The following is a 72,089-nucleotide window of genomic DNA, read 5'->3' as shown; positions in this document are numbered from 1 at the left end:
GTTAATACTCAATGTTTCAGAAAGAGTATATTTTTGAAATGGTGATTCTCTAATAAGTACTTTTTCATGGTCTCTTGAACAAGTCAGGGGCACCTTAGAGGAAGTAAAAGTGAATAAGAAGGATACAGGTACTGCAGTTTGAGGACTGACCATGAGTCTCACACTTTGATCTATCAAGGTTCAGAGTCTTAGGAATGGGGTGTTTTGGTAGTCAAACCCTTTTCCAAGCAACACAGACACGTTGATGTTAGCCACAGAAGCGTTCCTTAGTGTTTTGACCTCAAGGGGCTTTCCTGCAAGAGAATTCATTAATCAGATTGGGAATACAGGTGGCCGATTCTGAAAAGTTTGCTTTACGCCACTTCACTTTCACAAAAGATCCACATTAGTATTTGTTTTGTAAACCAAAAGAAATCTGAAGATGATTTTTGCTTTTACAAAAAAAAAAAAAAAGCAAAAATCCTTAAGTGGGGTTTCTGTTTTGTTGATTTTTTTTTGCAGCAAACCCTTGAAAAGGCAGCTGGAACATGGATTGAGTGGCGCCACCAAGTGTCTTCCTGAGGAACTACACTCAGCATCAAGCCGCCATAGCTTTGAACTGTGTGAGCATCTGTGCTTTATCTCGATGTGTTCTGTGCATCCCTTATCAAGATGAATCTCAAGGTATTTGCTTCTTCATTTTATGCCATTTTAGTTTATGAAAGACTTAGTAGGAACGGTCTACTTTTGGGTGGTAGGGGAAAACTGTATTCACACAGAGAGTATTAAACCAATTCCAGACTGATTGGGATAGACTGTCTAATGAAGGATTTCATAAAGAAAAGGGATTATTGGTGACCATGCCCTACAAGGAGAGATGAGACTACACTGGATCTTGACAAATACCCAGAATTTGGTTAAAAGACTGCCACAAGGAAGACTAAAAATGTATGTCAAAGGAAAGCTGCTTTGACTCAAATAAGTTAGAATGGGCCAGGTGAGGGGCATTTGAGCGTGGGTGTGCACGTGTGTGTAGGAATTTTAATGCATATTATCTGGGGAAATATTTCACCCTTCTAGGCTGCATTCAATTTTAAAAGTTTAAAATAGGATATCAAGACGGTTGAAATGATCATATTTTAAAGAACTTCATCCAGAGCAATTCCTTGTTTTAGCCTCTTCTGCTACGGGGTTCTATTTTTGTCAGTATCACTGAAAACTGTTCAGAGTATTAAACATATACCAGCAGATGTGTATTTATTTTCAAGTGAAGCACATTCTAGTAGCTAAGATTCACTTTTAACATCAGCACCTACCTTAAATGTAAAGCTGAAGGGGAAATTCTTATAGAGAATATGTTTTTTTTCTTCATATACAAACAGAAGGGCATATGGGCTGCTGTGTATACATAGCACTGAGAAATTAATGTCTGTTAGGAGCCTAGCACTAGAGAAGGAATAGTGGTTTTTCTGAATGTACTTTCTCCAAACTCCCAAGAGCTTCTGTTAAATGCACAGGGACTGCTAATTTAGCACGTGGGTCCCCAAGGCTTCTGAGTCTCCTCTGCATTCATCTCAGGGTCATCTACCTTTGATAACTTCTCTCTATATTCATGTTGGCATCAGTGATGATAATATTCAAATGGACTCATTTTTAATAAGGAATGAGCTCAGTTTCTTAAGGAAATGACAAAACGCTTGACATGAAAATGAGTTTTTGGATTATTTATCCCCTCATATTGATAAAAGTAACCTGGAATTATCTTTACATTGTTTACCTGTAACTGAGAGACTGTTCCGGATTAAAGAAGGCAGAAGACATAATGACTGAATGCCATGTGTGAGCCAGGATTTGTTTAGAACATGAGTGATGAAATCTGAAAAAATTCTTCAGATTAATTAATGATTCCATGTTAATGTTAATTTTATGATTTTGAAAAATGGGACTTTGGAAATAGATGGGAATGTTGCTTATTTTGAGAAAATACATGAATATATTTAAGAATAAAGGGATAGCATTTCTGCAGAATATCTCAAACAATTCAAAAAAGAAGGAGAGGAAAAAATAACAAATGTAACAGGATGGCATTAAGGAATTTTGGAGAAGACTGGAAGGATATTGTTAATTATTTGTATATTCTTGGAATTTTTTTTTACAAGTCTGAAATTGTCAAAATAAATAATTAAAAGTATACCTTTTGTTGACTTCTTTCTCATAAAAAATAAGATTTTTTTTTTATCCTACACACTTTTGTGAGACTCAAAGTTCCTTATGAGATGCTGGCTTTCCTCTATAATTGTGTCTTCTAGGGCCTTCTTGCCCATTCCAAAGTTCCGTAAAAAGGTCAAGGTGAATCTTATAATTTTCAAAATGTCACCATGAGAGAAGAAAATTCCTTGTAATAAGGAAAATATTCTTGAGTTATTTCCTCAAAGCTTTTAAAATATAATTTCCAAGGATAAATAAAAACTAAAAAGAATTAAATTCTCTCTATTGAAAGTAAGGGCAGAAGTTTCTCTTTCTTTTGGAGTATTTACTTTAGGCAACTTTGTAAGTACTTTCTCCTCTCTTTGAATTGTATATTCAGCATTTTGAAAACTACATAGGTCTTTTGGTCAGCTTTATGACCTAGGAATGTCTTCTCAGTGACCTGGGAGCCATTTCTTTGGAACATAAACATCAGTATCTCTGAAAGGAGAGGAAACTCACTTTGGTGACTGGCTAGACTCTAAGTTGCAAAACTACTTCCTGTGAAAAAGATATGAGAAATTTATTTTTCCTGTGTCTAAAGCCAGCTAATACAGATGGTCACCCCAATTACCCAGTGAATCTAAGATGAACTCTATGTGTTGCTAAAAGCAAGACAACAGGCCAAAAATGGAGTCGGTTATGCTAAGCCTCAAGTCACCAAATGGTGAGCTAATTATAGTTCAGTTGTCCTGTAAGTGGAACCATAAAACCAGTTAATCAGGAACTACCTGATCAGGCTAGTTAGGTTATCTGCCTGATAGACCCCTACCATCCCCTAAAGGAAAATAACTTTAAAATAACAGCCCTATTTTTTTGCCCAGTATAATTTCCTTGTTCCTTCTCCCTTCTGACTATAAAAGTCTTTCACTTTGTACAGCTTCTTGATGTTCCTTCCTTGCTGCTAGAACAGATGCTGGAAGATTCAAGTTGATTTTTGCTTCAATAAACTCAAAATGTTTAGTATGCTTCAGTTTATCTTTTAATAGTGACAAATGGTAATATGCCTCAGTTTATCTTTTAACAGTGATTGTCAAATCCTCTTACTTGAGGACTAATCCTTTTAACAGTGCTGTCAAATCCTCTTACTTGAGGACTAATTCTCTTTTATCTTAATAACATTTTTGTAATGGGTTGTATCTCCTTGGTTATATAAAATGGTGAGGTTTCTTTCTGTTTTTGCAATTTCTTAGCAGATTATGTGATGCACACCATGTTCTGGTTTAATGCAGTTCAGTAATAAATTTGTTTTCTTTCTCTATTACTTATATGGAGAGAAGGATTTCTGGATTTGGAGATTTTTTAAAAATTCTATTTCTCCAACAAATAATTCTATAAGCAATTATTGAGCATGTACACTATGCTTGCATCATGCTAGATGTGATTAAGAGATTGTTGCTACTGCTAAGTCACTTCAGTTGTGTCCGACTCTGTGCGACCCCATAGACGGCAGCCCACTAAGCTCCCCCGTCCCTGGGATTCTCCAGGCAAGAACACTGGAGTGGATTGCCATTTCCTTCTCCAATGCATGAAAGTGAAAAGTGAAAGTGAAGTCGCTCAGTCGTGTCCAATTCTTAGCGACCCCATGGACTGCAGCATACAAGGCTCCTCCATCCATGGGATTTTCCAGGCAAGAGTACTGGAGTGGGGTGCCATGGCCTTCTCTGTTAAGTCACCCTAGGTGTTAGCAATGGGGTAGAACCAACTTTGCTATTCTCAATACAAAGTCTAAAAGAAAAAGATAAATATTTGCAGAGTTACTTTGCTATCTCATGACAGGGTACGCCTTCCTTTGAAAGACCTTGGGTGAATGTTCAATTCTGTTCACATTCAGTTCTTACATTAATAAAATGTTAATCTGTCTATGGATATTGTACTACATAAAACTCAACAAATATGACTCTTTAAACTATCTCATCTGTATATTTAAGTGTTCACATTTTAGAATACAGTATGGCTATGAAGTTACTTTGGCCACCTCATGCGAAGAGTTGACTCATTGGAAAAGACTGATACTGGGAGGGATTGGGGGCAGGAGGAGAAGGGGACGACAGAGGATGAGATGGCTGGATGGCATCACTGACTTGATGGACGTCAGTCTGAGTGAACTCCGGGAGTTGGTGATGGACAGGGAGGCCTGGCGTGCTGCGATTCATGGAGTCGCAAAGAGTCAGACACGACTGAGCGACTGAACTGAACTGAACTGAACTGATGAGGTTACTGCTATTTGCTAAAAGATAGAGGGACTTCTGTGGTCCTTTAGTACTCTAATACTGGAAGTTAGCTGGATTTAATAAGACCTTTAGCAAAGAGCCACATGAGCAAGGTATAGCTTTATCAGGGTGAAAATATGAAGAACATTAATTTAACACCATGAGTAATTGAACTTCTTTTAAATACTAGTCCCAAAGTCCTAAATATATTTAAGATGAAGAAATAAACACTCTAAAATGGTTCAATGGTAACAAAAATATTAAAGTTTTCTTTTGCTTAGTCAAAATTGGTATAAGATTGCATAGACCCATTTCAATAGTTTTGGATTACTAAACTGGTGGAAAGTAGTCATTTTCCTCTTTGCATAATGTTTTCTATGACCAGTTAGGTCACTTAAAAAAAAAAACAAAAACTCTGCTTGATTCTGAGAATAAATGATTTGTTTGAGAAAAAATAAAAGAATACTAGCCCTTTTTTGACTTAAAACAACAGCAATATGTTTTCACAGTTGTAGAAGCCAGAAGGCCAAAACAAGGTGTTGGCAGGGCCAGGCTCCCTCTGTGATTTGTCAGGAACCCTATTTTAACTCTCCTGAGTGCTCGTGTGGCTTTACTAGCTTTAATATTGATAAAAATTAAAACAATTTTATATATAACCATGAAGTCAGCCAACACTATTTGAAGTATTGTAGAAAAGAGCAGAGATCCCAGAAGCAAGAGACAGGAAGCTGTTCCAAATTTCCAGAAGGAAAAAGAGAAGGTGAATCTTGGAATCTACAGACTAAGAATCTTGAATGCTTCCCAATGCTGATTTTATGAGACATTCATGAGAATTCCAAGAATAAGAAATGCCCCAAGGGCTTATAAGTGAGGGAAAATGTCATTAAATAAAATTAAACAGGCTTTGGTGTTTTTCTCAGAAGCTTTAATTTGCTAATAAATAGACAAACGCATGCGTCTGAAGAGGATTCAATCTCTAACATGTAAGATTTTTCAAATTCCCTGATGCTGCCATTTCACATAGAATATCTACTAACATCCCATGGAATTAGTGTTTTGAGGACAAGAATGTGGGAAATATTTTTAAAAAAGATCATTGCATTAAAATGGCTCAGTGGTATTTACTCGGAGCCAATACTAGTTTTTTAAAAATAGTGGTCAAAGTAACATCATTTCCATTTTTAAAGAGTTAGTAAGTTAGTGTTAATGAGTTAAAGTGTTAAGCAGCTCATCTAATAATTGAGTTATTTTTGTTTAGTTGATAAATCGTGTCTGACTCTTGTGACCCTATGGACTGTAGCCTGCCAGGCCTCTCTGTTGATGAGATTTTCCAGGCAAGAGTACTGGAGTGGGTTGTCATTTTCTTCTCCAAGGGAATTTCCTGACCCAAGGATCGAATCTGTGTCTCCTGCATTGGCGGGCAGATTCCTTACCACTGAGCCACCAGGGAAGCAAGAGGGTCATTAGATTAATGAAATTCCATAAAAGTAGAATATCTGGATTTTATCAAGGCATTTAAGAAAGATTCACATGAGTAAGATGCAACAACTTTATCCAGGTAAAAATATGTTTCAGTATATTTACAACACTAAGGTATTGTTTAATGGGTCTATGCAGTCATTAGATTGTGACCTCTTCAAGTGAGTGGTCTCTGTTCTCTATCATTGCATTTCCCTGGTATTGTATTTTTCAGCAAGTAGCTAGCTACTAATTAGCTCATCTACTAAAATTAGTTATTATATATAATAAGAAAACCATAAATCATAAATTTGCTCTGAAGTAAATCCTATTTGTGTAATGTGTATATGCTGATGAAGGAAAAATTACATCATGAAAGAAATTATGCAAGAGAATACAGGGCAGCTGATTTAATAGTTTTAACCACAAGGATATATTTTAAGTTTGGAGTTTATTACCTTTTGCTTCAAAAAGTCTTTCAAATATAGGCATAGGAAACCGTTCCCCAAATTGATCAGTGTGATTAACCAGAGCATCTTTCACTGTTTCATATCCAGAGTACCACCACCTTCCTTGGCCCCATTTGGATGCTGTAAATGGAGCCATATTTCTGGGAGAGCTTAGATGTTTAAGAAAAAGAAAATCAACTAAAGCATTGTGCTATAGTAACAAGTGAACTGGTTCTCAATATTCGGTAATTTAACTTCAACAAACTAACCAGTTTTATGACCTTACTAAATGAGACTACTGTACTAGTTTATAAAGATACTCCTGTGGTTACTTATACCTGCTTAAGCCTTATTTACAGTATTATCAATCTTCTATGGACCATCCTTATACTCCATTTTGTTTGAGCTTTCATAGTAATAGTGCCCTAATATTGTGAAATTGATGTATAGCTTCTCCCTAATATATATAAATTGGTAGTGTAAATTATTTTTTAAATTATATTATTTTTAAAATTTATTTGGCTGCACAAGGTCTTAGATGTGACACAGGAGATCTTTGATATTCATTTTGGCGTGAGGAATCTTTCCTTGTAGCATTCAAACTCTTCACTGGGGCATGTAGGATCTAGTTCCCTGACCTGAGATCTAACCTGGACCCCCTGCTTTAGGAGCATGAAGACTTAGGCACTGGACCACCAGGAAAGTCCTGCTCCCTAATATATTTTGTTGGATCTCAGAAAATGCACATCCAAGGTTCTAGAGAGGTAAGACATTTCCTGACTACCACGCTGACCTGACTACCTGACAACCATACTCATGCCCTGTCTTCTGTGGGATGCTATGACCACAGTTCAGTTCAGTTCAGTTCAGTTTCTCAGTCATGTCTGACTCTTGCGACCCCATGAATCGCAGCACGCCAGGCCTTCCTGTCCATCACCACCTCCCGGAGTTCACTCAGACTCACGTCCATCGAGTCCGTGATGCCATCCAGCCATCTCATCCTCTGTTGTCCCCTTCTCCTCCTGCCCCCAATCCCTCCCAGCATCAGAGTCTTTTCCAATGAGTCAACTCTTCTCATGAGGTGGCCAAAGTACTGGAGTTTCAGCTTCAGCATCATTCCTTCCAAAGAAATCCCAGGGCTGATCTCCTTCAGAATGGACTGGTTGGATCTCCTTGCAGTCCAAGGGACCCTCAAGAGTCTTCTCCAACACCACAGTTCAAACGCATCAATTCTTTGGCGCTCAGCCTTCCTCACAGTCCAACTCTCACATCCATACATGACCACAGGAAAAACCATAGTCTTGACTAGACGGACCTTAGTTGGCAAAGTAATGTCTCTGCTTTTGAATATACTATCTAGGTTGGTCATAACTCTTCTTCCGAGGAGTAAGCGTCTTTTAATTTCATGGCTGCAATCACCATCTGCAGTGATTTTGGAGCCCCCCAAAATAAAGTCTGCCACTGTTTCCACTGTTTCCCCATCTATTTCCCATGAAGTGATGGGACCAGATGCCATGATCTTCGACCACAGAAAACCAAATTAGTCCTTCGTTTTCCACATAACACTTCTTACTCAAAAAATTCCATTTTCTTTGATAATGAAAAATAGTAAGAACCAACATTTGTTCCCTCTTTAACTTTATTCCCAGCATCATTGTTTACTTCTATGCATATTACCAACCTGAGAAGTAGATCTTATCATCATCTTTGCTGTATAGGCAAGGTATTGTGGCCAAGAAGTCACACAGCTAGTAAGGGACAAAGCTCAGCAAACAATATATGTTTGTACTTGCTGGGACAGAACCTGTGGTCCTAACTGGACTAAAGTTCAAGTAGGAAATGAGATGGGGACTGCTAATGTTCTTTAAGATACTTGATTTTAGAAAACAACTTTAGGATTGCAACAGGAATTGCAGGAGGGCGCTACAATTTAGGAAGATAATGTAAATTAAGATCAATCTTATAAGGAAGTGAAAATTAAAATAAAGATGAAAATTTGAGACTGTGAGGACAGAGTCCTTCAGGTAAGGACCACTGTGTGTTAAGAGGATAAGAGGATATGGGGAGCCCAGCCTGGTGCTCTAATGACCTAGATGGGTGGAATGCAGGGAGAGGAGGGAGGCTCAAAAGGGAGGGACTATATACATAATGATGACTGATGAGCAGAGTTGTATGGCAGAAACCAACTCAGCATTGTAAAACAATTATCCAGCAGTTAAAAGAAAACGAAAAAAGAGGATATGGCATGTTTCCAGCAAAGAACAAAACTTAGATAAATTTTAAGGATGAAGAATGGTAGACAGCATAGGGAGATGTGGGGAGAAGACATTTCATAGGTGAAATGAGCACAAAGCAATAGTACAGCAGTGGGAGTGAGAAAAAAAATGGAAGACTAAGTAGTACAGAAATTAGGCTGGTTAATATGTAAGCAAAGACAGGGATATTGAGGAAGCAAGTAAATGTCATTGGGGTATATGTGATTAGATGAAGAACTTTATTGAAAGAAATTGTTCTGAGGAATTAACCTTTGTGTTATGTGACCTTTGAATGTAAGAGAAAAAGCCATAAAGTAGTTTTAGAAGATTAAAAAATTCAAGTCTTCATTCTTTAGTTAGTAAATAAACTCAATTATTTTGAGTTCAGGTCAGTTCAGTTCAGTCACTCAGTCGTGTCTGACTTTGCAACCCCATGGACTGCTGCACACCAGGCCTCCCTGTCCATCACCAACTCCTGGAGTTTACTCAGACTCATGTCCTTTGAATCGGTGATGCCATCCAAATACCCTATCCTCTGTCATCCCCTTCTCCTCTCACCTTCAATCTTTCTCAGCATCAGGATCTTTTCAAATGAGACAGTTCTTTGCATCAGATGGCTAAAGTATTGGAGTTTCAACTTCAGCGTCAATCCTTCCAATGAACATTCAGGACTGATTTCCTTTAGGATGGACTGGTTGGATCTCCTTGTAGTCCAAGGGACTCTCCAGAGTCTTCTCCAACACCACAGTGCAAAAGCATCAATTCTTCGGCACTCAGCTTTCTTCACAGTCCAACTCTCACATCCATACATAACTACTGGAAAAACCATAGCCTTGACTAGACAGACCTTTGTTGGCAAAGTAATGTCTCTGCTTTAGAATATGCTATCTAGGTTGGTCATAGCTTTCCTTCCAAGGAGTAAGCGTCTTTTAATTTCATGGCTGCAATCACCAATTGCAGTGATTTTGGAGCCCCAAAAAATAAAGTCTGACACTGTTTCCACTGTTTCCCCATCTATTTCCTATGGAGTGATGGGACCAGATGCCATGATCTTAGTTTTCTGGATGTTGAGTTTTAAGCCAACTTTTTCACTCTCCTCTTTCACTTTCATCAAGCTGTTTTGAGTTCAGTTCAGTTCAGTTGCTCAGTCATGTCCGACTCTTTGCGACCCCATGAATTGCAGCATTCCAGACCTCCCTGTCCATCACCAACTCCCGGAGTTCACTCAGACTCACATCCATCAAGTTGGTGATGCTATCTAGCCATCTCATCTTCTGTCGTCCCCTTCTCCTCCTGCCTCCAATCCCTCCCAGCATCAGAGTCTTTTCCAATGAGTCAACTCTTCGCATGAGGTGGCCAAAGTACTAGAGTTTCAGCTTCAGCATCATTCCCTCCAAAGAAATCCCAGGGCTGATCTCCTTAAGGATGGACTGGTTGGATCTCCTTGTAGTCCAAGGGACTCTCCAGAGTCTTCTCCAACACCATAGTTCAAAAGCATCAATTCTTTGGTGCTCTGCTTTCTTCACAGTCCAACTCTCACATCCATACATGACCACAGGAAAAACCATAGCCTTGACTAGACGGACCTTTGTTGGCAAAGTAATGTCTCTGCTTTTCAATATGCTATCTAGGTTGGTCATAAGTTTTCTTCCAAGGAGTAAGTGTCTTTTAATTTCATGGCTGCAGTAAATTGAGATAAAAATAACTCCTTATTTTCCTCCTAGAGTGGTTGTACAAAGAGAGTGGAATCCTTGCAGTCATTTGTAAAATAAAAACTACAACACAAACTGGTATTATTATTAAGTTGCCCACTGAGGTAAAGTACTGTTCTTCTCTTCAATATATATCATGTGAGGATTTTCAAGCTAGGAAGTCATAGAATATAGCAGAACTCAATTTTGATTATCTGCCATTTAGGACTTAAAAGTTGAAATTGACAGACAAATGCCAACTATAAATTTCCTCCCTCCTTCTTTCCTTCCTTCCATCTTACCCCACAGTCAAGAACTATAAAATCTGTGAAGTGAAAATTGGAGAAAATTGTCCAAGCATTTGATCTAATCCTGTAATTTTAAAGATGAGGAAACAGAGGCCAACTTCTTACATAAATTCGCACAGCTAATTAATGCAAGCTCAAAACTAAATCCCAAGTCTCAGTTTCTGGGGCCTTGCAAGCTCTTGGTTGTATCTTTTGTGCATACTGTTTTGAGTAGTTAACTGAAATTCTCTATGATCACAGATCAGTTCCTTCATAGTAGGGTGTATATGAAATACGTAGATTGAAATAGTTGAGATAAAAATCCTGTGTCATAAATATTTTAGGATAAAAATGTCACCTTAAGTAATAGAAATGTATTGACTAATATTTTTACATATACAAATTTAAAAGAAACTAAAAACTAAAGCAGCTCTGTTAATTTTGAATCTTATCTAATTACCTCATTATACATTATATGAAGCAGTTTTAAATACATACAAGCTAGTAAACCCACAAAGGTAAAATGATTGAGGAAATTATAAACATGAAATGAAAAATTATTTTTTTCTTTACCTCCAGCATGGTTTGATATGTCCTCTTCAGATTAAAGATGTGTAGATTTCCAATAATTGATAAAGGTCAGAAAGGGACTACAGAGGATGAGATGGCTGGATGGCATCACTGACTCGATGGACGTGAGTCTGAGTGAACTCCGGGAGTTGGTGATGGACAGGGAGGCCTGGCATGCTGTGATTTATGGGGTCACAAAGAGTTGGACACGACTGAGCAACTGAACTGAACTGAACTGAACTGAACTGGGTCCTGGAGGAGGATGTTGTTTGGAAGCTTCGGTCATGACGATTTTAATATTTAAGATAAAAATAAGAATCAGGCTGAGAATTTGGAAGCATGAAAGGATTCAAATCCACTCATCATCTTTAAGTAAAAGTATTATTTTTAAAAATGGAAATTTTTGTGATTGCAACTAGACAGAATCAGCAGTAGTTTTCAGTGCAAGTCACAAATATAAGGTTGCTGTAAAAAAAAAAAAAATTTTTTTTTAAGTGTTTCTGTGTCCCGGAAGAGGTCATTTTGAATCCATACTATGACTTTAACCCTTGTTTTTCTCGTTCATTATTATAATCATACATAGGAGAATCTTTGACTCAAACTAAAGTGTCTTTTTTTAAGCTCACAGGGAGACAATGGGACTCTGCCCACCTGTGAATGACAGTAAGGAAAAGAAACTAACACATCCTGCTGCCTGTGGCTTGCCAGATATTTGCAAGAATTAAATGGTTTTTTTTACTTTGTTTCCTCACCTCTCTTCATCCTGATCCATAAAAGAACCTGACATCCAGGTCCTGACAAAATGGTTATTTTGAGACTTTAGTCTGCCATCTTCTTGGTCAACTGGCTATCTGAATAAAATCATATTCCTTTCTCAACACCTTGTCTCTCAGATTCATTGGCTTATCATGCGCCAAGCAGAGTGAGCTTGACTCTGTAACAAATTTGGCTTAGCCAGCCAGGAGCCTTGCTGTTTGTGGGTAACAGGCTCCAGACCAAGGAGCTAAGCAGTTGGTGGGACCAGTTTTGTGCTATGGATCTTTCCTTCAAGATTCCCTGAAGTGACACTGGCTTTCCAGTACTTGGCAGTTGAGACAAGGAACCAAAAATCTATGAGTCAACAAACTCGATTTTGTTCATAGGGTAAGCCTACCCAATTCAATAGCTGGTTCAGATGGTTTGTGCCTTTGTGTGTCCTTTTGTGTTGTGAGTTGGCAGACTTGATTTTGTAGGGTAAATTGCTCTGGTGGCACACTGGGAACATATTTCCCCCACAATTTGGGCTTTTCCTTTATGGGACAAGCCAGTTTGTTAGACAAGCCTCCTTGTTGGAGGGGGAGGAGTTGCTGAACTCTACCTGAATGGGAACCAGTTCTCTGGGGAACTAGTTCTTGTGGGGTGAGGTACCTAGTTGGAATGAGTTCATTTGTTTTGTAGGGTGAATTTATTTACCTGAGTTGGGAGCCAGTTCATTGATGCATTGATGCAATGTGTTTGTGCCATTTTTATTGAAATTTGCCTATGTCTTTTGTGTTTTGGTGTTATCAAACTTATAAAAATGGGAAATATTTAATCTATCCTGAAGGAAAGCTTTTTGAGGCCCATATTAATTATGTTAAGATCAGAAGAGCAATGGCCCTTGAATGACTCACAGTTTTACAATCTTGCTTTTAGAAACCCTTTGCAAAGGAGAGGAACACTCTGATAAAGAATAGGCCTTGGGGGCTCCCTTGAACTTTAGACATCCAGTTATAATTTCCTCTATAGGAGCCCTGGATAACTGACCATGGAGAACTTTAGCTCCAGTTTGGGGATCTCTCCCAAGGAAGGAAAACTGCAACCTTTTGGAGAAACATCACAGGCTTAGGTGGGATTTAGAGTTCTGTTTGAGACATTTTTGCCATTTGGTTTTTGGATTTCTGGGCATCTCTTAGCCATTTACTTCTTTTTCTTGTGACTTCCTGCTAGCGTGGTTCTGTTTGGTTTGTTTACTTTTTGGTGACAGACAGACCTCTTGTACTTACTGCTCCATCTAAAATGAGAAGTACTTTCTGTAAGGTTTCTACTGGCTACTACCTTACTAGCAGGAGGCCTTCTCCCCTAGGCTAGAGAAGGAGGGGTGAAGCTTTCCAACAGGGGTGGATGGGTGTGTCAGTCCTTAGGTTTCATCGGGTTGGCCACCCAATTCTTTGGGGGAGAAAGGAGGAAAACAAAGTCATCCTAGAAAGAACTTGCTTATATATTTGAGATACAAAAGTCCTATCTGGTCTATCTCTGTTACCTTTTGGAATGCAAATTTTACAATGGGAAAAATAAAAATTGTCTTATCCAAAGCAAATAGACATCATTAATGCTTTTTCTACAAATATTTAGCTGTCTAGTCGAGAGAGCTTGATTTGTTCCATTTGTGAGAAACCCAATTTTTAATCCAACCTCTTTTGTAAACTGATGGGTTTTATATTGCTATACCTGATTCAGGACTGAAATCTTGAAAGAACTGAGGCCTCACTGTTTGTGTATCTGTACATGTCTTTGTCTTTTGATACCATTGCCGAAGTTGATCTGTAAAGGAGCTCTATTTAATTGGCTTAAACAAAATTTAGTGCTTATAAATTAAACAATTCTAAACACAAGAGAAATTAAGCTAAATAAATTTCAGGTTCATGTGAAATGGGAAATATTCAATATTAAATTAGTACCTGGTATTAATATTTAAGTTAACTGATCTGATAGGCATGTCTTGAGTTATCAACTTTAAATATAATATTAAGTGCAATACTTTCATTGTGCCTAGGTTTTGTTGTTGTTCAGTCACTCAGTCATGTCTGACTGTTTGTGACCCCATGGACTGCAGCACACCAGGCTTCCCTGTCCTTTACCATCTCCCGGAGCTTGCTCAAACTCATGTCCATTGTCTCAGTGATGCCATCCAACCGTCTCATTCTCTGTTGTCCTCTTCTCCTCCTGTCTTCAATCTTTCCCAGCATTAGGGTATTTTTCAATGAGTCAACTCTTAGAACATCAGGTGGCCAAAGTATTGGAGCTTCAGCTTCAGCATCAGTCCTTCCAATTAATATTAAGTGTTGATCTCCCTTAGGATTGACTGGTTTGATCTCCTTGCAGTCCAAGGGACTCTCAAGAGTTTTCTCCAGCACCACAGTTCAAAAACATCAATTCTTTGATGCTCAGCCTTCTTTATGGTCCAACTCTCATGTTCATGCCTTAGGTTTAATATGCCTAGGTTTAATATAAGCTAAATAAGCAAATTTGTCAGTAAGGAAAGTAACTCAATGTAAAGAAACATTTGAGAAAAGGAAGTACGAATGAGATTAGAGGAGTTATTGAGTAAACCTTTGTTTACTATGAAATATATGTTTTAGGACCTCTCCAGATATTCTACAATTTAAAAGTTAAAACAAATTAAGTAATGAAAGGTTTATGGAAAATGGACCCCCAAATGGGTTTGGTATATGATCAGTCAGGATTGACTAAGTTTAAAACAAGTTTAACTGAGTAAATGAAGCTTTAAGCTGGTACAAAACATAAATTTGGCTTTTTTCTCTGGTAAAACACAAGTTTTCCGAAGCTGCTAAACTGACTTTGATAACAGATCTTAAGTTTATTTACTTTTAAGTAATCTGTATTTACCTTTGAAATCTCTTGTCACTTTGGAGACGTTTCACAGGATTCTATGGTCCTGTTGTATTTTAAAATGTTTTTTGGTGTTCCTTTGACAAAGCTTCCCAAATCAAATTATAATAAAGTTCCTTTGACTTCTAACTAACTTTGGGGTGTTTTAGAAGTCTCCTGAGTCACCCCAAAGGGAGATACTAAACTAATTATGTTCACATGGTATATGAAACTGTAAGGGAGGTGTTGTCAAATGAGTAACCAATTTTAAGTTATATTATGTGATAAATGGTACAGATAATCTAAAGATTATATGGAGTCCTTAATAATCTGATATTAAGATTATTAATATTAGAGAATTCTACTCCTGGTAGAATATCATCCCTCATAATTCTAGTTACTTTCTGAACGTGTTGTATGTCACAGCAGTAACAGGATTGCTTTGTCAATTGAATTGTAATCATTGCCTATTTTAAGTCTTTTGCAGACAGTTACCGTTTCACTCTAATATTGCAAAAATGTCTCCTCCTCAAGATCTATAAAAAGGACTTTGGGATAAACGCAAGTTTCTGACTTTCAGACCACCTGCAGAACTGAGTAAGAAATTGAAGAATTCTAATGAGAAATCTGATGACTTCATAAAGCTGTTAACAAAAAAAATATGTAATTTTTATAGTTTCTGTTTAAAAGGATTGCTGGTTTAAACCTGTATTTTCCAAGTGTAATGAAAACCTTCTTAAATTAATTATGACAATATAACTTGGTAAATTGTACCTTTTGTAAGCAAAATTAAAATATTTATCTTTTTCTCTCTACCTGGTTGATCTTGCCGGTAATATATGCTTATCTCAAAGATTAAGCCATGCATGTCTAAAACGCACAACCATTACAGTGAAACTGCAAATAGCTCATTCAAGCAGTTATGCCTCCTTTGGACTCTCAATTATTGTGACTAGATGGCAACCATTATATTAATCATAGTTTATGTTTATTCTTTGTCTTCAAATCACGCTTTGTGTCTCCTTGCTGCACTATGTCCTTGTCAGTGTTATTGGCTGAATTGCTTATATTCTGTCTAATTCATAAGATTGTTATCTCTTGCAGTAACCAATGTGTAAATCAGCCTCCAACAAAATTTCTGTGGCTAAACGTTTTGAGGAAATAATTGTAATAGTGTGATTCTGATATGGGAAGAAGCAACAAGGGAAAATGTCTCCTGGATTATATTAATAGTTAGACAGAATCCAGAGAATTTTAATTATTGATAAGGATTGGTCCAAAATTTAACACCTGGAGTGACATATCAAGAATGTTTGCCTGGTCTGGGATGAACTTCCCAGTACCATGAGGAAAAAAGTTGGTCATGAAATGTTTCCTAAACATTTTGGTCAAACATATTGGTCAAATCCATAACCAAGAGGGGAGCCCTGAGAAACGAATCAGCAATTACAGCCCTTTAACATGAGCCAGTGAGCCCCAAAGAAGGGGAATCAGACTGTAGTTGTTGCAGGAAGGGGGACCCCTTCCAGGGTCCGAAACTGGGCTCTTGTCTAACACTCGCAAATGAATTGTCTGAGGAGACACATGTGCTGACAAAGCAAGAGTTTTATTGGGAAAGGGCACCCAGAGGAGAACAGTAGGGTAGGGGAACCCAGGAGAACAGTTCTGCTGTTTGGGTTTTATGGTGATGGGATTAGTTTCTGGGTTGTCTTTAGCCAATCATCCTGACTCAGAGTCCTTCCTGGTGGTGCATGCCTTGTTTGGCCAAGATGGATGCCAGAGAGAAGGATTCTGGGAGGTGGTCGGACTTTGGTGTCTCCTTTTGACCTTTCCCGAACTCTTCCTATTGGTGGAGACTTATTAGTTCCATGTTCCTTACCAGGACCTCCTGTCGTAAAACAACTTATGCAAATGGTTACTATGGTGCCTGGCCAGGGTAGAAGGTTTCAATCAGTGTGCTTCCCCTAACATAGTCACTCCTAATAGTGAATACTGAGGAAACGCTGAAAATACAGGATTATAGGTCTCAGACAGCTGAGGTACATACCAAAGAAGTCATTTTAATGAGCCCTGACTCCCATAAGCATCTTCCCATAAGTAGAAAACCATTAAATTTCTTAATTTAATATGCTGCATCTTGGGTTTGAAGTTAAATATTTCTAAGTCTACAGGTGTAAAGTAGACACTTTTCAAAGAGGAACAAAAAGAAGACAAATCTCAACATTTGAAATACTGGCACCTATGGCAGACATTCCCAGAAAGATCCACTTGACAAGCAGAATGGTCATCACCCCCTTTCCCCACAAGATTATGGGATGGATGTTGACAGTGGGGAATGGTAACCAGGAAGGGGTAAAGTTGATTCCCTGCTGTGACTTTAACTCTTGTTTTGCCTTTTGTTATTACAACCATACACAATGGTCTGCCTCATATATATGGTCATGTATACATATGGTTATGTATATAACCATACATAACCCTGCCCCCTCTGCCTCAGCCTGAAACTAAAGTGCCTTTGTTTAGCCCACAGGAAGACAATGTGACCCTGCCCATCTCTGAATGTCTATAAGGAAAAGATACTAACACATCCCCCTGCCTGACACTTGTCATTCTAGGAGATAATGGCAAGAATTAAATTGTCTTTTTACTTTGTTTTCTCCCCTCCCCCCCCCCTTCTCTGATCCACAAAACAAACCCTGATATCCAGATCCTGACAAGATAGTCGTTTTGAAGTGTTTGCCATCTTCTCTGTCAGCTTGCTCTCTGAATAGTCATATTCCTTGCCTTAACACCTTGCCTTTTGGATTCATTGGCTTGTCATGTGGTGAGCAGAGTGAGTTTGGACTTGGTAACAGTGCTAATAATATTTGAGCTATACTATAGTCATCTGTCTAGTTTTATAATTACCCTGAATTAAGCCCTAAAGCCTGGGGGGATTTTCTTTTCATACAAAACAGGGATTCTTGGGAGAAGGAAATAGCAATCCACTCCAGTATTCTTGCCCAGAACATCCCATGGACAGAGGAGCCTGGCAGGCTACTGTCCATGGGGTTGAAAAGAGTTGGACACTAAGTTGGACAACTAAGTTAAGTTCAGTCACTCAGGCGTCTGATTCTTTGGGACCCCATGGACTGCAGCACGCCAGGCTTCCCTGTCCATCACCAACTCCTGGAGCTTGCTCAAACTCATGTCCATTGAGTTGGTGATGCCATCCAATCATCTCATCCTCTGTCGTCTCCTTCTTCTCCTGCCTTCAGTCGTGCCTACCATCAGGGTCTTTTCCAATGAGTCAGTTCTTCCCATCAGGTGGCCAAAGTATTGGAACTTCAGCTTCAGCATCAGTCCTTCCAATGAATATTCAGGACCTACTTCCTTTAGGATTGACTGGTTTGATCTCCTTGCAGTCCAAGGGGCTCGCAAGAGTTTTCTTCAACACCACAGTTCAAAAGCATCAATTCTTCAGTGCTCAGCTTTCTTTACAGTCCACCTCTCACATCCATACATGACTACTGGAAACATAGCTTTGACTAGACAGAACTTTGTTGGCAAAATAATGTCATTGCTTTTTAATATGCTGTCTAGATTGGTCATAGTTTTTCTTCCAAGGAGCAAGCATCTTTTAATTTCATGGCTGCAGTCACCATCTGTGGTGATTTTGGAGTGAGAGAAAATAAACTATCTCACTATTTCTGGCACGCGAGTGTATGTTTTTCGGTTCTTTGTCTCATCACAACAAAGAGTTAGAGTGACGAACATTAAAGCTCCCTCAGCGTGTCACAGCTCTCAGGTCTTGGATAGACCGTGTTATAGCTCTCAGGTCTTGAATGGACCATGTTATAGCTCTTAGACAAATCAGTGTTACAGCTCTATTTAATTTAGAAGATAGCAGGAAAATCCATCTTTGAGGTGTGGGGCCATGTCAGTCCAAAGACATGAGGAGAAGAGTGCCCCAGCGCACGGGAGAGAGAGAGAGAGAGCTAGCTTTGGCTCCTCTGTTTATATGTTTCTCTCTCCCTGGGCCTGTCCTATGTAAATTGGGCCAGTCAGGAGTGTTGTTTGTTTTACCTGAGGTCCTCACTCCGGTCCTCAGACCTTCTTTTGTTTTATTTTTGCGGGTTTTTCCCTTCCTTGTCTTTTAACCACCGCCATTTTGGACTCCTTTTTCCTATTTTACCTACCTAACATTTCCCTTGTTTGCCCATCTATTTGCCATGAAATCATGGGACTGGATGCCATGAAATCATGGGACTGGATGCCATGATTTTTCTTTTTTGAATCTTGAGCTTTAAGCCAGCTTTTTCACTCTCCTCTTTCACTTTCATTAAGAGAATCTTTAGTTCTTCTTTGCTTTCTGCCATAACGGTGGTGTCATCTGCATAGCTGAGGTTATTGATATTTCTCCCGGCCATCTTGATTCCAGCTTGTGCTTCATCCAGCCTGGCATTTCACATGATGTACTCTGCATAGAAGTTAAATAAGCAGAGTGACAATATACGGCTTTGACGTACTCCTTTCCCAATTTGGAACCAGTCCGTTGTTCCATGTCCAGTTCTAACAGTTGCTTCTTGACCTGCATACAGATTTCTTTGGAGGAGGTCAGGAGGTCTGATATTCCCGTCATTTCAAGAATTTTCCACAGTTTATTGTGATCCACACAGTCAAAGGCTTTGGCATAGTCAACAAAGCTGAAGTAGATGTTTTTCTGGTATTCTCTTGCTTTTTTGATGATCCAACGGATGTTGGCAATTTGAGCTCTGGTTCCTCTGCCTTTTCTAAATCCAGCTTGAACATCTGGAAGTTCACGGTTCATGTAATGTTGAAGTCTGGCTTGGAGAATTTTGAGCATTTCTTTGCTAGCATGTGAGATGAGTGCAATTGTGTGGTAGTTTGAGTGTTCTTTGGTATTGCCTTTCTTTGGGACTGAATGAAAACTGACCTTTTCCAGTCCTGTGGCCACTGCTGAGTTTTCCAAATTTGCTGGCATATTGAGTGCAGCACTTTAACAGCACCATCTTTTAGGATTTGAAATAGTTCAACTGGAATTCCATCATCTACACTTGTTTTGTTGATAGTGATGCTTCCTAAGGCCCACTTGACTTCACGTTCCAAGATGTCTGGCTTTGGGTGAGTGACGACTAAGTATGCATACAAAACAGGGATTAGTCTTAAATTTTCAGAGAAATACAGCTTGTTTAATCCTCAATGTGAATTCTACACTTTATAATACAACTACTGGTATTGCTTAGTAACATATACCATGATTTGTTTCTGGTTGGTCAGATAACAATGTCACATCAAGAATTTCAAGATTGATGGCTCAGTGGTAAAGTACCACCTGCCAGTGCAAGAGACATGGGTTCGATCCCTGGGTTGGGAAGATACCCTGGAGCAGGAAATGGCAACCCAGTCCAGTATTTGCCTGAACAATCTCATGGACAGTGGAGCCTGATGGGTTATATAGTACACAGGGTTGCAAAGAGTCAGGCACAACTAAGCAACTGAGTATGCAGTGAGGAGCTCATAACTTTTCACTCTCCCAAAAGTGTTTCGTGAAAAGAACACTGATTATTAACTTAATGAGTACTGCATGCAAATCTTAACACCTACCTTGAACAAGTAACTCAACCTCTTAGAGCCTTGAAGTGAAAGTGTTAGTTGCTTGGTCATGTCCAACTCTTTGTGACCCATGGACTGTATCCCTCCAGGCTCCGCTGTCCATGGAATTCTTCAGGCAAGAATACTGGAATGGGTAGCCTTTCCTTTCTTCAGGGGATCTTCCCAACCCAGGGATTTAACCCAGGTCTCCCACGTTGCAGGCAGATTCTTTACTGTCTGAGCCATGAATGGAGCTTCTTTGTTTTAAACTGAGGAAGATTAGTAATAATACACACATGATTGAATAGTTGTGACCAGTTAAGAAGTAACAGATACACAACTCCTGACATAACTTAAAGTTTTAAATCTGGCATTTCTCATTTCCCCCTTCTTTTGTTCTCTGACAAGCATTCTCACTTGTTTATGTCTATATTCTTCTTTTGTAAGAGTTGAGTTTTTCATTTTGCTGTCACCTTTGCCAACTTTTTATGCTACTGACTTTTAACCATGCATCTGGGATATAGCTCATTCTAATTGCCTTGATCAAGAAAGAAATATCCTTCCTTTTTGTGTTAAAATGACTATATTCTTCATAGTAGACTGGATTGACCAATCTTTTAAATATTGCTTAAAAAATTTTTTTTTAATTGAAGGATAATTGCTTTACAGAATTTTGTGGTTTTCTGTCATACATCAACAAGAATCAGTCACAGGTACACCCATGTTGCCTCCCTCTAAATATTTCCTTCTTGATATTAGTATTTCCTTAAAATTTTACTAGTTACCTTTATATATTATATTTACTTTTAAGTTTATTGTTCTTTTTCTCCAAGGAATTAAAAATTCTTGAAAGTGAGGACTCTTCCACATACCATTTCCTCCATCCCCTAACCTCTACTATGTCTAGAACAGTTCCTGGTAACTTACTGAATTTAAATTGGTCAGTAAATGTAGGAGTAAATGAATGATTGAAGTCTTCTGAATATTTTGTTTCTAGAGTCATTTCCAGTAACATAGAATTTGGGGAAACTGAGTGACTATATGTATCAAATTCTGTCATTGTATAGGTAATGCAATGAAGACCCAGAAAGTCAGTTTGGTAAGGTTATGTACTTCTTCCTAATAGAGTTACAACTAGGATTTAGGTCTACTCCTGTTTCAGTGATTTATACCATACAACTTCATGTGATGATACTAAAATGTTTTGTACACAACTGCTTAACTCCTTTGCTTAACATGACTTTGGCTTGCTAGAACACAATCCTAGACAATTCTGTCTGGTGGGCATTACAAAAACCTTGAGGCAAGTCTTAAACATGTGAGCAGTCTAAAAGAGACAGCTGCAAGCACAGAACAAAGGGCAATATTTCTTGGCATAAAAAGTGACAGTTGGTTTCAGAGCCATCTTTTGCATGATCTCCACACTCAACAGTGTTCCCATCTGCTAAGCTCTTTCTCTAAAACAGGATAGAAGGACAGACAAAAAAAGAGTTCTGATCAGACCAAATGGGAGTTGATTCTTTCAAATTGTTGTATAATGACAGGTAATGTACTATGTAACAGCTCCTAATGATGCTATTTTTACCCAATGATTACAAATGAGAAAACTGAGACTCTAAGAAGTTAACCCATTTGCCCAAGGTTGCATTGTTGGTATGTGAGAGAATTCAAGTTTCTCTGACTCCAGAGCTATTAATCTCTCCAGAATATTGCTGCTTCACAATGCTGATTCACATATCTGGCTCTGATTAATATAGCACCTGGAAATGATGATAAGCTGTGTGAGTGTGTGCTAGGTCGCTTCAGTTTTGTCTGACTCTTTGCAACCCTATGGACTGTAGCCTGCCAGGCTCCTCTGTCCAAGGGATTCTGCAGGCAAGAATACTGGAGTGAGTTGCCATGCCCTGCTCCAGGGATCTTCCTGACCCAGGGGTCAAACTCATGTCTCCTGCATCTCCTGCATTGCAGGCAGATTGTTTACCACTGAGCCACCGAGGAAGCCCCGATGATAAGTTGACCTGCAATCAAGTGTTTTTTTATAGGCTCTGCTTCTCAGTGTGTAAAGAAAATTGCTGGAAATATTCAACCTTATGTCCTGAGATTTGAATGAGAAAGCTAGGGATTTTCTGTCTGTGTCTATAAACTATTCAGAGAGGGGTAATTTTATTTTTTAATTATAATTGAGAATTTACCTATAATTCTTTGCAGTTGTATCCATTTTTGCTTCCTGTATTTTAAAGTTTTGTTATGAGGGGCAAGCATATTTAGAATGGTTATGTCCTCTTGATTGTTTTATTATTATGAAATTACCTTTTTAAATAGCTGGCTGTATTTTTTTTTTTCTTGAATCTACTTTGTCCAATATTAATACAACTCTCCCAGCTTTCTTATGACCAGTGTTAGTATGGAATATCTTTTTCTCATTCTTTTACTTTTAAGCCCATTCTTGTCCTTGTATTTAAAGTGTGTTTCTTAAAGACAGCATATATTTGGGTTTTGCATTGTTTATTTAATCTGGCATCTCAGTCTTTTGAGTCCTTAGATCATTTATATTTGATGTGAACTATTTTTTATCTTACATGTTGCTCTTTTTTCCCCATTTTTCTCCATTCTTCTGGATTATCTCTTTTAAAAATATAAATTGATTTTATCACCTATGTTATCTTATTAACTATAATCTTATGCCTGCTGATAAAAAATTATGGTATATGTATTGCAATGGAATATTGTTGAGGCATAAAAAAGAAAGACATCTTGTAATTTGTGACAACATAGATAGAATTCAAGGGTATCATGCTAAGTGATAACAGTCAGAGAAAGATAAATAACACATAATCTCTCCTTGTGTGGAATCTAATGTATATATATATTTTAAAACTATGCTTATAGATATAGAGAACAGACTGATGGTTGCCAGAAGCAGGGAGTAGGGAGTAGGAGAAATACGTGAACTATTTTGGGGGTATATTTCATTGTTAGTATTTTTGGTTTAGATCAGTTGAAAAGAAAAAAAGATACAAGAGTCCATCACCAGAAGTACTGCACTACAAGAAATGTTAAAGAAAATCTTTCAAGCAAAAAGAAAGCTATATAAGATGGAAATAAAATACATAGAGGAATGAAGAGCAATGGAAATGGTGACTGTTCGGGTAAATATATAAAAATTTTCTTACTATTTAAGTGCCTTAAAAGATAATTAAATTTTTAAACAGAAATAATGACCATGTACTCTGAGGTTTCTAATGTGTAAAGTAAAATGTATAAGAGCAGTAACATAAATACCAGGAAAGAAGGAATGGACATACACTGTTGTAAGTTATAGTTTTTATACTATAAAGAGTGGTGTAATGTCACTAGACAATATAGATTGATAAACTAAAGGCTCATGCTGGGGATGGGGGTGGGCTAAAGTTCAGGGCTCTGGAAGGAGAGAAACTTAACCAGTCTTTCTAACAAGTATTTTGTCCTGATTGATCAGTGAAACCAGTTGTTCAGGAAATAATTTAGGCAGAACATAGAAATTTGTGCCTGGCCTTGTTATAGGTAAACAAGGGACTTTGTGAGTCTTATCTAAATATATGTGAAAGGCTTTTTTTTTTCCTTCTGTAAACTGTTTTGTTTTCTGGAACACAAAATGATAAGATTCCTTTAAAATTCCCTATTTCCAGCATCACAGGGTTTAGGTAAAATTCAACATGGTCAAATCTCTGTTATCTAATGTCTGGCATATTATTGAAAAACTTGCTTAAAACTCAAAAAAGAATTAGAGAATAAAGACCCATGCACATGCATTTATTCACCAACCTTTTGTTGTAAGGTCAAGGGCTTGCCTTTGTCTGCTGATTGAAATTTCCTATCTTCTTCCGGGCATAAATTACACAAAAAGTACATTGTCTAAGATGTTCAAGTGCTTTAAGTAACATAAAGTAGCTAGACAAGAGCTCTGAATGAAGAATCTTTCTAGATTTTTGTGCTGTTTACTTTCCAGTCTTTATTGTCTTTATTTTATGTGTTGCTCTTGTCTGATACAAGTGCAGTTTGTTTCTTTTTGTTATTGTTGTTGTTTTAGTAACTTGTCTTTACAGTCTTTCTAATATATCCAACCTAGAAATCACCACTATCACTTATTGCATTTCTAAAACAAGTGAACATTGAATCAGATGTTTTTGAAAGGTGCTATATAGGCAACTTATTAAAAACACATCATTCAAGCAAGCGTTAAGTAAACTGATACCATATAATTGCTTGAGGTCAGTTATTTGCTCTGAGCTTCTGGGAGGTAAGCCCTACAGCTTGAAATGTCCTGCTTGATAAGGGTGTGTTTGTTTACCTGGAAACCTTGGGCCACCTGGACAGTCTCTGGTAATAATGTGGTTTATGATGTGGTCTTGGGCTGTGTGGTGACAGCTCAGTCTCTGGAGGGTGAAGACCACGTGGGTGGTCAGTCATGTGTATGTGACCAAGCCTGAATAAAAACTCTGGAACTCAAGGCTGGGTGATCTTGTTGCCAGTACTTCATGCATGTTGCCACTAGTCATTGCTACTAGTAAGGCCAGTGCACTTGACTCCACTGGGAACAGACCACTGGAAGACTGTCTGGAACTTTCCTAGACGGTGTCTTATGTGCTGCTTCTTTCACCTGATTTTAATCTGTATCCTTTTGCTGTAATAAACGGGAGCCACAGGAATAATGGTTTTTCTGAATTGTGTAACTCCTTCTAACAAATTATTGAAACTGAGTGTGGTCCTGGGGACTCCCAAACTTTTCACTTTCTAATAAATTCAAAATAGAAATTTACCATAGAAATTACTGGCCACATTAAATGTATTTATAAAACATGAACAAGTTTTGAATTGAGTGTTTTGGAGAGACTCCTTATTGACAAGTTGCTAAAATTGCATTGTTCAATTATTAAGTAAACTGGTAACACTTATTTGTTGGAATAATATGATTACAGTAATAGAACAGACAGTTTGCTTAATTCCATCAGTTGAGTAAAATGGATGTCAGTAAATAGAACTTCTACCGTATGTTAGTTAAGAAAATGATGGGAAGACCTCTGACCTTTTTATTTTTAGCCTGTAATTTTCCAAAGTATCAAGGTCATAAAAATCAAAGGCAGAATGAGGAACTGTTAGACAGAGATTAGAAAGTGAAGTCGCTCAGTCGTGTCCAACTATTTGTGATCCCATGGACTGTAGTCTACCAGGCTTCTCGGTCCATGGGATTTTCCAGGCAAGAGTACTGGAGTGGGTTGCCATTTCCTTCTCCAGGGGATCTTCCTGACCCAGGGATCAGACCCAGGGATCAAACCAATGTCTCCTGCATTTCAGGCAGACGCTTTACCCTCTGAGTTACCAGAGAAGAGATTAGAGAGAAATGATAACTAAAGGCAAAAATGTGATTCAGAACTGGATCCTTCTGCTGTATAGGGCATCCCTGGGACATTTGGTGAAACTTGAATGGTGTTTCAGTACTTGACAGTTTCTAAAGACTGTGTTTCTCAAATTCATGAATCCCTAGCCACTCCCCCAACCCTCTTCCCAATATGACTGTATTTGGAGATAGAATTTTTAGGAGATAAGGTTAAAGTGGATAAGGGTGGGGTCTTTATCTGACAAGATTGGTTGTTTTATACAAGACAAAGAGTTTTCTGTTTCTTTCTGTGTGTTCATACACTTTAAAAAAGCCATGTGAACACACAAAAGCAGGTATCTACAAGCAAAGAAGGTTCTCACCGGAAACCAAATTGACCAACACCTTGATCTTGGACTTCCAGCTTCCAGAGCAGTGAGAAAATAACTTTCTGTTGTTTAAGCTTCCCAATCTCTGGTATTTTGTCATGGCAGCCTGAACTAACAATGGTCATAATTTAACCATTTTAACTTTTAGGTTTTGATGGTTTTATTCTGGTTGAGAGATTATTTGTTAATAAGAAACACATTCTAAAGTATTCATGGTTTATGCAACCTAGAAACATAAAAGCTTCAGGAAAAAAACAGCTCTTTGTACTCTACTTATAACTTTTTTCTGAAAGCTTGAGGTTATTTTAAAATAAAAACTTGTGGGAAGTCTAGTTATTTCAAAAAGATATTGAGAAAAATTGCCAAAAATTCTGAAGGAGATGGGGATACCCACCTGACCTGCATCTTGAGAAATCTTTATGCAGATCAGGAAGCAACAGTTAGAACTGGACATGGAACACAGACTGGTTCCAAATAGGAAAAGGAGTATGTCAAGGCTGTATACTGTCATCCTGCTTATTTAACTTCTATGCAGAGTACATCATGAGAAACGCTGGGCTGGAGGAAACACAAGCTGGATTCAAGATGGCCGGGAGAAATATCACTAACCTCAGATATGCAGATGACACCACCCTTATGGCAGAAAGTGAAGAAGAACTAAAGAGCCTCTTGATGAAAGTGAAAGAGGAGAGTGAAAAAGTTGGCTTAAAGCTCAACATCCAGAAAACGAAGATCATGGCATCTGTTCCCATCACTTCATGGCAAATAGATGGGGAAACAGTGAAAACAGTGGCTGACTTTATTCTTTTGGGCTCCAAAATGACTGTGGATGGTGATTGTAGCCATGAAATTAAAAGACGCTTACTCCTTGGAAAGAAAGTTATGACCAACCTAGACAGCATATTCAAAAGCAGAGACATTACTTTGCCGACTAAGGTCCGTCTAGTCAAGGCTATGGTTTTTCCAGTGGTCATGTATGGATGTGAGAGTTGGACTGTGAAGAAAGCTGAGTGCCGAAGAATCGATGCTTTTGAACTGTGGTGTTGGAGAAGACTCTTGAGAGTCCCTTGGACTGCAAGGATATCCAACCAATCCATCCTGAAGGAGATCAGTCCTGGGTGTTCACTAGAAGGACTGAAGTTGAAGCTGAAGCTCCAGTACTTTGGCCACCTGATGCGAAGAGCTGACTTATTTGAAAAGACCCTGATGCTGGGAAAGATTGAGGGTAGGAGGAGAAGGGAACAACAGAGGATGAGATGGTTGGATGGCATCATTGACTCAATGGACATGGCTTTTGGTTGAACTCTGGGAGTTGGTGATTGATAGTTAGGCCTGGCGTGCTGCGGTTCATGGGGTCGCAAAGAGTTGGACATGACTGAGCGACTGAACTGAACTGAACTGATTGAGCAAAATATCCATTTTTTGAAAATATTTGGCCATCCTTTAATAGATTTCATCTCAGGAGGATAACAATAAAATATACGGAAAGGTGACATTTGAATTTATGCTGATTTAAAAAACCTTCAAAAAATCAAGGAACAACTTTACTGAAGTATAGCTGATGCAGAGTATTATGTAAGTCTATAAGTTGATGTAGAATATTATATAATCATGATTCATAATTGTTAAAGGTTATACTCCACTTATAGTTATTATAAAATATTGGCCACATTCTTTGTGTTGTACAATATATCCTTTTAGTTTATTTTATACATAATCATTTGTATCTTTTTAAAAAAGTATTGAATACTTCATGAAGTGCATTTCATTCTCGTGCAGGGGCCATGCTAATCTTCTCTGTATCATTTCAATTTTACTATATGTACCGCCACTTTATTTATTTATGGCCACACCATAGGGCATGTGAGATCTTAGTTCCCAATCAGGGCGTGAACCCTTTCCCCTGCATTGGAAGTACAGAGTCTTAACCACTGAATTTCCAGGGAAGTCCCTCAAATAGCCACTTTAGAATAAATGTTTATGGGTTTTTTGTTTTTTTTTGAAACTTATTGACTTGCATATCCAAATGAACTCTCTGGAAACCCTCTGAATGTTGCCTTATGATCAGCAGGAGCAAGGAGGTCTTGGGACATCCTGAGATGAAGATGATTCTTTGTGATGATCAGCAGGAGAGGGGACAGTGCACTTTTATAAGTAAGCACACTTCAAAAAGCCCATTTGAAAGAGAAATTGAAGTAGGTTTGAAAAAAAGTCACCTATTTGTCTGTAAAATATTTTAAATACAGCTTTTCCAGAGGGATAATATATTAAATAATTCACTGTTATTGTAGCTTTTCAGTTCTGAAGTCCTATTAATTATGAAAAGGCCTCCTTGATGCTTAAGCACATCCTGGCAAGAGTTCAGGACTCCTGAAACAGAAGAAAAATCTTCAGAGTTAACAGAGAGAAAAAAATTTTCATGTTATTTCTCTAGAAATAATTTTATATGACTATGTTGGTTACCTTTATCAAACTCAGTTTTTAAAAACTTATGCTATAACATGAGACATTAACTTGATTTTTTAAAAAATAGTGACTATATAATAAGTAAACCACAGCTGTTAAGATGGTGGAGTAGAAGAACGTGCGCTCAACTTCCGCAAGAATACCAAAATCGCAACTAGCTGGTGAACGGCCATCAGCAGGAGAACATTGGATCCCACCAAGAAAAGATACCCCACGTCCAAGGGCAAAGGAGAAGCCCGAACAAGACGGTAGGATGGGAGAAATTGCATTTAGAATTAAACCTCATACCTGCCAGAGATGCTGGAGGGTGCAAACAAAGCCCTTGTGTGCATCAGAATCCAGGGAAAGGAACAGTGACCTCCACAAGAGACTGAGCTAGACCTGCCTTTGAGTGTTTGAGGGTCTCCTATGGAGGCAGGGGTCAGCAGTGGCCTGCCGCAGGGACAGGGGCTCTGGCTGCAAAAGACCTGGGAGGTGTGGCGTGCAGCATAAGTCCTCTTGGAGGAGGTCTCCATTAACACCACCACAGAGCCATTGAGCAGACGACCCATAAACTGCAGAACAATTATACCAAAGAAGTTCTTGCACTGTTGCAAAAGTTGTAGGGCCTACAACAGGTTTCCCAGCCTGCGGATCCAGCAAAGGGACTGAGAACTCCCAGGGAATTTGACTTTGGAGGCCAGTGGGATTTGGTTACAGAACTTCCGCAGGACTGGGGCAGCAGACTCTTGGGCGGCACAAACCAAACCTTTTGCACACCAGGACCCAGGAGAAATGAGCAGTGACCCCACAAAAGACTGATCCAGACTTGCCTGTGAATGTCCAAGAGTCTCTTTTGAGGCATGGGATGACAGGGGCCCTGAATACTACAGTCCTGGGACCTGCAGCATGCTGATGAAAGTACTTTTGAAGGAGATTGCTATTAATGCCACTACCCCTATCATAGTTTGGCCTCAGGCCAAACTACAGGCAGGTAACACAGCCCCACCCATTAGCAGAACCAGAGCAAGACCCAGTTTCCCTACAGCCAGCCCCTTCTGTCCGGAAGCTTCCACAAGCCTTTAATCCTCATCCATCAGAGGAAGACAGAATGAAAACCACAATCACAGAAAATGAACCAAACTGATCACATGGCTCACAGCCTCATCTAAGTCAAAGAAACTATGAGCCATGCCATGTAGGGCAACCCAAGACGGGTGGGTCATGGTGGAGAGTTCTGACAAAATGTGGTTCCACTGGAGAAGGGAATGGCAAACCACTTCAGCATTCTTGCCTTGAGAACCCCATGGACAGTATGAAAAGATAAAAAGATATGACACCAAAAGATGAACTTCCCAGGTTAGTAGGTGTCCAAAATCCTACTGGAGAAGAGTGGAGAAACAGCTTCAGAAGGAATGAAGAAGCTGGGCCAAACTGGAAACAACGCCCAGATGTGGATGTGTCTGGTAGTGAAAATAAAGTCCGATGCTGTAAAGAACAATACAGCTTAGGAACCTGGAATGTTAGGTCCATGAATCAAAATAAATTGGAAGTGGTCAAACAGGAGATGGCAAGACTGAACATCAACATTTTAGGAATCAGTGAAATAAAATGGACTGGAATGGGCAAATTTCATTAAGTTGTTACATAGTAACAATTTCTCTGAATTGAGCATGGACTAAATATGAAGAATGTGTGGTGTGTGTGTGTGTGTGTGTGTGTGTGTGTGTGTGGGCAGGTGCTTGTTACTAAAGTGAATTCTAACCACAGAAGAAAAAAGAGCCAAAGACAAACATTTTATTTTATAATGACATTTAATCCACTGGCATTTTATACAAAATAGACTTATAGATAGCATTTGAGCTCTTGTTTCAAATAGTGAACATGCAAGAGAAATGAAGTAGAAGAATATTCAAACTGTAAATGAAAAATATTGCCTGCTATATTAGAATACGAAAGATGTTGCAGCCATTAGCCATTAACTCTGTTCCCAAGGGTGAGCCTTGAAGGCACTCAGGATGAAACACAGAATGCCCACCATCAGGCCCTCAGTCACTGCGGCACCTTCAACAGTGCACCTTGAAGGGGACTCAGGAAGGAAAAGAACGAGACTTGACCCTAGAGAGCTAAGGTGCAAATCCAATGAATGATTTCAGTGAGCTCAGATTTTTGCATCTTCCCATACTTAGAAAAGAGTTACATTCATTAACTTGAAATACCTGGTTTTCTTTAATCAGTAATTTTTTGATGTTTTGGTCTTTGTTGCAAAACTCCTATGTATCCTGTCTCCCCCGCCCCGACCGCTCCCCGCCTGCTCCCACTCTTTGGAACAGTTCTCAAAGCTATTTCAGAGACTGCCTCCTGAATTTAAATCCTCAGCAAGTCTGCCAAATAAAACACAATTCTTCTAAAATAGACCATTTTTAAAATCCAGAAAGCACTGTCAAAAAAAAAAAATCATTACTGTTTACATACATACATTTCCTTCTTATTTCTTACATAAATTATTTTCATTGGCTTCAGTCATAATCTTTGGGATTGAAGACGTAGTATGTACATTAAGGAACTGACATGATTAGAAAGTGCTGGTTTCATTGTAAATCCTCCTCCATGTGGAAAAAAAAAAAAAACAAGAAAATACATGGAATATTTACCCTGTATCTACCCACTGGCAAGAATCCATTTGACCATCTGTTGTATGAGTCACATTTCTTCAATTAAACAATCACTGATGTGAAGAGACAGCTCCAGATTTTGTTAAAATGTTTTCACACTGGATATGTGGGGCTCAGGATCTATCCATTCCATTTCATATACTCATTGGATGCTGCCATTTTGTTTCAAGTCTAGATAATAGGAAAAGAAGCTGAGGCACAGACTTTTAGGCTTTATGTTCTGATTGGAGGTTGTCGAGAAGTTCATGGAAACGGTTGTCATATTCTGTCGTCATAGGAACCTTAAGGAAAAAAAAAAAGATTAAGGCACTTTTTATAGTTTCTTTCACTGGGTTTATTATCAAATGTTAGTTTCGAAACAAAGATATTTTCTGTAATTATTATTCAAGTATAGAAAGAACTGGGAATAAAAATTGTTTGAGTTGGGAAGAAACAAAAGAACAAAAATATTTATCCCACCCATCCTGACTACATTCTCTTTCACAAACCTGTTCTCTTTGAAAATCCCATTTGAACGCATCCAAGTATCTATCACTCTTAGGCTTTGCAGGAAATAATTTGGAAGAAAATGTCAACAAAATAAAGAGGTAGAAACTGGAGGATGGAAAGAAGCTAATGTTTTGTGAGTCACAGAACTTCTTGTATCCTCACCAAGATTCTTCAACCTTGCATGTCCCACCTGCTTGGTCTACTTACGTGTGATGTAAAATCTCACACGGCTGCCCAGGATTCCTATATTTTTATGAGGAGCTTTTCTTTTTTTTTTTTATTGCTCTTGGAGGAGTGAAAGGGTACTTGTCAACTAAAGTCTGTTTTTCCTTCATCTAGTTTCTGCTTTGCAAGATATTATAGCTTCTGATTTTATCTTTCTGGGCACATTGATTCAATTTCTCTCTATGAGTGGGGACCCAACCAATTTTGTCCTAAGGATGCCACACAGACATCTAGACATGTGGTGGGCAGAACTTGGCCTAGTATAGTCATCATGTGTATCCTTAGAACACTACACAGTACCTCCCAATAAGCAGAATCATCATAGCAGTCCTCATCAGGTGGTTGTGTCCAGACAGGTATCTTTAAAATCGCACCTGTGAAAGCGGGGAGAAAATAAGTCATGTTATGAGGCTGCAAAGGAAAATCAACTTGCTTAGTAATTAAAATACTGTTATAAAGTCGTCCCCTGGAGCTTACATGATTACTGTCAGAAGTGTAGAAAAATTTTGTTTATCAATGTTTAATAAGATCTATTATGCTGAGAGCATGAGGTAGAGGGAAATGCTTATTTTTTATGCTCACCTGTGATTAGCCCTCCAACAACTGCTGTTGCAATGGAAGAACCTAGCGCAGCTACTTGACTGACCGCTGCAGTCCTAGGAGGCCAAAAACACAGAATTGTTTGTCCAAGATGCCAAAAAAAACCCCGCATCTCCCGAGGGTGTGCATGCTTGCCACCTTCAGGCCAGAGTGCAGTATGACATACCAACAACAGTTATTACAATTTTTCTTTAATCTCATATATTTTCTTTGAAACTCTTAATCAATGGTCACAAATTCTTATAAGTACATATACAAGAACCACCTTTCTCTTCAAAAATGATGAAAATATCTTCCTCAGAAAGGGTTTAGTATTTCTAAAAATGTAATTGGAGATCTGATTCAACAAATATTTATTGGGTGCTTGCTCTGTGCTAGCTTCCCTTCTAGGCAGTGAGAAAGGAGCAATGAGCAAAACAAATGGAAACTGACATCTCTCCTTACCCCATCCCCCTAAAAACAATTGTGATGAAATTAAAAATCAGAAAAGCTAATTTTAGCATGTAGTGTAGGGACGAGATATTAAAGTGTGTCTCTGTATCTTAGAAGGGCTTCCCAGGTGGCTCAGATGATAAAGTGTCTGCCCGCAATGTGGGAGTCCCGGGTTCGATCCCTGGCTTGGGAAGATCCCCTGGAGAAGGAAATGGCAACCCACTCCAGTACTCTTGCCCAGAAAACTCTATGGACGGAGGAGCCTGGTAGGCTACAGTCCATGGGGCCGCAAAGAGACACAATTGAGCAACTTCACTTTCTTTCTTTCTTTCTGTATCTTAGAAGTAGTTACCTTGAAATGAAGTGAATGAAAAATTCCTTATAATTTGGGGAATAGAAGAATATGATAAAAAGCTATAGAAATGCATAAAGCTGTCAAAAGAACTAGGAGTGTGGCAATCTCCTTAGCAAATGCCTCTTAAAAGGCAGTTAACAAATAGTTGAAAGATCAAATAAATGATTGCAGGACAGCAAACTGCTGGAAGAGGAAAGTGTGTTGCTCTTTATTCCTCATCCTTCAAGGGAAAGAATGTGCTGACTCAGATTTCTTTCTCTCTCTCTCGATTTAAAGGGTTTAATCTCTTTCTATTGAAGGAAAAGTTGTCCAAGAAATGTATGATTATTGTAAAAATATACAAAACCCTTAAGAAAAAGAAGGGGAAAAGTTTAATTTCCCTCCAATCCTATCAGTATAAACATGTAAAATATAAAAAAGTATTTTTATAAAAATGTAATTATATCATGATACTGGGTTTTTACATTAAATCTTAATGTTCTTTTATGTCAGTAAATGTAGATCTGAATCGTAGCTTTTATTGCTACAGAGTATTACACTATACAAATATACTGTAATTACAGTTCTATAGATTGAATATTTAGATTCCAACTTATGTTTCATATTTTTAAATATGCTGTGAGAATAAATCCTCTTATGAACATGCTTATGGACTTCCTAATTTCCCTAAAATAAAACTTAAGTAGAAATGGGATTATTTGTAAAAGTTTATATACTTAATTAGGCCCTTTCCAAATAGGAACTTGTACAATTTATATCTTCATTTTGTTACTTTGTGTTAGTCGCTCAGTCGTGTCCGACTCTTTGCAACCCCACTAACTGTAACCCACCAGGCTTTTCTATCCAAGGAATTCTCCAGGCAGGAATACTGGAGTGGATTGCCATTCCCTTCTCCAGAAGAACTTCCCAACCCAGGTATCGAACCCTGGTCTCTTGCCTCGCAGGCAGACTCATTACCATTTGAGCTACAAAGAAGTCAGATGCTGTGAAAGTGCTGCACTCAATATGCCAGTAAATTTGGAAAACTCAGCAGTGGCCACAGGACTAGAAAAGGTCAGTTTTCATTCCAATTCCAAAGAAAGGCAATGCCAAAGAATGCTCAAACTACCGCACAATTGCCCTCATCTCACACACTAGTAATGTAATGCTCAAAATTCTCCAAGCCAGGCTTCAGCAATACATGAACCGTGAACTCCCTGATGTTCAAGCTGGCTTTAGAAAAAGCAGAGGAACTAGAGATCAAATTGCCAACATCTGCTGGATCATGGAAAAAGCAAGAGAGTTCCAGAAAAACATCTATTTCTGCTTTATTGACTATGCCAAAGCCTTTGACTGTGTGGATCACAATAAACTGTGGAAAATTCTGAAAGAGATGGGAATACCAGACCACCTAACCTGCCTCTTGAGAAATCTGTATGCAAGTTAGGAAGCAACAGTTAGAAGTGGACATGGAACAACAGACTGGTTCCAAATAGGAAAAGGAGTACGTCAAGGCTGCATACTGTTACCCTGCTTATTTAACTTCTATGCAGAGTACATCATGAGAAATGCTGGACTGGAAGAAACACAAGCTGGAATCAAGATTGCTGGGAGAAATATCAATAACCTCATATATGCAGATGATACCACTCTTATGGCAGAAAGTGAAGAGGGACTAAAAAGCCTCTTGATGAAAGTGAAAGGGGAGAGTGAAAAAGTTTGGCTTAAAGTTCAACATTCAGAAAACGAAGATCATGGCATCTGGGCCCGTCACTTCATGGGAAATAGATGGGGAAACAGTAGAAACAGTGTCACACTTTATTTTTTTTGGCTCCAAAATCACTGCAGATGGTGACTGCAGCCATGAAATTAAAAGACACTTACTCCTTGGAAGAAAAGTTATGACCAACTTAGATAGTATATTCAAAAGCAGAGACATTACTTTGCCGACTAAGGTCCGTCTAGTCAAGGCTATGGTTTTTCCTGTGGTCATGTATGGATGTGAGCGTTGGACTGTGAAGAAGGCTGAGTGCTGAAGAATTGATGCTTTTGAACTGTGGTGTTGGAGAAGACTCTTGCGAGTCCCTTGGACTGCAAGGAGATCCAACCAGTCCATTCTGAAGGTGATCAACCCTGGGATTTCTTTGGAAGGAATGATGCTAAAGCTGAAGGTCCAGTACTTTGGCCACCTCATGCAAAGAATTGACTCATTGGAAAAGACTCTGATGCTGGGCAGGATTGGGGGCAGGAGGAGAAGGGGGCGACCAAGGATGTGATGGCTGGATGGCATTACGGACTCGATGGACGTGAGTCTGAGTGAACTCTGGGAGATGGTGATGGACAGGGAGGCCTGGCGTGCTGCGATTCATGGGGTTGCAAAGAGTCAGACATGACTGAGCGGCTGAACTGAACTGAACTTTGTTACTTTAGCCACCATTTAGTATTATAATTTATAAAATCTTTATCAATATTATATGCTGAAAAATGGATAACTTGTTTTAATTTGCATTTCTTTGATTACTAGTGAGGTTGAATATTTAATATATATTTCAGTTCAGTTCAGTCTCTCAGTCGTGTCCGACTGTTTGCAACCCCATGAATGGCAGCATGCCAGGCCTCCCTGTCCATCACCAACTCCTGGAGTTCACTCAGACTCGCATTCATCGAGTCAGTGATGCCATGCAGCCATCTCATCCTCTATTGTCCCCTTCTCCTCCTGCCCCCAATCCCTCCCAGCATCAGAGTCTTTTCCAAGGAGTCAACTCTTCGCATGAGGTGGCCAAAGTACTGGAGTTCCAGCTTCAGCATCATTCCTTCCAAAGAACACCCAGGACTCATCTCCTTTAGAATGAACTGGTTGGATCTCCTTGCAGTCCAAGGGACTCTCAAGAGTCTTCTCCAACACCACAGTTCAAAAGCATCAATACTTTGGTGCTCAGCTTTCTTCACAGTCCAACTCTCACATTCATACATGACCACTGGAAAAACTATAGCCTTGACTAGACGGAACTTTGTTGGCAAAGTAATATCTCTGCTTTTTAATATGCTGTCCAGGTTGGTCATAACTTTCCTTCCAAGGAGTAAGCGTCTTTTAATTTCATGGCTGCAATCGCCATCTGCAGTGATTTTGGAGCCCCCAAAAATAAAGTGACACTGTTTCCACTGTTTCTCCATCTATTTGCCATGAAGTGATGGCACCAGATGTATGATCTTAGTTTTCTGAATGTTGAGCTTTAAGCCAAACTTTCACTCTCCTCTTTCACTTTCATCAAGAGGCTTTTTAGCTCCTCTTCACTTTCTGCCATAAGGGTGGTGTCATATGCATATATGAGGTTAGTGATATTTTTCCCGGTTATGTTGATTCCAGCTTGTGCTTCTTCCAGCCCAGCATTTCTCATGATGTACTCTGCATAGAAGTTAAATAAGCAGGGTGACAATATACAGCCTTGATGTACTCCTTTTCCTATTTGGAACCAGTCTGTTGTTCCATGTCCAGTTCTAACTGCTGCTTCCTGACCTGCATATAGGTTTCTCAAGAGGCAGGTCAGGTGGTCTGGTATTCCCATCTCTTTCAGAATTTTCCACAGTTTATTGTGATCCACACAGTCAAAGGCTTTGGCATTATCAATAAAGGAGAAATAGATGTTTTTCTGGAACTCTCTTGCTTTTTCCATGATCCAGCGGATGTTGGCAATTTGATCTCTGGTTCCTCTGCCTTTTCTAGAACCAGCTTGAACATCTGGAATTCATGATTCACGTATTGCTGAAGCCTGGCTTGGAGAATTTTGAGCATTACTTTACTAGCATATGAGATGAGTACAATTGTGTGTAGTTTGAGCATTCTTTGGCATTCCCTTTCTTTGGAATTGGAATGAAAACTGACCTTTTCCAGTCCTGTGGCCACTGCTGGGTTTTCCAGATTTACTGGCATATTGAGTATAGGACTTTCACAGCATCATCTTCCAGGATTTGAAATAGCTCAACTAGAATTCCATCACCTCCACTAGCTTTGTTCATAGTGATGCTTTCTAAGGCCCACTTGGCTTCACATTCCAAGATGTCTGGCTCTAGGTGAGTGATCACACCATCATGATACTCATTTGATTTTCTTCTTTTGTAAGCTGTCTGTTAATTTTACCAGAAGTTACCAAGATCTTTTACAAGGTATTAAAAGATGTTTCTGATGAAAAGTATTTCATGATAAAATAGACTTGGAAAATGCTGGATTAGACAAAATTAACAGCATTATTAAAGTTAGGCTGCCATGATTTGAAAAATTGTCCCCTAAATATGTTAACTTCTCCTTGTTCTATGTTTACCAATAAACCCAATTTGCATTTTGATAATCTGAATAGACACATGTGAGTAAGTAGGCTTGACTCTAGGACAAAGTATTATATCTACTGTGTGAGATATGTGTGAATTTTGTCCACATATGTGAATGGACTTTCCAAGGTTTGCCCCCTCAACTCCTCTTGAGTAAATTAAGTTGTTGCTAAGTCTGTATACCCAAGGACTAGACTCTTAACCATGAAATCTACTCCAAATCTGGCCACTGAGCAAGAATCAAGCCTATTTACTCTCATGTGTCTATTCAGATTATCAAAATGCAAATTGGGAAATGTTTCTTTGGCCCTCAGTTATGTCTCTTTGGCTTCAGTAAGAACAGTACTTACAAACTGTGGTCTGGATTGCTAAAGAAAAAACTCTTATCACTGGGTTTCTCCAAGAGTGAGAAGAAACAGCACTTGACCTTGGGGAACAGGAAAACATATTCTTCTACTCACGAGTCAGATTTCTCCAAGGCTACGGTGATGATGCCAGCAAGGCCTCCTATCACACCAGGTAAGCCATGTAGGTTATGGACCCCACATGTGTCATGGATCCTCAGTTTAGTAGTGAAAAATGGCTGAAATTGTAAAAAGAGGAAGCCTTATTATTTTGTTAGCTATAGAAAGCCCTGTGACTAAAGTAAATGAACATGCAGGAAAATTTTTATGTCCAGGCCAGTTTCCCATCTACATCTGAAACCCACTTACATCAAAGAATATGAATACACTGGTGGCAACACTTCTCGTTTCAGTCTTAGGAAGATGGATGTGACGGTAAGTGATTTTAAGTCCTGCTCATTCTTACCTACTGGTGGGATGTTAAATCCTCTGAAAAGGGCTCAGAGTCTTTAATTATGCAAAGTAAACATCATCAACAAATGTCAATCACAATAAAAACTGAGAAAAGTAACACAAATACTTAACATTCAGTTCATATTTTTACAAGTAACCGATATCCACAAAAGAAGGCAAGAAAGAGTAGAAACCACTGACATGTTGAGGGCTCCAAGAAGAGGTGCTTAGGAAAGGACTTTTCATAGCCTTTCTCTGCTGGTGGGATATGAGAAGGTGATGGGGCAGGTCCAAAGTTTGACTGAGAGTGTCTGTTAATACTTACAGTCAGGAACTTGAACCCAAACACGGAGACCACTCCTGCGATGCTCCCAATGATCATAGCATAATGGGGGGGAATCTCCATGTCCGCACAAGTGCCCACAGCCACTCCTCCAGCCAGAGTTGCATTCTGAATGTGAACCTGTGTGGAGCACGGAGATGTGAGTGAGAGGAGCAGGAGTTCAGAAGGACTGTAGCAAGCTTGGGTTCGATGGATTCCACACACATTCTTCAGTTGGAAGGGTTATGGATTCTTATTTAAGAAGGCTCTTTGTAGTTCCAGAAGGCCTTTCTTCCCAGCAGTTGACCTGTAGCATCTTTCTTATAGGGTTCCTTGGTTGTGCACGAGAGATCGAGTTAGTAAGACTAGGGTGGGAAGGGATGTGGCAGAATCAAGAGAAGTTGTGGGAGGGAGGGAACATGCAACAGCTATTCTGGCAGTGTTCTGCCTCTCTATGCAGCCTGGGAATGCGTTTATGGCTACTGTGAACTGAAACAGGCTTATGGCTGCTGTGTGCTTTGCTGAGTCCGGGATATTCCACTAATCAAGGACAGGATGTAAAGGCATTGACATGCACGTATTACACATCAAAGACAACAGCTTTTGCCAAGTGTCACTGTTCTGAGAACATTTGAGAATGCAGGAAAGAGGGACCAGTTTCCATTTACCGGAATTCGTCAGAAAAATTATATTCTAGCTGTTCTGCCAAAGGAAAAAAGGATGTCAGTACTTTTGAAAGAGATCCACTGAGCCATGCATGATTGCTTCTTTTAATTGTTTTCGTTTATTTTTCTCATGAAACAATTTGTAGAGAACTGAAAGACACGTCCTTAGCTATGTTTAGAAATATTTTGATACAATATCTTTATTCTCTCTCTCAGCTTAGAAGAGTGGCCAATTTGAGGATTATTCCTTCACTGACATTTCTTTAGCTCATAGGCAAGAAACTAAAAAGACCATTAGGGGGATTTTAAAAAATGTTTTATTTTGAAATAATTATAGACATGTAAAAGCTGCAAAAATATCGCAGAGGACTTCCATATATACCACATCTGGTTCCCTCCAATGTTAACATCTTACATCATCACGGAACTAAGAAATTAGCATTGGTGTACTAATATTGAAGACCTGATTTGAATTTTACCAATATTCCCACTAATATCCCTTTTCTTTTCCAGAATCCTATTCAGGATCCCTGGAGAAGGAAATGGCAACCCACTCCAGTATTCTTGCCTGGAGAATCCCATGGACTATAGCCTGCCAGGCTTCTCTGACACGACTTAGCAGCTAAACCACCATTCAGGATCCCACAGTACATCTAGTAGTTATTTCTTTGAAATATTTGCGGTTAGAAAAATAGAACCAACTTGCATTCTCCCACTCTTTTTCTACCCTTATAGAAAGTGCTGTTTCTAAGAAAGATTTTCTGAAAACTTGGGGACAGTTGGCTCTATCAATAAAGAAACATGTTTCAGATCTTTGATTTTTTGCATGATTATATTCCTGTGCGCATGCTCAGTCGCTTCAGTCAGGTCCGACTCTTGCAACTCCACGGACTGTGGCCCGCCAGGCTCTTCTGTCCATGGAATCTTCGAGGCAAGAATACTGGAGTGGGTTGCCCTGCCCTCCTCCAGGGGATCTTCCCAGCTGGGGGATTTGTCTCCTGCATCTCCCGCATTGCAGGCAGATTCTTTACCCACTAAGCCACCTGGGAAACCTGACCATATTCCCTGTAAAACTGTAAATTCCTTGATAATATTTTTTTAATTTGTCACAGTACACATCTGAAAAATAAAGGAATGTTATTTTCAGATTATTCTCTAAGGTCTGCAGGGTTGTGGTTTGTTCGGGCAGCTCAGCAGTGATGCAGAAATGCGTTACTCATCAGAGCAGCCATCAGGGTCGCTTAGCAAACTTCCCTGGGGGTTAGCATGGCACTCACCATATTGAGCTTGCCTTGGCTCTCGAGAAGGCTGGAACATGCGTAGGTTATGACCACGGAGGCAGCGAGAGAGAAGTATGTGTTCACGATGGCCCTGTACTGTTTCTTTGCATCACTAGCAGTGGCAGAATTAAAGCTAGGCCAAAATATCCATAAGAAAAGAGACCCTGCAGTAAATCACAGAAACAGATATTACTAATCGTTCTGAATATGAAAGACAGTCCAGAGGAAGTCGTTTACCTTGGGCACAGACATGCTATCTAGGCTTTGTTATCTAAGAGTTAGGGGGAAAGAGAGGCATTCCCTTGTGTCTGAGCAAATAGACAAGAATCAGGCAACTTCATCCCAACTCACCAATCATCGCAAACAAGTCCGAGTGGTATACAGACTCTTCATTGGGATGTCCTTCTTTCAATCCTGATCGATACAAGATGCCTGCTACAGCCAAACCAAAGTAAGCCCCAAAGGCATGGATGGTCATCGATTCTCCAATATCAGAGGCCTGAGGGGTGAAAGCATTCATGTAAATAGAGGTGACACTCAACACAGGAGAGAGGTCATTAAGGACTGCTTCATGCATTAAACAGAAAAGATCAAGAGAGAGAATGAATGTGTCAGAGAAAGGGGAATAAAACAAGATCATGTAAAAAAAAAAGGCACAGGCATTGGAGCAACACAGAACTGACTTTCAGTCCTAGGTCAGGTATTTCTCTGATGTGACTTTAGACAAATTATTCTACTTCTTTGAATCTCCAGTTGTGTGAAATGGAGAAATGTTACCCAGCCAGTACAGTTGTGGTGGGATTTAGATGGGACCGTTTCTCAAGGGCTAGGTCCTTATTGGGCACTGAATACATTTCAGGTTACTTTTTCAGGTTAGACAGATTCTTAGTGCGATATTATGCATTGCATCTGATACAAAACAAGCATGACTTTTGCATTCATTGACTCTGCTATGACATGAAAACCAGTTGAGGTCCAAGATTCATTTGAGGAAATATATTTTAGGTCCCTCTTTAGAACACTGAGTGGATATGATGCACTTTCCTACAGTTCTTGTCTCTAGAGGGAAAGTTCAGAGTGCCAAACCCAGGGCATTGCTATGTACTTATTAAAGTAGAAAAATGATACAAATTTATTAATTTATTTAAATTTTCATGCTTGATAAACTCTTACGTACCTTTCAGGTCCAGTTTACCTGTCACTTTCCTCAAAGAAACCTTCCTTGATTCCACAATCTAAATTAGGTCTTCTAGGTATATTTCCTCGGAGCCCTTCTATTTATTTTTCATAGTATGTGTTGCAATTTATAGTAATAATTGTGTGTGTGTGTGTGATTCTATGGGTAGGTGGTTGAATGTACGAAAATTTGTTGGATGTCTGTCTCCCCCACTAGACTGTAAACTCTATGAAGAGACATTTGCAACTGAATCACCAACACATGATACCTAGAAATTTGCCAAAGTATTTGTTATCAAGTCACATGTTCAATAGAAGCATAAATGGACACGAATTTGAGCTAACTCTGGAAGACAGTAGAAGATGGAAAAGCCTGGTGTGCTGTAATCCATGAGGTCCCCAAATGATGGACACAACTTAGCGACTGAACAATGAGAATAAATAGAATACTGGAGAGTGCCCGACATATTTGATTTCTCTTGGGGGAATCAATCAGATTTTCATGGAGGGGAAGACATTTGATCTAACCTTTAATAAAAGACTTTGAAAGGGCAATTCACTTAGTAGTTGAAATATAGATAGGAATTGGTCATTGATAGAAAGTGTATTTACATAAGAAGAATTGTAGAGCTAGGAAACTCTGGATTTGAATTCAGATTCAGGCAAGTTGGACATTTAGTATCTGTGATCATCAGTTTCATTGTATAAAAATGAATCATAATAATGCATCATAATACCTGTCTAACACTGTTGTGGTGTCAATGCAATTAGGTAATGTTTATAGAATTTCTAGTTTACAATAGTTACTCAAATGATGACTATGATTATTACTTGCTATGGTGTCGCAGCCACCAAGGTTTGTCCCTGCTTATTTATGGTGGGCATCTAACGTGTGTTGTGCTGTTCAAAGCTAGGTAACTGTCATGAACCCTTACCAAAAATATCTCAAAAACCAGAAATTCATTGGTAGCAAAGACAGTAATTTCTAAAATTGTCATGATCAGCATCTGGATTGGACTTGTTTTTCCCAGGACAGCTCCAAAAGAAATCAGAACTGGGACTGTACTGAAGTCTGCTTGTATCATGCTGAGGGAAGAAGAAAGAAGACATTGAAAAACAACACACACCTCAAATATGTGAGTTGTAATGAATATAGCATCCCCTTGTCCAGAGTTCAAGCCCCCTCTCCCCATCTGTTCCTTCCTGTCAGGTGCTTCTTCCAGACCTACTTTTATCCTCTCCCACTTCCTTGCCCACCCTCACCTCCATTCACCATGCAATTTTTAGTTACTCTCGCATTTCCTTTAGCCTACCTGTTCTTTACTTCTTTTAGGGTTTTACCATATTTCTGTTGATCTGATAAATGAATTACCTTCTAGAGCCTTTACATGTCAAAAACAGTCTCAGAAAAATTACTAAAGAAGGATTTTTGCTCTCTCTAGCTGAAATGAAAGGAATAATAATTTTATGGAAGGGGATTTCTCATACCCTTAAAGTCAAATCAGAGAGGATATAGATATGAATATATGGCCCATCTCAGTCGAGCAAGGCATTGATTTAGATCCTTGGATCCCAGTGATCTTTGTTTCATGGAAGAGAGACAATCTGCAAACTAGTTCAGAGGCTGACTTTCAGGGGACTAAGAGGAGAAGCAACTGCTCTGAAAACACAATTGGAAAGTAATGGGTGCTCACTTTTTGATTTCTATTTGGAATTTCTGTCCGTGGCTACGAAAGAGCCCCCGTATAATAGTGCCCCATTGGAGTCCTAGAGCAGCTATGAGTAGGTTGATGCCCACACCACTGAAGCCATATTTCCGCAAGAATGTCATGAGGAAGCCAAACCCAGCGAATACCATAACGTGCACATCTTGGAAGTCTGCAAAAGGGGAGAAAGAAAAAGAAATCTGCATAAGGGGAGCACTGAGAAAGTGTGACATCATAGTATATTCCATTTACTAAGTGCTGCATCTTTTTCAGAAAACGCTACAAAAGGAAAGTTAACTGCACAGCCAAAGGCTGGCCCGCAGTGCCAGCGTGGCTACTTATCTGCCAGGAGACCTTGGGCAAGTGATTCAGTGCTCGAGCCTTGTCTAGGAAGACTATGCAATATCATACCAATATGTCTTTCATTCTCTCCCTGAAGAGTTTTCTGTTACTTTCCACGTGAGGACACCTTTGCTAAATACAGTACCAGAATCACCTGTTCTTGCAGACTTTCCCAGTACTCCCAGGGAAAATTAATATTTCTTCCAGTCTTCCCCCAACCTCAGCTTTAGCAGTTGTTACACTGCATTACCATTTATTTACCACATATCATACTGTAATAGTTATTTGATGGGGGGGGGGTCCATTACCTGCACTAGATTGTGAGTTTCCTGATTGAAGGGTTTAGGGCTTTCTCATCTTTTGACCCCTGAATCTGTCACAAAAGCCTGCATATAGAGAATGAGGCACTATTGGCTAAATGATTGAGATGGTATCTTTATGTCTCAAATGGAAATCTTAACAGATCATTATTTAAGTCATATGGGTTGATGTCTTTGTTTGCACTTTCTAAGCCAATGGAAGGAAGGCTGTATCCTCTTGAGGAACAGATTCTTGACTTGGAGATGGAGATGGAGGCTGAGGTTCTCCCAACAGTGTCACATGACCATGTGACCTTGGGCAAGTCACTTCTCAGGGCACTTTGGCGTTCTCATTTACAATACTGAAAAGGCTCTATTTCACATTTTCTGGGGCTGTAGGGAGTGCTGTGAGTGACAGCTCTCACTTCTCTCTGAGAAACGCTCTTGTCCAGTCACAGCCTTTCCCTTGGGTCACCTGAACGCAATGATTGGTTCACAACAGCATCCCCTCGCCTTGGGAAAAGAGCCACTTGAAGCTAGACAATCCCAGTCTCCGAGTTTCCTATGAGGCCACCTGAGGCTTTCTCTCTCTGCCTAAACCCTTCTGCTGCAGGTATTGATCATAAAACATGCCCAAGTAAACTTCTTTCAGGCTAATGCTGCTCTTAGAGTCTATAGCACCTTCCTGGGGGCTCCCCTTCTCTCTGTAGAGCTTTCCTGACTTTCTTTCTGACATAACTTGCATATCACATTTTTTTCAAACTTTGCAAGTTAAATCCAATGCACTAATCTGTGGCAGTGATCACACACCTGGAAGTGGATGAAGATGCTGTGTTTCCAAGGGTTCCCAGTATTTGAAAAGGGCTGGCTGAAAGTGTGGGTACCCACACTATAGTCTTATTCTATGACAGATACCAGGACAGGCAGAGGTTGGCATCATGTATTGAATCATAAGGATCTTTTGGTGGTTTAGAAGCTAGTCTCATTCGTGCATGAGTCCAGCAAATGTTAAGAATAAAGACAATGAGAAAACCAGACCCAAACTTCCTAATTCAGGCACACACAGCATCAGCCTTTTTTTGGCCCCATCCAGGCAGTGAGTCTTTTGATTATTTTATTGTTCATTGGCTCCACCTCCCAAGAGAGTCAGTATGAGGAGGGTCAGAAGGGAAAAAATAAATTTTGGAAGATTCTCTTTCCTTAGCAGCTGTGAAGGAGGTCTCAGAGAAGAGAATGCTGTAGTCTTTTTTTCCTAGTGAGATAATGCATATTGGCAACAATTTGACTTATACCCTCATTCTGAATGCCCACCCTCATCTCATTGCATATCCACCCAGAAAACTTCTGAATTGGGATTTTGCCTGACTTATCAACAGGCAACTGTCAAATTGTTTGGTTTTGGAAATACAGGTGACTATATATGTATATATATATATATATTTTTTTCTTTACAAATTGTTTTTACCACTTTTTAATGTAAACATTTGGTTTAGGTTATAGGCTAAGTTGGAGTGCAGCTCAGAGAATATGTCTGATTTACTGACTTGCTATGATTTTACTAGACCTTTCTGAAACTCAGTCTTCTTCTCTTTTAAAGAACAGTTTGGATTCAATGAAGTCTAGCGTCTCTCTTAGCTCTACAACTTCCTTTGCTGATATTTATTTTATTGATGCATAGTTGATTTATAATATTGTGTTAATTTCAAATGTACATATAACAAAGTAATTCATACTTATCTATCTATATTCTTTCTCAGATGTATTCCCATTATAGGTTATTATAAGGGTTCCTTCTGCTGTACAATAAGTCTTTGTTGTTTGTTTGTTTTACTTCGCTTTTAGATCAGACTCTAAGATCCAGAGAAATTAGATAATTTACTTATACTCACAAAGCTAAAATAAAAGTAAGAACCCAGTCTACTGACTTCACTGGGTTTTTTCATTACTTCAAGCTACTTTTCTAAAATTTGTTTCTTTTTTCCCCTAGAGTGCTCTTGTTCCTCCTATAGTCTGCTGATTTAAAAATATGGAGAAGCCAACTAATTTAAAAATTGGCTTAGCCAATTTTTAATGTCTCACACTAGGAGTAATAATTCTTCAGATTCCATCCTCCTCTCTGTTTCGTGGTAAATCAGACATTTCCCCCTTTTGTTTTTAATTTTTCTTATACAAATTTTTCATACTTACAGAAAAGTAGAAGAATAGTATAATGGACACACATATATTTATCACCTAGATTTAACAGCTGTTAACATTTTGCTATGTACATGCTTCATCCCCTATTTTTTCTTAAGTATTTTGAAGTAAATAACAGACATGACGTTTCACTCCTAAATACTTATGTATTCCTAAAAAGTTAAGGACATTTTTCTACACAATCACAACACCATCATCATTCCTGGCAGAATAATCACAATTTATAATTATTATCTAACACGTCATTTTCAGATTTCCCTAGTTGTCCCCAGAGTGGCTCTTACAGCTGATGGAAAACCGGACATGCTGTAGGAGGGAGGGATGTCCCGTATTGACAGTGCTCCGATTTTTTTCCTCCTGTAATCTCATGCTTGTTACTGCTTTTCGCCACAAGGGGGCCGAAAAACCTCAAGAAAGTGAAGTCGCTCAGTCGTGTCTGACTCTGCGACCCGGTGGACTGTAGCCCACCAGGCTCCTCCGTCCATGGGATTCTCCAGGCAAGAATACTGGGGTGGGTTGCCATTTCCTTCTCCAGGGGATCTTCCGGACCCAGGGATGGAACCCAGGTCTCCCGCATTGCAGGTAGAGGCTTTAACCTCTGAGCCACCAGGGCAGACCCCTAGAACCTCATCTATTATTTAAATTGCTAAAGAGAGCTTACAAAGTTGACTCAACAGATAATGATTCTGTATAAAAGTTATGGATAAAAAGGTTTATAAACAGGATTATGCATTATCTTTCATCCTGCTCTAGGAATTTATTTGTGGGTAAGCACTAGGGAGAGGGTCATGAAGTCAGTTTTATGCTGCAATTAAATTATGCTGCATTAAAGGAATTCTTTACCGAAGGAAAAAGGTATTTCTTTACTGGTTGGAACTTCTGTGAAGTACTCCGACAGTACTCTGATATCTCATCTAAATCAGATATTCTCAATAGCTGGCAAGTTTTAAAAATTGAAGTATAATTGATTTAAAATATTGTGTTGGTTTTAGGTTTAAGGCACTGTGATTCACTTTTTTTTTCCAGATTATATTCCATTATAGGTTTTTACAAGATACTGAGTCAGATTCCCTGTGCTATGTAGTAAATCCTTGTTGCTTATTTATTTTAGGTAGAGTACATCTGTTAATTCCATACTCTTAATCTGTCCATTCCTCTCCCCTTCGGTAGCCATAAGTTTGTTTTCTGTGTCTGTGAGTCTGTATCTATTTTGTATACAGATTCATTTGTATTATTTTTTAGATTCCACACATAAGTGATGTCATATAGTATTTGTCTGTTTCTGTCAATAGCAGGCAATTTTAGCTTCTAAAGTAAATTTGGCAATGTCTGGTAATTTTATTCTGCATTTTACTACCACATTTAGCTTGGACCAGGATATCTTTTCAAGCCCTGATAACTTTAAAGTGTAATTGATGATTTCAACTCTCCCCTTCAATCCCCAACCACAAACAAAATGAAACAGAGCCTTCTTTCCCTTCTACCTCCTGTTCATGCCTGCTGCCTAGAATGTCCTCTCCTCCCCACACCCAACTTTTTTGTTGGGGGGGGCACTCTGTGTGGCTTGTAGGATCTTAGTTCCCTGACCAGGGATTGAACCTGGGGCCCTAGCAGTGAGAGCAATGAGTTCTAATCACTGGACCTTTAGGGAATTCTTCCACATCCAACACTTCTTTACCTGGCCTACTTCTAGATGACTTTCAGGAACCAGGCGCTCTGCACAGTGCTGCTGGGCACAGCTGTAACACCGTACACGCCCCTCTGGTTTTATCTCATTTGTTTATGTGCTTGTCTGTGCCCGTTTATCATTTATTCAGATAGACTATTGAATGAGTACTGCCGGTAAGGCATTCTTTCAGGGGTAAGTAAGTGCAAGGGTTAAGGTAGGAATCTCTAAATGACTGGTTCCTTGGAGACCCAGCAGAAAGTTTGGCAGCTGCAGCTTTTCAGGAAATGCCTAGTTTATGCAGGAATAAATGACTCACAGGTGAGGGCCACTGAGAATTTGCCTCTTTGGGATTCTAGGGCTCTTATTCAGATAAATGATTCTTCTGGATCAGGTAGTTAAAACTGTTCAACTCACTCTCCAATTAGAAGCTGGTTGGCTGGTTTTGTTTTGTTTGTGTGTTTGTTTTTTTAATGACTGAGGGCTGGCAAGCTGTTTGCATGCAGATAGCGATTGGTTCTTAGTGAGTTCCAATCTTTTGAACCATTTGGGGGTTCATTCTGAACTTATCTTTTCTGAAAAGTAGTATCCTAGTAGTGGTATCTTTCCTCCCCTACTTTCACATATTCTGTTATTATATATTTCAAATATTTGGAAAAAATACAATGAAGAGCTATGTACTATTTCCCTAGATTTATCAGTTGCTAATATTTTCTGTATTTTTTCTCTCTTTCCAGATATATCTCGCAAACCATTGAAAAGTATGACATTTTGCCCTAAACCACTTCAGTGTGAATCTCCTAAGCAAAAGAGCATTGTTTTAAATAACGACAGTATTCTCCTCACATCTAAAATTATAACATGGATACAGTTAACATCCGATTTAGAATCTATATTTGAATCTATTTAACTGTTTCCAAATTGTCCTTTTATAGGATTTTTTGACCCCCTTTATCTACTCAAGTTTCATATCTTTTGTTTGTTATATGTCTTTGTATGCATGCTCAGTTGCTCAACTCTTGTGACCCCATGGACTGTAGCCCTCCAGGCTCCTTTGTCCATGGGATTATCCCAGCAATACTGGAGTGGGTTGCCGTTTTGTCTTCCAGGGATCTTCCCAATCTAGGGATTGAATCTGTGTCTCCTTCATCCCCTGCCCTAGCAGGTGGATTCTTTACCACTGAGTCACCTGAGAAGCCCTGATTACATGTCTTTAGACTCTTGTAATTTAGAGTCTCTCACTGGTGGCTCAGATAGTAAAGCGTCTGCCTGCAATGCGGGAGACCCAGGTTCGATTCCTGGGTAGGGAAGATCCCCTGGAGAAGGAAATGGCAATCCACTCCAGCACTGTTGCCTGGAAAAGCCCATGGACGGAGGAGCCTGATAGGCTACAGTCCATGGGGTCGCAAAAAGTCGGACACGACTGAGTAACTTCACTTTCACTTTCACCATGCTTTTTTGGGTTTCCCCTGTGGCTCAGCTGGTAAAGAATCCACCTGCAATGAGGGAGACCTGGTTTCAATCCCTGGGTTGGGAAGATCCCCTGGAGAAGCGAAAGGCTACCCAATCCAGTATTCTGGCCTGGAGAATTCCATGGACTATATAGTCCATGGGGTTGCAAGCAGTCAGACACGACTGAGCGACTTTCACTTCACTTCACACCATGCTTTTTACTGGTGGTATTGATTTGCCTTTAATGTGGAATGTACCACAGTTTGCATTTATTTATTTCACCAAAATTGGAATCAGACTATATATTTTGGCAAGACTATTAATACAGATGGTGTTGTGCAATTGCCATTTCATCATACCAGGTAGCACATAATTTGTTTGTCTTACTACTGGTGATGATACATCAGACCACTTGCTTAAGACTGTTCTGCCAGATAGCTCCCTATGGATATACATTTCATCCTGTGTTGCCCAATCACTTTTTACCTGATAATTTTAGCAGTCATTGGTGAGCCTTTCTAGAGTCAATTGTTACATTTTTTAATTTCAAAATTATAATTTTTATATCTGTTACTTATTTTGTATTAATTAGTTGGCATTTGTATATAAAGAACTCCAAACTGATCCCCTTACCCTGCTTTAGGGTATATGTCTGTGGACTCAATGAAGCCTTTTTCCTTTGTTTCAGTGTGTTATAATCTATCATCATTACACTATTCTTATTCTTAATTCTCTGCTGCTGCTAAGTCGCTTCAATCTTGTCTGACTCTGTGTGACCCCATAGGCGGCAGCCCACCAGGCTCCGCCGTCCTTGGGATTCTCCAGGAAAGAACCCTGGAATGGGTTGCTATTTCCTTCTCCAATGCATGAAAGTGAAAGTGAAGTTACTCAGTCGTATCCGCCTCTTAGCGACCCCATGGACTGTAGCCTACCAGGCTCCTCCGTCCATGGGATTTTCCAGGCAAGAGTACTGGAGTGGGTGCCATTGCCCCTCAATTCAGCTAATTGGTGTTCTTTCAAGTAGGATCCTGTGTTCTCCTGACACATCCCCGGTAGTATACCTACTTGGTTTTCCTTGTGCTTTCTTTGCCCTGACCTGGAATGAGCCCCTCAGTGGAGAAGGCAGTTAGAAGCCAAGATTTCAGTTCTATTTGAACTCACTGCTTCCAGTTCTTTCACATAAACAAAACTGTTCAACTCAAAGGCAGCATACCAGAGGCCAGTATCTTATTGTTAGATTATAAAACACAGCATGTTAACTCAGTTATTGTAACAATTTAAGGTATCATTTAGAATAGAAGCAAATAATTTCCTAGGAATTGTTTTCCTGCACTTGTAGTAACCCTTTGCCTGTAACATATATCTAGATTGCTGAATCTTTTGTAATAAACGAATTGAAGGAGGAATTCTCTGGCAGTCCAGTGGTTAGAACTTGACGCTTTCACTGCTGTGACCTGGATTCAGTCTCTGTTTGGGAACTAAGGTCCTGCAAGCCTTGTTGTGGCCAAACATAAGTAAATAAATATATAAAATCTGAATAAATATAGGGACCTTCTTAAATGGAGATTTTAAAAATAAATCATTGTACTAATCTGTTGCTGTATCTTCCGTAATTCTTCAAGTGTGATCAGTGTACAGCATAACAAGATCACACATGGACAAATGATCCCCTCAAAGTGACAAGATAGGCTAATGGATTCTAATGTTTAACAGAGGATGAAGAATTCATTGATGTGGTTTAATGTCCCATAAGCATTAAACACCTTGTGTTTGTAGGATTTCTAATAGTCTTTAAAGAGCCTTCTTCTTAAACTCTACTTTTCTCTAGTCTTTCTGCGTGTTAGCAAGGATTAGGTTATAGTCGTGTGCACGCGCGCTCAGTCGCGTCCAGCTCTTTGCGATTCCGTGGACTCTAGCCCACCAGACCCCTCTGTCCATGGCTTTTCCCAGACAAGAACACTGGAGTGGGTTGTCATTCCCACCTCCAGGGCACTTCGAGTTGAACCTGTGTCTCCTGAGTCTCCTGCTTTGGCAGGCGGAGTCTTTACCACTGAGCCTCAGCCACAGTCAGGCCTCATTTCTTGTCAAATTACTTGCCTCAACAAAGCGGTCAACTTTTTGCTGGGTGCCGTGAAAGCCAAAACCGTAGAGGAGAGCTAGTTTCTCAAATGAGTTTCTCTGGGGTCCGTCATTATGTGCCATATGACATCGGGTGTGCCACCCACTTCTGTGGTTGTGCCCTGGGATGGGTTCAGAGGCCAGGTCTGTGTGACCTCACCCCTTTCTCTGCATTGCACAGCTGAATGCAGTAAGTGAGAGGGATGCATAAACTTATATTCAATTGAATTTGTTTCAAATATAAATTAATATCCCACTTGATTTATTTTTAGATCTTCCCTGGTGGCTCAGATGGCAAAGAATCTGCCTGCAATGCTGGAGACCTGGGTTCGAAGCCTGGGTTAGGAAGATCCTTTGGAGAAAGGCATGGCAACCCTCTCTAGTATTCTTGCCTGGAGAATCCTGGCAGAGGAGCCTGCTGGGCTACGGTCAGAAAAGTCAGACACAACATTGTGACTAACACACTGATTTATTTGTGAAAAAGTCATGACTTTCAGCATACTGCAATTGAGAACTCTTGTAATGCACTGTGAGCTTCTTAGACGGGAACTGAGCCTTTTCTGTCTTGAATCCCTGCGCTTGGCACAATGCATGGTGCTAGGCAAGCACCCTCAAATATTTGTTGACTTGAACTTTGCTTCTTAATTAGTGAATGTTTCATAAACTTCTCTCCAATGACTTATGCTGTTACATAAGTTTGGTGTACATAGGTTGTTTTGAAATGTGGGGAAAAAATATATACATATAATCAGTAAAATCATGTTGTTTTTAGGGCTGTTCTACAAAGTATTTTAACCAGTGATAAGGTAGCTGAACTGGAAGATTAGTACTAGGTGGAATTTTACATCTTGAGGGCCACCTTACTGAAGAGACAACACTTTCCCCTTTGGCTTTATGGTTTATTACAGGATATTGAACATACTTCCCTGTGCTAGATGACTAGGACTTTGTCCATTCTATATATAATAGTTTGCACCTGCTAATCCCAAACTCCCAGGCTATCCCTCCCCGACCCCTCTTCCTGCTCGGCAACCACAAGCCTGTTCTCTGTATCTGTGGACCTGTTAGAAAGGAGAACTTTGGATTGTTTATAGACTGGGCTGTGGAGAGCATTTTGAATGCAAGAAGACTGTTTTCCCTGTAAAATATCACTTTGTGTTCTGCTTACTGCCTTTCTTCTGGGCCCACAGGGGCCTCTATTGCTTGAATCCTCTCTCCTTTATCCTGACCCCTGCCTGTGTCCCAGCCTCACTGCCCTTATGGTGAGGAAGAGACTGTGGTGTGGTGTGTGTGTGTGTGTGTGTGTTGGCTGTTTCAAAGTACATTGATTGTTAATTATTATTATTATTGACAACTGTGACTTGATGTTTCCTCTGTAAAACGAAAAAGCATCCTGCCCTGGACATCTTTTTTTTTTTTTTTTTTTGATTCCTCTCTTGTTTCATTTATGATATAGCTGATATAACAGAAAATCCTGTTAGCAATATTTTCAAGTTAGAGCCAGAAGGATAGCTGATGAAATGAAATGAAATGTACAAAAGTACGCAGAGTTGAACAGAATTATTTTCTGTTTTGGTGTTCTTGAACTTGCAAATTGTAAAATTCTTGCAACCAGAATCCTTTTGAACATCTATGTAAAGAGAACTAGATGTGGACCCAGAGCCTCTGACTTACAGCCCTAACTGTGTCCTTTACTTGAGATGGTGCATTTTGGCTCAGCAACTCTAGATCATAATTTCTACTCAGGAATAGTCCCCATTATATATATTCCTTCAAAAAATGTAGAAATAAAAGAACAAATGTCACATTGTTTTTGAAAAGCTTAGAGATAGGCTCTAGAACTATAATAAATATTGCTATTAGAATAATTTAATACAATTTAACATTTAATAAATAATAAATTATTTGTACCTCACTAAAAAACCAGTCTATATAATAGGATTATGTTACTACCTCTCTCCCTGGTTAACAAGGTGAGGAGTATGCCTGGCTCATCATAGGCAGTCAGTAAATGGTGATTATTATTGTTATACTATTTCATAACCTGTTCTTCCAAACTTGAAACTAAATCCCTTCTTTCTTTCAGTCGCCATTCCCAGGGAAGGGTTCTGCTTTTAAACTATGCTGGGTGCTCACAATTCTATTCTCATCTCAGAGGAACAAACAGTCTTCCTTTCAGAATATTATAAAACCCTCAGGACAGCATTTCCAGGGCTTCCCTGGTGGCTTAGTGGTAAAGAATCTGCCTGCCAGTGCAGGAGACGTGGGTTCCTTCCCTCTGGTGGGAAAATACCTCGGAGAAGGAAATAGCAACCCACTCCAGTATTCTTGTCTAGGAAATCCCATGGACAGAGGAGCCTGGCGAGTTGTGGTCCATGGGGTCACAAAAGAGTCGGACATGACTTAGCGACTAAACAACAACAATATCATTTATATCCTGTATCGTCCTTAATACCCCTTCTTATACCTTAGGGCTATCACATGAAATCCAGGTTCCCTTGCCCCATTACGTTTTGTTTCTAGTTTCTCCTCCAAAGTTAACTCTAAGTCTTTTTTTTTTTTTTTCGGTGGGGGAGGGATATTTTTATACCTTGCAGAACTAGTAATCAAAGAAAAGCAGGGTCATTTACCTAAATGGGGAGGAAATCTAGAAAAGAGGGGATATATGTATATATATCACTGATTCACTTTGCCTCACAACAGAAACTAGCACAATATTGTAAAGCAACTATACTCCAGTAAAAAATTTTTAATTAAAAAAAAGAAAAAGAAGGTAAAAAATCGATCAATTAATTCAATTTTCAGCTTCTTGTTCTGATAGTTTCATACATACAGGTTCTATCCAAACACATGAACTACAGAGATCAAACGTCCCAGCATAAACTTATATACCCTTAGCACTCAGAACTGACATAATTCTACAAGGGGCTCCAATGTCGAGTGCTACAGGTTACAATACAGCAGACCTCACATTCTGAGAACCCAAAAATGTACAACAAGAAGGAGATGGCTCACTCACGAGGATACGATTCCATGGTTTTGTCCATGTCCATGGCCGGTAACTCGGTGCTGTTGGGATTCATGGAAGTGTTCTTATTCGTTTCATACTGAACAAATACTGCAAATAAAACAATCATGACAACTTCCAGGCCAATGGCCATGAGAGGGAACCTGACCCTCATGTTTGTGGCAAAGGACAGAGGCATACTGAGGGCTTCACAGGCTGTGGGAGGCTGATAAGGACAGAGGGACTGCTCTGCGTGTGGAATTAGGCTATAAGCTCAAGGCAGTCCAGTGACGCTGCAAGAAGAAAAAGGGGCAAGACTGGTGAAAACGCCCATCCACTGGAGAAAATTATGCTCTGTAATCAGATTGCTGTAAATGCTGGTTTGAAGAAAATACAGTATAGATCGACAGTAGCCAGCTGACAGAAATGATCCTTCGCACCCAAGTGTCTAAACTCTTTTCTTTCTATTATATTTTAAAATTAAAAATGCTGTACACCAAAATGATTAAGTTATATGTATTTATTTATTTATTTATATACATCAAAGTATATATAAGTCCCTTGGAGAACAAGGAGATCAAACCAGTCAATCCTAAAGGAAATCAACCCTGAATATTCATTGGAAGATCAGTTCAGTTCAGTTCAGTCACTCAGTTGTGTCTGACTCTTTGTGACCCCATGGACTGTAGCACTCCAGGCCTCCTTGTCCATCACCAACTCCCAGAGTTTACTCAGACTCATGTACAGTGATACCATCCAACCACCTCATCCCCTGTCACCCACTTCTCCTGCCTTCAATCTTGCCCAGCATCAGGGTCCTTTCCACTGAATCAGCTCTCCATATCACGTGGCCAAACTACTGGAGTTTCAGCTTCAGCATCAGTCCTTTCAGTGAATATTCAGGACTGACTTCCTTTAGGATGGACTGGTTGGATCTCCTTGCAGTCCAAGGGACTCGCAAGAGTCTTCTCCAACACCACAGTTCAAAAGCATCAATTCTTTGGTGCTCAGCTTTTTTTATAGTCCAACTCCCACATCCATACATGACTACTAGAAAAACCATAGCCTTGACTAGATAGACCTTTTTGGCAAAGTAATGTCTCTGCTTTTTAATATGCTGTCTAGATTGGTCATAACTTTCCTTCCAAGAAGTAAGCATCTTTTAATGTCATGGCTGCAGTCACCATCGGCAGTGATTTTGGAGCCCCCTCAAAATAAAGTCTGCCTCTGTTTCCACTGTTTCCCCATCTATTTGCCATGAAGTGATGGGACCAGATGCCATGATCTTCGTTTTCTGAACGTTGAGCTTTAAGCCAACTTTTTCACTCTCCTCTTTCATTTTCATCAAAAGGCTCTTTAGTTCTTCTTCATTTTCTGCCATAAGGGTGGTGTCATCTGCATATCTGAGGTTATTGATATTTCTCCCAGCAATCTTGATTCCAGCTTGTGCTTCTTCCAGCCCAGCGTTTCTCATGATGTACTCTGCATATGAGTTAAATAAGGAGGGTGATAATACCAAATTCAGACTCAAATAGAAGAAAGTAGGGAAAACCACTAGACCATTCAGCTATGACCTAAATCAAATCCCTTATGATTATACAGTGGAAGTGAGAAATAGATTTAAGGGCCTAGATCTGATAGATAGAGTGCCTGATGAACTATGGAATGAGGTTCGTGACATTGTACAGGAGACAGGGATCAAGACCATCCCCATGGAAAAGAAATGCAAAAAAGCAAAATGGCTGTCTGGGGAGGCCTTACAAATAGCTATGAAAAGAAGAGAAATGAAAAGCAAAGGAGAAAAAGAAAGATATAAGCATCTGAATGCAGAGTTCCAAAGAATAGCAAGAAGAGATAAGAAAACCTTCTTCAGCGATCAGTGCAAAGAAATAGAGGAAAACAAGAGAATGGGAAAGACTAGAGATCTCTTGAAGAAAATTAGAGATACCAAGGGAACATTTCATGCAAAGATGGGCTCGATAAAGGACAGAAATGGTCTGGACCTAACAGAAGCAGAAGATATTAAGAAGAGGTGGCAAGAATACACAGAAGAACTGTACAAAAAAAAATCTTCATGACCAGATAATCATGATGATGTGATCACTAATCTAGAGCCAGACATCTTGGAATGTGAAGTCAAGTGGGCCTTAGAAAGCATCACTACAAACAAAGCTAGTGGAGGTGATGGAATTCCAGTTGAGCTGTTTCAAATCCTGAAAGATGATGCTGTGAAAGTGCTGCATTCAATATGCCAGCTAATTTGGAAAACTCAGCAGTGGCCACAGGACTGGAAAAGGTCAGTTTTCATTCCAATTCCAAAGAAAGGCAATTCCAAAGAATGCTCAAACTACCGCACACTTGCACTCATCTCACATGCTAGTAAAGTAGTGCTCAAAATTCTCCAAGCCAGGCTTCAGCAATATGTCAACTGTGAACTTCCAGATGTTCAAGCTGGTTTTAGAAAAGGCAGAGGAACCAGAGATCAAATCGCCAACATCCGCTGGATCATGGAAAAAGCAAGAGAGTTCCAGAAAAACATCTATTTCTGCTTTATTGACTATGCCAAAGCCTTTGACTGTGTGGATCACAATAAACTGTGGAAAATTCTGAAAGATGGGAATACCAGACCACCTAACCTGCCTCTTGAGAAATCTGTATGCAGATCAGGAAACAGCAGTTAGAGCTGGACATGGAACAACAGACTGGTTCCAAATAGGAAAAGCAGTACGTCAAGGCTCTATATTGTCACCCTGATTATTTAACTTCTATGTAGAGTACGTCATGAGAAACGCTGGACTGGAAGAAACACAAGCTGGAATCAAGATTGCCGGAAGAAATATCAGTAACCTCAGATATGCAGATGACACCACCCTTATGGTAGAAAGTGAAGAGGAGCTAAAAGACCTCTTGATGAAAGTGAAAGAGGAGAGTGAAAAAGTTGGCTTAAAGCTCAACATTCAGAAAACGAAGATCATGGCATCTGGCCCCATCACGTCATGGGAAATAGATGGGGAAACAGTGGAAACAGTGTCAGACTTTATTTTGGGGGGCTCCAAAATCACTGCAGATGGTGACTGCAGCCATGAAGTTAAAAGACACTTACTCCTTGGAAGAAAAGTTATGACCAACCTAGATAGTATATTCAAAAGTAGAGACATTACTTTGCCAACTAAGGTCTGTCTAGTCAAGGCTATGGTTTTTCCTGTGGTCATGTATGGATGTGAGAGTTGGACTGTGAAGAAAGCTGAGCGCTGAAGAATTGATTTTTGAACTGTGGTGTTGGAGAAGACTCTTGCGAGTCCCTTGGACTGCAAGGAGATCCAACCAGTCCATCCTGAAGATCAGCCCTCGGATTTCTTTGGAAGGAATGATGTTGAAGCTGAAACTCCAGTACTTTGGCCACCTCATGTGAAGAGTTGACTCATTGGAAAAGACTCTGATGCTGGGAGGGAGTGGGGGCAGGAGGAGAAGGGGACAACAGAGGATGAGATGACTGGATGGCATCACTGACTTGATGGACGTGAGTCTGAGTGAACTCCAGGAGATAGTGAAGGACAGGGAAGCCTGATGTGCTACGGTCCATGGGGTCACAAAGAGCTGGACATGACTGAGAGACTAAACAACAGAAGCAAAGTGATTGTTTTACACACACACACACACACACACACACATGCATTCTTTTTTTAGATTAATTTCCCATATAGATTGTTACAGAGTATTCGTTAGAGTTCCCCTTGCTGTACAGCAGTTTGTTATTATTCATCCATTTTATAATAGTAGTGTGTATATGTCAACCCCAATCTCCCAATTTATTCCTCTCCTCTACTTTCTCCCTCTAGTCCCATCACTTCATGGGAAATAGATGGGGAAACAGTGGAAACAGTGTCAGACTTTATTTTTGGGGGCTCCAAAATCACTGCAGATGGTGATTGCAGCCATGAAATTAAAAGACACTTACTCTTTGGAAGAAAAGTTATGACCAACCTAGATAGTATATTCAAAAGCAGAGACATTACTTTGCTGTCTAGTCAAGGCTATGGTTTTGCCTGTGGTCGTGTATGGATGTGAGAGTTGGACTGTGAAGAAGGCTGAGCACCAAAGAATTGATGCTTTTGAACTGTGGTGTTGGAGAAGACTCTTGAGAGTCTCTTGGACTGCAAGGAGATCCAACCAGTCCATCCTGAAGGAGATCAGTCCTGGGATATTTTTGGAAGGAATGATGCTAAAGCTGAAACTCCAGTAGTTTGACCACCTCATGGGAAGAGTTGACTCATTGGAAAAGACTCTGATGCTGGGAGGGCTTGGGGGCAGGAGAAGAAGGGGATGACAGAGGATGAGATGGATGGATGGCATCACTGACTCAATGGATGCAAGTCTGAGTGAACTCCGGGAGATGGTGATGGACAGGGAGGCCTGGCGTGCTGCAATTCATGGGGTCACAAAGAGTCTGACATGACTGAGCAACTGAACTGAACTGAACTGAATCATAAGTTTGTTTTCTACATTTTTGAAAATGGCTATTTCCACTGTTCCTTCCCAGGAGGCTCTATCGAAGTAGGTTCACAGGTTTACCTTTGGGAGCACATAGGTGTTATATTCCCCACTTTGATTTCTGGTTTTGCAGTGGCCCAAAGGGTGCTCAAGCTGATTCCAAGAGACAATAAATGCAAAGGACTCACGTTGATAAACTCTACATGAGGATGAAGAAACACCAAGTAACAGAGAATTCCCTGATAGTTCAGTGGTGAGGACTCCATGCTTCTACTGCAGGGGGAATCCCTGATTGAGTTTCCCCAGGTTCAATCCCTGGTTGGGGAACTAGGACCCCAAAAACCACACAGGGTGGCCAAAAAAACATACAAAAAATAAAAGAAAATGATCGTCCCTCATAAAAAAAAATCCATCAAGTAACAAATTATACATTGCATGAAAATCTAAACAATATCAGAAATCCATGTGGTTTTAAATTATTCCAAAAAATGAGAAATATAGGAGTATTTATTAGACACTGAGAAGTTCAGATTCGTTGCCCTTCTGATTATTTCCATGCCTTTTGCACTGAAATAAGCTCAGCCATCTGTGATCTGGGGGAAGTACTTCGGCTTTTCACTCAAGCTGTTCTCTCTAGGCATCTGGAGCATTCTCTCCACACGCTCTTTCCCCATACCTCACGCACATCATTCGTAGTTCTGAAAATGTTTCTTCCTTCACTCCCATTTCTACGCAACTTCTCTCAATCATCTCTCATCGACTCATGATCTCTTCTCTCACAGCACTTCTCACAATCGGTTGAGTGTGCTGTGTTATGTGGTGTGTGTTATTTAGATGGCATTTTAAAAAGTGGCTGTCCCCTCGGCTGGCTTGTTGCACTTTGAGGACCAGGGCTGTATCTTTGCTGCACATCATTTGTTATCTAGAGTCAGTGCCGTGGCCAGCATACAGTGGGCAATTGATAAATACCATTTAGATGAATTAAGTTCAAGACAGACTTGAAGGGGGCAAAAAGCTCAGAAGGCAGTCCAAATGGTATGCAGAAGGGCGACAGAGACAACCTCATTTCGCAAACTGCGTTTAAATTACGGTATGTAGAACCGCAGCTGTGACCTTAATATTGCAGTTTGCTCTCTCCTTATTCTGATCAGCAAGGGCTTCTTATCAGGATCTCTGTGGCTCAAAGAAAAGTGAAGTCAAGCCCAATGTATGAAGCTTAGAAGGACCAAAGATGGCATAAAAGGTGCATGGCACCCAACGGGTGTGCACACCTTTCAAGAGTTGAAACATAGTTGACATGCCCTTTTTAGTCACTTCTTGCTACTTTCAGAATTTTCAGACCAACGTTTGACTAATATAAGAAATGCTGCTATGGACATTCATGTACAAGTTTTTGTTGTAGATATATTAATATGTTTTTATTTCTTTGGGGTAGATATAGAGGGGTGGAGTTTCTAAGTCACATAATAAGTATGACTAATCATTTGAGGAACTACTAGGCTGTATTCCAAAGTGGCTGCACCGTGGGAACCCACTCCAGTATTCTTGCCTGGCAAATTCCACTGACAGAGGAGCCTGGAGGGTTACAGTCCACGGAGTCACAAAGAGCTGGGCGTGACTAAGCACAACCCAGTGGCTGCAGCGTTTTATGCTCCCACCAGAAGCGTATGGAGATTCTGTTTCTCCATGCCCTCGTCAACACTTGCTGTTGTCTGAATTTTTGACCCAGCCATTCATTCCAGTGGGTATGAGGTGCTATGTCCTTGTGGTTTTGATTTGCCTTTCCCTGATAACTAATGATATTCATGTGCTTTGACTATTTGCATATCTTAAATGTCTGCTCAGATCCTTTGCTCATAATTTTTTTAAAGTGTTGCACCAATTGAGGTTCTTGACAGAACTCTGTTACTAACTCAGATACCATATAAAGTGAGTCTCAAACTACCTTTGTCATAATTTTTCTCATCTTTAATGTGGCTGAGGACTTTTTCCATCTCAAGAAGTTATAAAGACTAGGTAAGAGAGAATATATGCAGGTACTTTATAAATCAAAAAGAGATGAGAAATCTAGGTTATTAAAAAACTAACAAAGTGGAAAATGTATAGGGCAAGTTGGGGGAAAATTTTGAACCTTGGTATAAGTACAAGTACACCAAGGATAAGCTGGAAAAATAAAAACATACTATTTAAATGATAAAACTACTAAAGTGTTTATATCTTATCAACATTAGGAATCAGAAGAGATTTTTAAAGTTTCTATTTTGAATAATTTTAGGTTTAGAATAAAAATTTTAGGTTTATCTCTATTGTAAGACCAAAGAGTTCCTTATTATCTTTCATGCAGTTTTTTCTAAAGTTGTCATCTAACATAATCATAAAATCAGGCAGTTAACACTGGGACAATACTGATGCTCCCCTGTCCATGGGATTCTCCAGGCAAGAATAGTGGAGTGGGTTGCTATGCCCTCCTCCAGCGGATCTTCCCAACCCAGGGATCAAAGCCAGGTCTCCTGCACTGCAGGTGGATTCTTTACCATCTGAGCCACCAGGGAAGCCCAAGAATACTGGAGTGGGTAGCCTACCCCTTCTCCAGGGGATCTTCCCAACTCAGGAATCAAACTGGGGTCTCCTGCCCTGCAAGTAGATTCTTTACCAGCTGAGCTGCCGGGGAAGCCCACAGTTCTGACGTTACAACACTGTCAGCCCCAGACTTTTCTTTGCTAGTGTCTTTTCTGTCCCAAAGTTCAACCCATGGTCCCACGTTGCGTGTAGTCATCGTGTCTTTTTAAACTCTTTTCATCTACAAGAGTTTCTCAGTTTCTCCCTGTTTCTGATGATCCTGATGTTTTCGAAGAATCCTGGTCAGGTGTTTTGCAGAATGGGGTTTGCCAGATGCTTTCTCGTGATTAGATGGGGTTATGGATTTTAGGGCTAATTACTCCAGAGGTGAAATGTGCTTCTTCTTCTGTTGTATCACAGAGTGAGTGATACGGATATGTTTTATCACTGGGGATATTAGGCTTGGCTACATGGTTAACATGGAGAAGAAGTTGGATGTTGAGAAATTTTCACCCCCCCCACCCAATAGTCTTGCCAAGAAAAGATTAGGTCCCAAATATGTTTCCCTAAATTCACTCTTAATAAAATGCAGCAGCTGCTATTCCACTGTACAAAATGAAAAAACAAAATGAATAAAAGAGAAGGAGGTGGGTGGGAGAGAAATTTGCATCTGCGTTCCAGGGAGATCCCGCCTGATCAGGGCCTTGACAGTTGGGCACAAGGGAGGGGACAGCCAAAATGAAAGGCAGGTCGAGTAACCAGGCCTGGTGCTGAGCAAGCTGCTTTCCAAAGATAAGGTGAGAACTGAAGAGCCTCCCCAAAAGCATGACTACCCTTTTTTTTTTTCCCAGAACTTGGTCCTTTCTTGGCTGTGTTTTATCAAGGTGCCTCAGCTCACTGGGCTTCAGGCCCTAATGTATCTTTCCAGTAAGAAAGATGGCCTTTAGCGGCCTTTTGAACAACCACTGGTACCTGATAGCTGCCAGGCTCTTTACACAGGCTACTTAGAATCCTTCACACTGTCCAACAAGGTAGGTTTGTTTATTACTGCTATCGTAAAATGGGAAAATGGAGAAACTATTAATAAATGACCCCCAAAGTCTCATAGCATTTAGAAAAATCCCAGGGCTCAGATTAGAATGCGGTCTATCTGACTGTTGCTCTTTTTCTTTGGCTAATAGATGGTGCTCTCTTACTAAGTCTTTCAGGTATTACTGACCTTAATGACAAGGATTTCAGAGACGTAGCGGTAGTAAAAGAAAGAATGGAGTGGGTTAGGGAGAAAATGGGAAAGCAAAAGGGAAGGAATTGATAAATACAGTTGGAGGGACCTCCCTGGTGGTCTAGCGGTGAGACCTCATGCTTCCAATGCAGGGGGCACGGGTCTGATGCTTGGGTGAGTATTTAAGATCCTCTATCCCCTGCGGTGTGGCAATGAAGCAAAACAAAACAATTTGAAATTTCCTTGCAAAGGAAAAAAAATGAAAAAGAAAAAGTTTATCAAGTGACCAAAATGAATTGGGAACCAGAGAACAGATGCCGTGGTTGGCCTTGGATGGAATAAGACAGTTTTCCCATTTGAACAAGAGGGAAGAAATGAATATATATGTATATATGGCTGATGGATAACATCCTTTTCCACTATAAAAAGGAACACGGTCTTTAGATAGAGAAAAGATGTTCTTTTTGGTTTCACCAAACCACATTTCATATGACTTTCCATCTTTGCAAATGAACGATTTTTATTGGCTATAGCATCCCATTTGATGATAAGAGGTCTATACCCACAGTGTATTTTTTAAAAATGAAGAATATGAGACAGAGGTGCTATGTAGCCCACTAACCCTAAATATTTTATGACCTCCACAGTTACAAAAAGTTCCTCAACTAGAGAACAGTCTTCTGGTTGCTAAGGGGGAAGGGGGCATGGGGGAGGGAAGGATTGGCAGTTTGGGGTTAGCAAATGCAAACTAGTGTACATAGGATGGACAAAAAGCAAGGTCTTCCTAAATAACAAGCCAGAACTCTACTCAACACTCTGTAACAACAAAAATGAGAAAAGAATCTGAAGAATAAAATTATGTACATGTGTAACTGAATCAGGCTGTTGTACACTGAAAACAAACTCAACATTAAAAACCCATTCTGTTTTAATATAAAATAAAGATTAAATTTAAAAAGAACAGAAAAGAAATGCCAAGGGAATTGCCCTCAGCCTCGTGACTTGGCCTGGTGTCACATCCCTGGAGCCTGAAGAGCTTTGGAGCCTAAGGCTGGAGTGTGGTGGAGCTGAGGGGCCTGGGGGAGGTGCCGGCAAATGGGCCCCACTTGGACCTGGGGTGCCTGGTCCCCTGTGCATGGCACCCCGACCTCCAGGTGGGCCCTCCAGGTGGGCCCCCTACAGCTCAGCCACGCCTAGTGCCCTGAGAGGATGATGGGCCTTGGAGAGTCGCCTTGCCTCCGTGACTCCAGCACTGCAGTTCCCACTGGCAACCGTCTTCCTCAGCGTCCCCCCACCTAAGTAGGACAGCACCCCACGCCTTGAGGTTTGGGCAGGGCTTTGGATTTGTTTGGGCAGGGAGTGAAGTCTAAGGGGGCAAAAGCAATGAACTCCTAGAGGAGGCACATTCCAAAAAAAATCTACAACCCGTGAACACGACTGTGTCTAGGGCTCAAGTTGACCTGGGAATCTCAGTGGGAAATGAAAATGTGCTGCCGCCTTGTGGACATTTCCTGTAACTACAACTATAAAGATGGGGCCTAGGGAAATGGCAACCCACTCCAGTATTCTTGCCTGGAGAATCCCATGGAGGGAAGAGCCTGGTGGGCTACAGTCCACGGGGTCGCGGAGTCGGACACGACGGAGCAACAGCGAGCGAGCGAGGGACACGTCACATTCAAGAAGGCACCTGCCGGGCTGTAAAGACCCCCTGCCCTGAAGAACGTCCTGTGGTAGGAAATCGGAAAAGAATTCAAAGAGGCTGTCCTTAAAACAGCGAGTGTCAGAAGGTCATTTTAACTTACAAGGTTTTTCTTTCTGTGTTTGTGTTTTAAAGCATGTGAAAAGATGCTCAATATGGCTCATGATTCAGTTCAGTCGCTCAGTCGTGTCCTATTCTTTGTGACCACATGGACTGCAGCATGTCAGGCTTCCCTGTCCATCACCAACTCCAGGAGCTTGCTCAAACTCATGTCCATTGAGTCGGTGATGCCATCCAAGCATCTCATCCTATGTCATCCTCTTCTTCTCCTGCCTTCAATCTTTCCCAGCATCAGGATCTTTTCCAATGAGTCAGTTCATCACAGCAGGTGGCCAAAGTATTGGAGCTTCAGCTTCAGCATCACTCCTTCCAATGATTATTCAGGACTTTAGGATTGACCCATGATTAAACAAAAGCAAATCAAACTGCAGTAGGGTAGCACTTCCCACCAGTAAGAATGCCCATCATCCAAAAGCCTAGAAAAAATAAATGCCAGAGAGGGGGTGGAGAAAGGGAACCCTCTTACAGTGTTTTAGGGAATGTAAATTGACAACAGGCAGGATGGGGAAAAGTATGTGTTAGTCACTCCATCGTGTCCAACTTTTTGGGACCCTATGGGCTGTAGCCTGCCAGGCTCCTCTGTCCATGGAGTTCTCCAGGCAAGAATACTGGAGTGGGTTGCCATTCTCTTCTCCAGGGGATTTTCCCAATCCAGGGATTGAATCCAAGTCTCTTGCATTGCAAACATATTTTTAACCCTCTGAGCTGCTAGGGAAGCTCCATAAAACAGTATGGAGGTTCCTTAATCAACTAGAAAGAGACCTTCTGCAGGAACTGAGATGCCACTCCTGAGCCTGTATGTGGAGAAAAACCATAATTAGAAAAGAGACTTGCACCACAACCTTCACTGAAGCACATTTTACAATAGCCTAGATGTGGGAGCAATCATAATCTCCATCTTCAGATGAAAAGATTAAAAAGAAGTTATACACATATATACATATATGAAGCAATATAGTCAGCCATTAAGAAAAATGAATAATGCCACTCTCAGCAACATAAATGGACCTGGAGATGGTCAGAATGGGTGAAGGAAGTCAGAGAAAGAGATTTGAATACAGTTTTTTAAGTAGAATATAAAAATTGATGCAAATGAACTCATTTTGAAAACAGAAAGACACTCAAAGACTCAAAAAACAAAATTATGGTTGCCAAAAAGAAGCGATGGAGTAGGGAGAAATGAGGAAACTGAAATTAACATATGCCCAGTAATACATACAAAAAGTGAATCAGCACAGACCTACTGTCTAGCACATGGAAGTCTACTTGGCACTCTGTAATACCTACATGGGAAAAGAATCACATAAGAGTAGATATATGTTCATGTGTAACTGCATCAGGTTGCTGTACACCAAAACAAACATGGTAAATCCACTCTATTTTAATATCAAATACAACTTAAAATTTTATTTAAGAGAATGAAAAAGTTGGCTTAAAACTCAACATACAGAAAACTAAGATCATGGCATCTGGTCCCTCACTTCATGGCAAATAGATGTGGAAAGCAATGGAAACAGAGGCAGACTTTATTTTGGGAGGCTCCAAAATCACTGCAGATGGTGACTGCAGCTATGAAATTAAAAGACACTTACTCCTTGGAAGAAAAGTTATGACCAACCTAGCCAGCATATTAAAAAGCAGAGACATTACTTTGCCAACAAAAGTCCATCTAGTGAAAGCTATGGTTTTTCCAGTAGTCATGTATGGATGAGAGAGTTGGACTATAAAGAAAGCTGAGCACCAAAGAATTGATGCTTTTGGACTGTGGTGTTGAAGAAGACTCTTGAGAGTCCCTTGGACTGCAAGGAGATCCAACCAGTCCATCCTAAAGGAAATCAGTCCTGAATATTCATTGGAAGGACTGATGCTGAAGCTGAAACTCCAATACTTTGGCCACCTGATGCGAAGGACTGACTCACTGGAAAAGACCCTGATGCTGGGAAAGATTGAAGACAGGAGGAGAAGTGGATGACAGGATGAGATGGCTGGATGGCATCGCTGACTCAATGGACACGATTTTGAGTAAACTCCAGGAGTTGGTGATGGACAGGGAGGCCTGGGGTGCTGCAGTCCGTGGGGTTGCAAGGAGTCGGACACAGCTGAGTGACTGGAACCTAACTGAAAAATTTACAAAGAACAGAGAGAAAGGACAAACGGTGTTCCCCTCAGGCCTCGGTGACCAGGGCTGGTGTCACATGCCTGGAGTCTGAACAGCCTTGGAACCTCAGGCTGGACTGTGGCGGAGCTGAGGGACCTGGGGAGGAGGCGCCAGCAAAGGCCCCTTTGGGACCTGGAGCACCTGGTCCCATGAATGGGACCTCGACCTCCAGATCCAGGTGGGCCCTCTGATAGCTCAGCCACCCCTGTTGCTGCTGCTGCTAAGTTACTTCAGTAGTGTCCGATTCTGTGCGACCCCAGAGACGGCAGCCCACCAGGCTACCCCGTCCCTGGGATTCTCCAGGCAAGCATACTGGAGTGGGTTGCCATTTCCTTCTCCAATGCATGAAAGTGAAAAGTGAAAGGGAAGTCGCTCAGTCGTGTCCGACTCCTAGCGACCTCATGGACTGCAGTCACCCCTAGGGCATCCCCCAAAACTGTGGGCCCTAAGGGCTGAGAGAGCACTGAATAGTCAACGGGTCACCCCTTCCCCCACGGTGGTCTTGCCACCAGCAGCCTCCTTCCTGGAGGCCCCCACCTAGAGGACGAAGGACAGCACCCTCAGCGTTGCAGTTTGGGCAGGGCCTGGCATTTTTGGTTGGTGGGGCTGAAGGCTAAGTGGGAAGAAGTAATGAAACCCGTGGCCTGGCACAGCCCACTCTAATCAACAGCCCAGGAACAGGGCTTTCTCAAGGGCTCAACTGGCCAGAGAAATTCCAAGAGCGAAATGGAGAAGTGCTGCCGCCTTGTGGACATTTCTCGCAACTGCGACTTTAAAGCTGATGCTCGCGGCCACTTGCCCAAGGCCAGCCTGGCTCTAAAGCATACCTGCCTTCAAAAAATGTCCGGTGGGGCTTCCGTGGTGGTCCAGTGGTTGAGAATCCTACTTGCCATGCAGGGGACAAGGGTTTGATTCTGGTTCGGGGAAGATTCGCCCAAGCCGAGCCCCTCAGCCCTTGTGCAGCATTTTTTGAGCCCACGCTCTACAGCCAGCAAGCTGCAACTCCTAAGCCAGAAAGCTGAAACTAGTGAAGCCAGTGAAACCCGGAGCCTGTGCTCCCCAGCAAGAGGAGCCTCTGAAGTATGAAGCTTGCTCCGCACAAACAGAGAAAGCCCGAAAGCACCAAGGAAGACGCAGCCGGGCCAAAAATAAATCGATAAATCAACGTGTGAGAGAAAGAAAACACACGTCCTGCGATACGCAGTGGGGAAAGTTTTTCATTGCTGCCATCCTTCCGAAAGGCAGTCTCCTCACTGTTGGAGAACCTGTCTAGATCTGGAGGTCCAAGCCCCAGGGCTTGGCATTTGTCTCGGGGTGGCAGAAGGGTAAAGGGGAAGAAGTAATGAGAACCGAGACCTAGCACATTCGAATCTAATCTCCAACTGAGCAGCTCGACTTTCTCCAGGACTCTGCGGAACCTAGGAATTGCCGAGGGAAATGGAAAAGTGCTGCCGCCTTGTGGACACTGCCTGCAACTGCCGCTTTAACGCTGCTGCTTGGGACCATTTCCGCTTCTTTCACAAGGCCTGCAGGACACGACTGAGCAACTTCACTTTCACTTTTCACTTTCGTGCATTGGAGAAGGCGATGGCAACCCACTCCAGCGCTCTTGCCTGGAGAATCCCAGGGACGGCAGAGCCTGGTGGGCTGCCGTCTATGGGTTCGCACAGAGTCGGACACGACTGAGGTGACTTAGCAGCAGCAGCAGCAGACATTTGAGAATGGGTTAGGATTAGGGTTAGGGTTAGGGTTAGGGATCACTGGTCCTCAAGAAATATCTTGTGGGTCTTTCTGGTAACCCAGTGCTTAACAACCCAAATTGCTATGCAGAGGACAAGTGTTCGACTCCTGGTGGGGGTGGATCTCCCGTGGGGAGGAGCTCCTAAGCCCTTGTGCCACAGGTACTAAGCCAGCGCTCTACAGTCAAGCAGCCGCAACTCCTGAGCCAGAGAGCGGAAACTAGCGAAGCCCTCGAATCCTAGGGTCTGAGCGCCCCAAGAAATACCCGTACCATGAGAAGTCTGCTCTACACAAACAGAAACAGCCCTAATAAAGTAAGAAAGACACAGCCCAGGCGAACACAAACCTATAAATGAAAATGACACAGGGTAAGATATTCTTGGGATAGGTAGTGGGAAAAGCTTTCAAAATGGCCATCCTTCCAAAACTTGGTCTCTGGAAGTCAGGTTAACACACAGGGCTTTTGTTTTGCTGTTTGTATTCAGAAGAACGAGAAACGATGCTTCACCTGAGTCATTATTATAGAACTGCATATTCAAACTAGGAGGAGGTATTACTCCTCGCAGATCACAATTACCATCATCTAAGTCTAGGAACTACACGTGGCCTGAGGGCTTGGACAAAAGGGAACTCTCCTACCCGATTTGAGGGAATGCAAAATGGTGGCTCAGAGGTTAAAGCGTCTGCCTCCAATGCGGGAGAGCTGGGTTCGATCCCTGGGTCGGGAAGATCCCCTGGAGAAGGAAATGGCAACCCACTCCAGTACTCTTGCCTGGAGAATCCCATGGACGGAGGAGCCTGGTAGGCTACAGTCCACGGGGTCGCAAAGAGTTGGACACGACTGAGCGACTTCACCTTCAAAATGGTAACAGCTAGGATGGAGAACAGTTGGAAAGTGCCTTAAACCCTGAAAACAGAGTTGATTCAGGATCCGGAAATGCCACTCCTGGGCTTTATATGCATATATAAATCCTCCTTAGAAGAGACACTTGCATCCCATCCTTCATGCAGGGTGTTTACAATACTCAAGATGTGGAAGCAATCAAAATGGGCACCGTCAGAGCCACCGATAAAAAATAATGTTTAATATATCTATTGACACAGGGCAGTATTACTCAGGCATCCAGATGAATCACATAATGCCTTGTCCAGCATCATGGATGGACCTGGAGATGGTCATACTGTGTGAGGGCAGTCAGAGAAGAAGGAGGATCCTAGGAGATGACTTATGGGTAGAATATAAACATCGATTCTACTGAACTCATTTTGAAAAAGAAAACAAAAAGAGACCCCAGGACACAGACGACAATCTTCTGGATTCCAAAAAGAAAAGATGGGGCCTTAGATGGGAGAAAGAGGAGGCGGGATTTCATGAATGCCGAGTAATAGACATGAAAAGTGAATCAGCAAGGACCTACTCTTGCACTCGAGTGTCTCATCAGCCCTCTGTAATACTTATGTAGGAAAGGGATGCACTCAAGAGTAGATTTATGGACCTGTGTAACTGGATCCTGTTGCTGTAGCTTGAAGCATACACAATATCGTAAATCTTCTGTATTTAAATCAAGCAAAAGTTAAACTTAAAAAGAACACAGATGAAACACCAAGGGGATTCCCTTCAGGCCTTGATAACCCTGCCTGGTGTCACATCCCTGGAGCCTGAGGAGCCTTGGAGCCTAAGGCTGGAGAGTGGTGGGGCTGAGGGAACTGGGGAGGGGGCGTCAGCAAAGGAGCCCTTGGGAAGCTGGCGCGCGTGGTCTCGTGTTCATGGGACTGGAATTCTAGACCTAGATGGCTCCTCTGACAGCTCAACCACACATCATGCACCCAGAAAACATAGTCCCGAGGTGGTCCCTGTGGGCAGAGAGAGTGTTGAAATGGCAGCTGGCAACCAAATCTCTCGGTGGTGGGGTTGCTAGCAGCAGCCTTCTTCCTTGGTGCTTTCCCAGCTGAGGAGGAAGAATAGCACCCTCAGCATCGCAGCTGGGGCACGGCTTGCCATTTGTCCCAGACTAGCAGAAGGCAAAGGAGAAAGAAGCAATGCACATTCGACTCTAATCTATTACCGTGGACAGGACTTCCTCGAGGGTTCTACTGGCCTTAGGAATCCTAGTGGTAAAGGAAAAAGAGCTGCTGCCTCGTGGACATTTCTTGGAACTGCAGCTTTAAAGCTGGTGCCAGGGAACCCTTCACCTTCATTCCCAAGGCCTGCAGAGCTTTACGGAACACCGGCTTTCTAGAGAGGACTTGTGGGTCTTTCTGGTAACCCAGGACTTAAGAGCCTAACTCAGTACGCAGAGGACAAAGTGTTCCACTGCTGGTCCAGGAAGATCCCAGGTGTGGGGAGCTTCTAAGCCCTTGCGCCACATTGGCTGAGCCCACGCTCTACAGCCAGGCAGCTGCAGCTCTGAGCCAGAGAGCTGAAGCTAGTGAAGCCAATGAATCCTAAAGCCCATGCACCCCTCTGAGACATGCCAGTGCATGAGAAGCCCGCTGTACACAAATAGAGACAACCCTGGGACAGTAAGAAAGATGCAGCCCAGGCAAAAATAAATCTACAAAGTGAGACAGAAAGAAAGAAAGGTGCTGCCCTAGGGAGTGCAAAAATATTTTCAAAGCACTGTCCTTCCATAATCTGGTTTCCACAGGTCAAGTTAAGGCACAGGGCTTTTGTTCTGGTGTTTCAAAGCAATGGAAAAGATGCTCAATGTGGCTCTTTAGTATAGAACTGCATATCGAAACTACAATGAGGTATCATTCCTAAAAGGTCACAATTGCCATCACAAAAAAGTCTAGCAATTATACCCAGCATGAGAGCATAGAGGGAATAGAATCTCCTTAGGGATATGAGGGAATTTAAACTGGTAATAGCCAGGATGGAGAACAGTAGGTAACTGTCTTAACCCCCCAAACAGGCTTGCTTCAGGATTCGGCAATGCCATGTCTTGGCCTATCAGTTCAGTTCAGTTCAGTCGCTCAGTCGTGTCCGACACTTTGCAACCCCATGAATTGCAGCACGCCAGGCCTCCCTGTTCATCACCATCTCTCGGAGTTCACTCAGACTCACGTCCATCGAGTCCATGATGCCATCCAGCCATCTCATCCTCTGTCGTCCCCTTCTCCTCCCGCCCCCAATCCCTCCCAGCATCAGAGTCTTTTCCAATGAGTCAACTCTTCACATGAGGTGGCCAAAGTACTGGAGCTTCAGCTTTAGCTTCATTCCTTCCAAAGAAATCCCAGGGTTGATCTTCGGAATGGACTGGTTGGATCTCCTTGCAGTCCAAGGGACTCTCAAGAGTCTTCTCCAACACCACAGTTCAAAAGCATCAATTCTTCGGTGCTCAGCCTTCTTCACAGTCCAACTCTCACATCCATACATGACCACAGGAAAAACCATAGCCTTGACTAGACGGACCTTAGTCGGCAAAG

The 72,089-nt window shown here is 40.7% G+C and overlaps 1 protein-coding gene and 1 pseudogene across 1 annotated transcript; both read right to left on the bottom strand.

The window, feature by feature from the left end:
* Positions 1–27,854: 27,854 nt before the first annotated feature.
* Positions 27,855–27,951, bottom strand: LOC120870664 (annotated as a pseudogene).
* Positions 27,952–30,359: 2,408 nt separating this feature from the next.
* Positions 30,360–54,847, bottom strand: RHAG (Rh associated glycoprotein). Its single transcript, XM_040249488.1, has 10 exons — positions 54,684–54,847; positions 43,580–43,763; positions 42,821–42,971; positions 41,061–41,208; positions 40,707–40,873; positions 38,768–38,905; positions 38,107–38,228; positions 32,536–32,609; positions 32,254–32,327; positions 30,360–31,520 (listed from the first exon to the last, which is right to left on the bottom strand). The coding sequence occupies exons 1-10, from the start codon at positions 54,844–54,846 to the stop codon at positions 31,446–31,448; spliced, it is 1,296 nt and encodes a 431-aa protein (XP_040105422.1). The 5' UTR covers position 54,847; the 3' UTR covers positions 30,360–31,445.
* Positions 54,848–72,089: the final 17,242 nt, after the last annotated feature.

The sequence above is a fragment of the Oryx dammah genome, unplaced genomic scaffold, assembly GCF_014754425.2.
Source record: "Oryx dammah isolate SB20612 unplaced genomic scaffold, SCBI_Odam_1.1 HiC_scaffold_11, whole genome shotgun sequence".
NCBI lineage: Eukaryota > Metazoa > Chordata > Mammalia > Artiodactyla > Bovidae > Oryx > Oryx dammah.
Note: the sequence above shows the minus strand (reverse complement) of the source record. Positions and strands in the feature narration are given on the sequence as shown.

What these genes read in the sequence shown, in the direction of transcription:
- RHAG (XM_040249488.1), bottom strand. Translation starts at nt 54,846, where the DNA reads ATGAGGGTCAGGTTCCCTCTCATGGCCATTGGCCTGGAAGTTGTCATG. An exon ending in TTCCAAATAGAAATCAAAAA is followed by an intron (nt 42,972 to 43,579) that starts GTGAGCACCCAT and finishes TTCTTCCCTCAG; the next exon opens with CATGATACAAGCAGACTTCA. An exon ending in ATGATTCTGCTTATTGGGAG is followed by an intron (nt 31,521 to 32,253) that starts GTACTGTGTAGT and finishes TTTTTCCTTAAG; the next exon opens with GTTCCTATGACGACAGAATA.